Source organism: Bufo bufo, chromosome 6, assembly GCF_905171765.1.
Source record: "Bufo bufo chromosome 6, aBufBuf1.1, whole genome shotgun sequence".
Classification (NCBI taxonomy): domain Eukaryota; kingdom Metazoa; phylum Chordata; class Amphibia; order Anura; family Bufonidae; genus Bufo; species Bufo bufo.
Genome location: NC_053394.1, coordinates 238,707,684 through 238,779,772, shown reverse-complemented (window position 1 = coordinate 238,779,772; position 72,089 = coordinate 238,707,684). Strand labels below are relative to the sequence as shown.

The 72,089-nt window shown below is 44.0% G+C and overlaps 1 protein-coding gene across 1 annotated transcript; it reads left to right on the top strand.

The window, feature by feature from the left end:
* The first annotated feature begins 14,076 nt into the window (after positions 1-14,076).
* On the top strand, positions 14,077-43,117 carry SNCG (synuclein gamma). Its single transcript, XM_040436967.1, has 5 exons — positions 14,077-14,259; positions 19,593-19,634; positions 24,244-24,371; positions 36,144-36,215; positions 41,300-43,117. The coding sequence occupies exons 1-5, from the start codon at positions 14,139-14,141 to the stop codon at positions 41,318-41,320; spliced, it is 384 nt and encodes a 127-aa protein (XP_040292901.1). The 5' UTR covers positions 14,077-14,138; the 3' UTR covers positions 41,321-43,117.
* The last annotated feature ends 28,972 nt before the right edge of the window (positions 43,118-72,089 follow it).

Genomic DNA, 72,089 nt, shown 5'->3' with positions numbered 1-72,089 from the left:
CACTGTCACACATTTAGGCCCAGGCACCCAGGCAGAGGAGAGAGGTCCCGTAACAGAGAATCTGGCCTGATGTCAGCACAGAATCTGTCTTCATGTCATAGCAGAGAATCAGGCTTCACGTCACCCACCACTGGAACAGGCCACTGTCACGCATTTAGGCCCAGGCACCCAGGCAGAGGAGAGAGGTCCCGTAACAGAGAATCTGGCCTGATGTCAGCACAGAATCTGTCTTCATGTCATAGCAGAGAATCAGGCTTCACGTCACCCACCACTGGAACAGGCCACTGTCACACATTTAGGCCCAGGCACCCAGGCAGAGGAGAGAGGTCCCGTAACAGAGAATCTGGCCTGATGTCAGCACAGAATCTGTCTTTATGTCATAGCAGAGAATCAGGCTTCACGTCACCCACCACTGGAACAGGCCACTGTCACACATTTAGGCCCAGGCACCCAGGCAGAGGAGAGAGGTCCCGTAACAGAGAATCTGGCCTGATGTCAGCACAGAATCTGTCTTCATGTCATAGCAGAGAATCAGGCTTCACGTCGCCCACCACTGGAACAGGCCACTGTCACACATTTAGGCCCAGGCACCCAGGCAGAGGAGAGAGGTCCCGTAACAGAGAATCTGGCCTTATGTCAGCGCAGAATCTGACTTCATGTCATAGCAGAGAATCAAGCTTCACGTCACCCACCACTGGAACAGGCCACTGTCACACATTTAGGCCCAGGCACCCAGGCAGAGGAGAGAGGTCCCGTAACAGAGAATCTGGCCTGATGTCAGCATAGAATCTGTCTTCATGTCATAGCAGAGAATCAGGCTTCACGTCACCCACCACTGGAACAGGCCACTGTCACATATTTAGGCCCAGGCACCCAGGCAGAGGAGAGGTTCATTCAACTTTGGGTTGCCCCGCAATATAATGGTAAAATTAAATTAAAAATAGTATTGAATGAGGAAGTGCCCTGGAGTAGAATAATATATTGTTAAGGGGAGGTAGTTAATATCTAATCTGCACAAGGGATGGACAGGTCCTGTGGGATCCATGCCTGGTTCATTTTTATGAACGTCAGCTTGTCCACATTGGCTGTAGACAGGCGGCTGCGTTTGTCTGTAATGACGCCCCCTGCCGTGCTGAATACACGTTCAGACAAAACGCTGGCCGCCGGGCAGGCCAGCACCTCCAAGGCATAAAAGGCTAGCTCTGGCCACGTGGACAATTTGGAGACCCAGAAGTTGAATGGGGCCGAACCATCAGTCAGTACGTGGAGGGGTGTGCACAGGTACTGTTCCACCATGTTAGTGAAATGTTGCCTCCTGCTAACACGTTCCGTATCAGGTGGTGGTGCAGTTAGCTGTGGCGTGTTGACAAAACTTTTCCACATCTCTGCCATGCTAACCCTGCCCTCAGAGGAGCTGGGCGTGACACAGCTGCGTTGGCGACCTCTTGCTCCTCCTCTGCCTTCGCCTTGGGCTTCCACTGGTTCCCCTGTGACATTTGGGAATGCTCTCAGTAGCGCGTCTACCAACGTGCGCTTGTACTCGCGCATCTTCCTATCACGCTCCAGTGTAGGAAGTAAGGTGGGCACATTGTCTTTGTACCGGGGATCCAGCAGGGTGGCAACCCAGTAGTCCGCACACGTTAAAATGTGGGCAACTCTGCTGTCGTTGCGCAGGCACTGCAGCATGTAGTCGCTCATGTGTGCCAGGCTGCCCAGAGGTAAGGACAAGCTGTCCTCTGTGGGAGGCGTATCGTCATCGTCCTGTGTTTCCCCCCAGCCACGCACCAGTGATGGGCCCGAGCTGCTTTGGGTGCCACCCCGCTGTGAACATGCTTCATCCTCATCCTCCTCCACCTCCTCCTCATCCTCGTCCTCCTCGTACTCCAGTAGTGGGCCCTGTCTGGCCACATTTGTACCTGGCTCTGCTGTTGCAAAAAACCTCCCTCTGAGTCACTTCGAAGAGACTGGCCTGAAAGTGCTAAAAATGACCCGTCTTCCTCCTCTTCCTCCTAGGCCACCTCCTCTTCCATCATCGCCCTAAGTGTTTTCTCAAGGAGACATAGAAGTGGTATTGTAACGCTGATAACGGCGTCATCGCCACTGGCAATGTTGGTGGAGTACTCGAAACAACGCAACAGGGCACACAGGTCTCGCATGGAGGCCCAGTCATTGGTGGTGAAGTGTGTCTGATCCACAGTGCGACTGACCCGTGCGTGCTGCAGCTGAAACTCCACTATGGCCTGCTGCTGCTCGCACAGTCTGTCCAGCATATGCAAGGTGGAGTTCCACCTGGTGGGTACGTCGCATATGAGGCGGTGAGCGAGAAGGCCGAAGTTACGCTGTAGCGCAGACAGGCGAGCAGCGGCAGGGTGTGAACGCCGGAAGCGCGAACAGACGGCCCGCACTTTATGCAGCAGCTCTGACATGTCGGGGTAGTTGCGAATGAACTTTTGCACCACCAAATTCAGCACATGCGCCAGGCAAGGGATGTGCGTCAAACCGGCTAGTCCCAGAGCTGCAACGAGATTTCGCCCATTATCGCACACCACCAGGCCGGGCTTGAGGCTCACTGGCAGCAACCACTCGTCGGTCTGTTGTTCTATACCCCGCCACAACTCCTGTGCGGTGTGGGGCCTGTCCCCCAAACATATGAGTTTCAGAATGGCCTGCTGACGTTTACCCCGGGCTGTGCGGAAGTTGGTGGTGAAGGTGTGTGGCTGACTGGATGAGCAGGTGGAAGAAGAGGAGGAGGAAGCTGAGTAGGAGGAGGAGGAGACAGGAGGCAAAGAATGTTGCCCTGCGATCCTTGGCGGCGGAAGGACGTGCGCCAAACAGCTCTCCGCCTGGGGCCCAGCCGCCACTACATTTACCCAGTGTGCAGTTAGGGAGATATAGCGTCCCTGGCCGTGCTTACTGGTCCACGTATCTGTGGTGAGGTGGACCTTGCCACAGATGGCGTTGCGCAGTGCACACTTGATTTTATCGGACACTTGTTTGTGCAGGGAAGGCACGGCTCTCTTGGAGAAGTAGTGGCGGCTGGGAACAACATACTGTGGGACAGCAAGTGACATGAGCTGTTTGAAGCTGTGTGTGTCCACCAGCCTAAATGACAGCATTTCATAGGCCAGTAGTTTAGAAATGCTGGCATTCAGGGCCAGGGATCGAGGGTGGCTAGGTGGGAATTTACGCTTTCTCTCAAATGTTTGTGAGATGGAGAGCTGAACGCTGCCGTGTGACATGGTTGAGATGCTTGGTGACGCAGGTGGTGGTGTTGGTGGTACATCCCATGTTTGCTGGGCGGCAGGTGCCAACGTTCCTCCAGAGGCAGAGGAAGAGGCCGAGGCGGCGGCAGTAGCAGCAGAAGAGGCCGAGGCGGCGGCAGCAGCAGAAGAGGCCGAGGCGGCAGCAGCAGAAGAGGTAGCAGGGGGAGCCTGAGTGACTTCCTTGTTTTTAAGGTGTTTACTCCACTGCAGTTCATGCTTTGCATGCAGGTGCCTGGTCATGCAGGTTGTGCTAAGGTTCAGAACGTTAATGCCTCGCTTCAGGCTCTGATGGCACAGCGTGCAAACCACTCGGGTCTTGTCATCAGCACATTGTTTGAAGAAGTGCCATGCCAGGGAACTCCTTGAAGCTGCCTTTGGGGTGCTCGGTCCCAGATGGCGGCGGTCAGTAGCAGGCAGAGTCTCTTGGCGGCGGGTGTTCTGATTTTTCCCACTGCTCCCTCTTTTGCTACGCTGTTGGCTCGGTCTCACCACTGCCTCTTCCTCCGAACTCTGAAAGTCAGTGGCACGACCTTCATTCCATGTGGGGTCTAGGACCTCATCGTCCCCTGCATCGTCATCCACCCAGTCTTGATCCCTGACCTCCTGTTCAGTCTGCACACTGCAGAAAGACGCAGCAGTTGGCATTTGTGTTTCATCAGAGACGTGCTGAGGTGGTATTCCCATGTCCTCATCATCAGGAAAAATAAGTGGTTGTGCGTTAGTGCATTCTATCTCTTCCACCCCTGGGGAAGGGCTAGGTGGATGCCCTTGGGAAACCCTGGCAGCAGAGTCTTCAAACAGCATAAGAGACTGCTGCATAACTTGAGGCTCAGACAGTTTCCCTGATATGCATGGAGGTGATGTGACAGACCGATGGGCTTGGTTTTCATGCGCCATCTGTGCGCTTTCTGCAGAAGACTGGGTGGGAGATAATGTGAACGTGCTGGATCCACTGTCGGCCACCCAATTGACTAATGCCTGTACCTGCTCAGGCCTTACCATCCTTAGAATGGCATTGGGCCCCACCAAATATCGCTGTAAATTCTGCTCGCTACTGGGACCTGAGGTAGTTGGTTCACTAGGACGTGTGGCTGTGGCAGAACGGCCACGTCCTCTCCCAGCACCAGAGGGTCCACTAACACCACCATGACCATGTCCACGTCCGCGTCCCTTATTAGATGTTTTCCTCATTGTTCCCGTTCACCACAATTTTGAGAATGGCAAATTTGGGAATAGTTTTTCAACCCAGAAAAAAAAATGGGCTTTTACGGTCACTAGAATTAACTTGACCAGCTAAAACAGTACAGATTTGGTTGAATAGAAATGTGAGGCCTGTTTTTTTTTGCGCTGTGTGACAGGTATAGGTTTAATCACAGAATCAGACTTCTATCTGCACAGTAGCGTGTGTCTTAGGTTTTTCTGAATGACACTATCAGTACCTTCAATGTAAGATATCCTTTTTGGGATAGATTTCAAGTAGGCCTCAAATACCAGAAACTAGTTATTTTGAGAATGGCAAATTTGGGAATAGTTTTTCAACCCAGAAAAAAAAATTGGCTTTTACGGTCACTAGAATTAACTTGACCAGCTAAAACAGTACAGATTTGGTTGAATAGAAATGTGAGGCCTGTTTTTTTTTGCGCTGTGTGACAGGTATAGGTTTAATCACAGAATCAGACTTCTATCAGCACGGTAGCGTGTGTCTTAGGTTTTTCTGAATGGCACTATCAGCACCTTCAATGTAAGATATCCTTTTTGGGATAGATTTCAAGTAGGCCTCATATACCAGAAACTAGTTATTTTGAGAATGGCAAATTTGGGAATAGTTTTTCAACCCAGAACAAAAAGTGTGCTTTTACGGTCACTACAAATAACTTGACCAGCTAAAACAGTACAGATTTGGTTGAATAGAAATGTCAGGTCTATTTTTTAGGCGCTGGGTGACTGGCTCAACTTGCCCCTGATGTAGTATATGGCCAAAAAATAACCACACTGTTGATGGTTAAATGCACTTGGGTGACACAGGCTCAGCCTGCACCAGATGTAGTATATGGCCAAAAAATAATCAGACTGTTGATGGTTAAATGCACTTCGGTGACACAGGCTCAGCCTGCAGCTGATGTAGTATATGGCCAAAAAATAACCAGACTGTTGATGGTTAAATGCACTTCGGTGACACAGGCTCAGCCTGCAGCTGATGTAGGATATAGCACAAAATAACCACACTATTGATGGTTAAATACACTTGGTGATAGCTTGTGCTGGCGCACCACAAGTCACAAAATGGCCGCCGATCACCCCAGAAAAAAAGTGATCTAAAAACGCTCTGGGCAGCCTCAAAAAAGTGAGCAAGTCAATATTAGCACTTCAATGATCCACAGCTGCAGATCGATCACAGAATGAAGTCTTTTGGAGGAGTTAATCTGCCTAATCTCGCCCTAACGTCGCAGCTGCAACCTCTCCCTATGCTTCAATCAGCAGAGTGACGTGCAGCGCAACGTGACCCAAGCTTATATAGAGGCTGGGTCACATGCTGCACTGGCCAATCACAGCCATGCCAATAGTAGGCAAGGCTGTGATGGCCTCTTGGGGCAAGTAGTATGACGCTTGTTGATTGGCTGCTTTGCAGCCTTTCAAAAAGCGCCAAGAAAGCGCCGAACACCGAACCCGAACCCGGACTTTTACGAAAATGTTCGGGTTCGGGTCCGTGTCACTATACAGTTCGGGTTCGCTCATCCCTACTTATGACACATCATTGTGTTCTAAATAAACTAGTTAAGAAGTAAAAGAATAACATGCATATCAACATTTTTGCCCAAATGCTTTAGTTGAGGTCACCAGGTTCTTTTTTGGTTTGATTTATTCACTGGACGCCCTAGAAATAGACACAATTTAGAGTAACTAGTTCCAGGAAAAAACTTTTGCCTCTTGAACATTATAGACAGTTATCTCAGTTTAAATGAAGTAGTTATTAAATTATGAATGATTATATCAATTAGCAAATACTGCTTTGTCATCCACTGCAGAATACAATCCAAAAAGATCAAAGCTTTCTATTCTTTAGAGATTCAATGTTTTATTTCCATTTGATCTGATGTTATTGTTGGAGCGGTTATGTTTCATATGTTTCAGACTAATTGCAACATTACTTCATTATTCTTATGCTGTTCAAGTAAAGATGAAATTAAACAAAAAAGCAGATAAATGTTAGAACAGTAAAAGGTGGCAACTGACTTAAAATTAAAAACAAAACTAGAACAAGTATCAGACAATGTACTGTACATCCAATTTTATGTTTTTGCATTTCAATCTAAAAGCTATTTCTGGTATAGCAATGCAACCCCCCCTAAGGAGGTTGTGTCATGAAACATATTCTATATTTTTCAAAGCAGCATGTGAATCTGAATACTTTTGTAATTGCATGTAATTAAAAATTTAGAATAGCCAGTGAGCTATTCAATAAAATGTATACGTAGAGCGCCACCTGCTGTTTGTTCTTTTCCTCATTTTTGCTCCTTCTCACTGAGCCTGTCGAATGTGCTCAGTTTAAATATACAACTGTCACCAGCCACATGTTCTGTTAGAAGCTGTGGCAGTTACAGGGGTTGACCTGCAGCAGATGGGACACGCCCACTGAGCTGCCAGGCGTAAATAAATCTAGCAGAGCAATTGGAGCACTGAATGAGGAGATCTCTGAATCCATGTATGGTACAAGGATGGTTCTAGCTTTGTTAGAAAGGTATTGTCATGTACTATATGACGTTGGATTTTTTACATCAATCAATTTAAATTTAAATGGCCAATTTTTACATCAATGAATTTCATTTTGATGGCCGACTCCTGAAAAACAGCCCCATCACATTATTCCTCCTCCACCAAACTTTACAGTTGGTACAATGCAGTTGCATTCTTCTTGAATTCGCCAAATCTAGACTCATCTATCATGGTGCCAGATAAAGAAGCGTGATTCGTCATTCCACAAAACCCGTTTCCACTGCTCCAGAGTCCAGTGGAGTCATGCTTTACATCACTCTGACAACTGACATTGTGCTTGGTGATGTTAGACTGGCATGCAGCTGCTCAGCCATGGAAAACCATGCCATGAAGCTTCCGGAGCATAGTTTTTGTGCTCATGTTAATGCCAGATGATGTTTGGAGGTCTTTTATGAAATATGCACTATGGGCTCATTTAGTAAGACCGGCGATTTACATGCAAGTCTTAATTGTCTCTGTACTGCTGGAGGAAGCGCCAAAGTTATGTGAAGGCGCAAGCCTTTACATGACTTTGGCGCTTCCTCCAGCATGCCATGCAACAAATGTAAATCTACACATTTAAGGCATTTTCTATTCCAAAAACTGGCATAGAAAATGATGAATGAGATGGGCCTGTCAGCACACCCTTTTCTCTGCCAATGTCACGTCTCTTTTTTCTCAATCTGTCGAAAAAGTGGCGTGAGCGGGGAGAAGTTGCAGATTTTGTCAAAAAATGTTGTACAACAAAATCCGCGACTGATATATGCCACAAAAGTGATGAGGGGACATCCTCTACGTCTGGAGGAAAGAAGGCTTCTACTTAGACATAGAAGAGGATTCTTTACGGTAAGAGCAGTGGAACTGTCTGAGGAGGTGGTGATGGCGTATTCACTAGAGGTGAGAGGTGAATGTCGGATACAAGGGCGGACCACCATGCAACAGTAGAGCAGCTCACCACCAAAATAAACCATGGGGCTACCAGATGTGTGCCTAAAACAACAGTTCAGCGAACCCTACTACATAAGGGGCTCTGAAGCACACAGTTGGTCACTGCTCCTCTGCTAATAGAGTTACATTGGCAGAAAAGGCTTCAATTTTCATGGCAGTATCGCCATTGGACCTCTGCTGATTGACAATGGGTTGCCTTCTCTAATGAGTCATGTTTTTTCCTTCCTTAAATGGATGTACGTTGGTGTGTCAGGCGAGAAACATCAGAAAACAAACACCATGCAACCATTGCTGGAAGAACACAAGCTGGAAATGGCAGCTTAATGGTCTGGACAATGTTTTTGTGGAATTCTATGGGTCCACTCATCCACATGGAAGGCAATATCTGACATTAGTTGGGTAAAGAGTATGCCCAAGACTAACATGTACTACCCTGGCCTTATTGTTCTGTGGGACCACCTTGATTGTCATTTTAACTCTGTGAATCCCTCCCCATGCTCCCTACAGCAGCTCTGGGATGCACTGCAGTCAGCATGGCTCTAGAGATACTTTTGTCAATCTACCAGGACCTTATTGAGTCACTGCCAGCACATTTAGTTGCTATCCGTGTTGCACATAGCGTTTACTCTGGATATTAGCTGTTGGTCCTAATAATCTGACTCAACTGAACAGGTTGGGGGAAGATCTTGTGTGTATCAGCAATGTCATTGTACTGTACAGCTGGAACTTGTAGTCTCACACATACAACATGAGTATCCCAGCGGTCAGAAGACAGGGCATCATTTTTATTCAGCCCCTTTGCAGTGCAGGGGGAGGGAAAATGCAGTCTTTATTGACACCCACAAATATTCATGAGGAAAACCTCAGAGATTCTTGTTATGCTACTGCATGTAAACAAAGGGGCCAGAACAGAACTAGTGAAATAAGTATATATAATTGTGTTGCCTAAAACTTGCTTAGCTTATGTACGTATTGCTTCCCATCAAAAAAATTTTTTTTAAACATGAATTCTTTATTGTAAAATTTTAACAAATATAAGGTAAGAAAAAACACCCACTACATAAGCAGGGTACAAGGACAAGATATGACAGAGAAATTAACAGATAAGCATTACTATCAGTGTAATATTTACAGTGCTTTATTTTATTTATTTTTTTACATACTGTAACTAGGACTACCCCTTTAACTCTACGTCAGCTCTCTTAATACTGTAGATTTAAGACATTTCCACTCCAAAAACCAGTGTAGAAAATAAATGAATCAGGCCCAATGGCCTGTCGCCATCCTTCCCAAGCCAAGGGGAATGATACATTTTCCCCAATATCTTTTTAGCCATATTAAATAAGTAACAATATGTATATACCCTCCTGCACAAACTTAAGCACATACAAATATACATTTCTACACAGTTGCACACACATAACCATACATACATGCAGACACTAAAACATACAAATGCACATGTTGACACACATTGATACATTAACACCAAAGCCGTTATACTTCTTTGTTAATTTGTATAATATGTTAACCCAGGATTGGGAAAGCATTAGGCATACTAGCTCCTGCTTATTCATGCATGCAGTACAGGAATTCTTAATGGCCACACTGCACCTTCAATACCATGTGGTCATTTATAATTCAGCCGGCTTATACAGTGTAGTCTTCATTAGCTAAACATCAGGCAGCTGAGGACTAATTGGCCACACGGTTCATGACTGCAGCTAGCTGCGACCCAACTGGATCACGACTTCCCCATGTGGTCGTACCCTAACACATTTAGGAACTGTACATGTAATTAGGTCATCCAAGTACTGTAGTCACAGCATCTAGGGATTCAACTTTAAATTATAACATATTATTTAATACAATAAAATGCTAGATTATTGATTCCATATTCCAAAAAGCATCTTTATAACTGGAAGTTGGCACCTGAAACGTGTCCAGCCTCATACAGATAGAGTCACACAGCACATGGTCTGGAATATTCTCCATTATAACTGGGAATGGAAATTTTAAAACCTCTCTTGATGCATCTGTCAAGTCAATGACGCAACCTTCAAAGCTTTAGCAACATAAAAGCTCTAAAATTGTACTGTATGGGCCGTTCCTGCAAAATGAGATGTTAATCAATACTGCGGGAACATATGTAGATGTGAGGGCTTGGAACATCTGACCTTGAAATGTCAATTGTCTGCTACAGATGCTGCACATTGTTGACCTGATGTAATTAACTCCATTTTGATTTGTCTTTCCTGTCACAAATAGAGTGAGAGAATCACAAACAAGAACTGTTCAGAAAGGTAGACTGGACAAGCGAACAAGTGTAACTTAGAGACAACAGCTGTATCTACTATCAGGACAATGGAGAGGGTGGTCCAATGTGAATTAAAGGGATACTGTGCTTTTAAAACATAGAAAGCATATCTAGGATCCCAATGATCAATGTACCAAGGGCATCCCTTACGATTCTGATTTTAAGCTGTTCAGCTATAACCAATGTGCTGTTTGTGGTACTGCAGATCAGCTGAACCTTAACCCCATCCAGATACATAGGGCTGGGCTGCAGTACTTTACACAAGACACAAGGATAAGCAGTGCTGTTTGATAAAACACTATGGCCCCTTTATTATTGTGATCTTAAGGGCCCTATATTGTTTAAAAAAAGAATCCCTTTAATATTAGTTTAAAATCCCTGCTTATCTTTGACTTTGGGCTTAACCTAAGCGTGTAGTCCTGGCGGTTCCCTGGTATTCACCCTTTAACCCCTGTACAGGGATCTCTACTTTGCTGAAGGGAATCAACCAGGTCGCTACCTTCTGGAGTAGTCTTGGTGTAGTTGACAGCTGACCCAGGGGAGTCAGAGACACCTGTGCAAAGCTCCAAAGTATCAGGTAAAAGGCATAGTCTGAACACAGTCCAAGGTCAGTTAAAGTTGAGTATGTGAGTATTCAAGATAGCAATTCCAAGGTTGGGGCAGGCTGAGATCATGCGTAGTCCAGGTAACAGTTCTAAGGTCGGGGAAGGCGGCAAGGAGCAGAATCGGTAGACAGGTAAGGTACGGTACGTGGGTAGTTAGGCCTCTTTCACACTTGCGTTGTTGGGATCCGGCATGCACTTCCGTTGCCGGAGGTGCCTGCCGGATCCGGAAAAACGCAAGTGTACGGAAAGCATTTGAAGACGGAACCGTCTTCCAAATGCTTTCAGTGTTACTATGGCACCCAGGACGCTATTAAAGTCCTGGTGGCCATAGTAGGAGCGGGGAGCGGGGGAGCGGTATACTTACAGTCCTTGCGGCTCCCGGGGCGCTCCAGAATGACGTCAGAGCGCCCCATGCGCATGGATGACGTGATCCATGCGATCACGTGATCCATGCGCTTGGGGCGCCCTGACGTCACTCTGGAGCGCCCGGGGAGCCACACGGACGGTAAGTATGCTGCTCCCCCGCTCCCCGTTACACTTTACCATGGCTGTCAGGACTTTAGCGTCCCGGCAGCCATGGTAACCACTCTGAAAAAGCTAAATGTCGGCTCCGGCAATGCGCCGAAACAACGTTTAGCTTAAGGCCGGATCCGGATCAATGCCTTCCAATGGGCATTAATTCCGGATACGGCCTTGCGGCAAGTGTTCCGGATTTTTGGCCGGAGCAAAAAGCGCAGCATGCTGCGGTATTTTCTCCGGCCAACAAACGTTCCGTACCGGAACTGAAGACATCCTGATGCATCCTGAACGGATTTCTCTCCATTCAGAATGCATGGGGATAATCCTGATCAGGATTCTTCCGGCATAGAGCCCCGACGACGGAACTCTATGCCGGAAGACAATAACGCAGGTGTGAAAGAGCCCTTAGACAAGAGATCACACTTTTGCCTGTTACTAGTAGTGTTGGGCGCGAATATCGGCACTTCGAGAATTCACAAATATTTAGAATATAGTGATATATATATTAGTAATTTTGAATATTGTAGATTTTTTTTCATCAGTAACCTCCCTTCTTGCTTGTGGGCCAATGAGAAGGCTGCAATGTCTTTGTCTGAGCTTAGAAACATCCCTAGCAACCAATAGGAAAGTTGCCTACCCCTTAGTATATAAGAACCTCCCCAGCAGCCCTTGTATGCAGTATTTTGCAGATCTGAGACAGCAGTGTTATTGCTGTGCTCTCTGCTTTCCTGTGTCATTACATTAGATAGTTAGTTAGTTAGTTATGGTGTCATACCGTGGCATCCGTGACCATAGATTAAATTGTAAAAAAAAAGCATACATTAATTAATACATTTTTTGGACAGACTCTGCAGGATGGAAAAGCATAGTGTACTATGCTTTTTCCCCCAACATATAAGTTAAATGTAAGGCAAACATGTGATGTGAACCCAGCCTTACAGATGTGTGTCTCTAGTTGGCTGGTATAATCTAATTTGTAAACTTTTTTTTCCCATGGAACACTGCTTGAGAGATTAGTCTCTATACAGTGATGTGTCTCTTCATCAGCAGCAGTACCACCCCTGAGTGGCAGCTAAGGACATGTTCACGTCTTTTATTCTGGATCCCGAAGGCTGTTCCGGCACAGTACAGCCTGCTAGATCCGCTACTTCACCTTCGGATCGCCGCTGACTGCAATGAGGTCCGGCTGTGATCTGGCAGGTTTCAGCCGGGAGAAAGCTGTTGCATGCAGCAATGGGGATCCGGTGGTAGAGTAGATTAACTGGCAACACCGAATCCATGAAATCAAGCAGGCTCCTCTGTGCCAAAACAGCCTGCTGATTCCACAAACAAAGATGTGAATGAGGTCTAATAAGCCAGCTCAACCAGTACCTTTTATTCCCTGCAACACAACTTCTGTACCTCCTGGGTGAAAGATAATGAAGCGAACAATGCTCAGAAGGTTATTCTACCTTTTTCTTCATGTGCATGAAACACCATACTTAATGGAGCCCCATTTTGATTTATTTTAAATATGAAACAAAATTTTTATTCAGGAAATTGGAAGCATTTTGGATACCCCCACACAATCGCATAACACTACAACATAGCTGATATTGGTGAGAACAACCGTTATTTAACCAGGCCTATGTAGCATTTCATATAGGATGCGATCATACATTATACTGGAGGGGGTGTGCATGTTGCTTGCAGGGAGGAGAGATAAAACACACACTGCATTGCCAGGCAATCATTTAAAGCAGTAATCTTTTAGTGCCCATTAGGCATTGCTTCGCTGCCCACAGGGAATATCAGCCCTCTCCCAGCATGCAAACGTGACATCACTCTGCAGCAAACTGCATCTGACGTGGCAATTTTATCCAAAGTATGCAAATTCAAGGCGTCCTATATGAACATGGTATATAATAATACTGATGGATAATGATATACAATATGTGTCATCATATCAACAACCAAACAGAATAATACCGGAAGATGTAATGAATGAAACAATCCAATGTAAAACCTTTATATACATCATATACAGAATATAATGTGTTACCATACTGAAACAAAATGCTCTGGATGTGTTCTGCATTTACCTTCTGTATAACACATCTTACTTTATTAGTAGTTTAGTAGATCTACTGAATGTATCTACTACGTACTGTCAGGCAACACAGAGTAATATATTGGGATATTAGATACAGACGGCCTATAACTTTGCCTCTACTCAGTCTGAATATGCCATGCTATATCTTGAAATAATGGTGTAATATTGAAAGCTATTATATTTTCCTAATTCTTTCCATCCTGCATGCATCTGTTAATAACTAGAAAGGGTTACATCTAGAAAGCGCAGATCATGCTTGTACAACATCTTTCCCTGCATCTGCAGCTTGTCCTTGAAGGAGAGCATCACACTGCAGCCCAGCAATTCTCTAGCTTTAGAAGTAGCTGGAACTCATCCAGTGGTCCTTTGCATTTCTCCCTCTCCCTCCTCCCCATCATTTTTCAACCTATAGCTCCTCCTCTCTAGCCCCCTGTCCCACCTAGCTCTTAACATTATTAATATTTTAGAGCTAGATACTCCTGGTCATTGGTCAGACTGCAGTGCAGCCATTTGATAAGAAGCTGGAGAAAGATCTGAAAACTATCACACGGCCACCACTGTACCGAGGACCAGCACATCTCCAGTAGGACTCAGGTCAAGCTAAGGAGTCCCTTAAACTTTGCTATATTTATAAAGGCAGCATGGATGTCTTCAAGAAAGGCTTCTCTATGGCTAAGGAAGGTGTGGTGGCAGCTGCAGAGAAAACCAAGCAGGGTGTGACAGAGGCTGCAGAGAAGACCAAAGAGGGGGTCATGTATGTAGGTGAGTGATGCAAGTTAGGTAGATGATCATGAAGGTCTTAATGTTGTGTGTCAATGTCCTTTCATACAGTAATGACCTTGCCTTTAATAATGGCTCAGCCCTGCCCTGCCCAACCCATTAGTTGTTAAAGTACTGGTACATTTCAGTGATTCCATTTTCCAAATGATTATTGAGACCTAGCTCTATCACTGTGGAATATTACTCAAGGTTCTCCTGCATTTCTTCTCTTTTAGTTCAGCACATTTGATAAAATTATGACGGAATATGTTCACTGCATCAGATAACCATCTCTATGCTTATTAGAAAATGTATAGAAGAGAGATATGAACCTGCACTGAGTTTGTCATTGGTGAGGCATATCTTTGATACAGCAAATAATCTTTGATCCAGGTCAGGAGAAGGAAATCCTAATTAAAACTGAAAAACAAATATTATGTGTTTGAGCAGATGAGTTATGAAATAAATCTGCAGAAGATGAACATATCAGGATCATACCCACCCTCTGTGTGCCATGCAGACTGCAGATTTTGATGTCACATTGCTGGTTTCATCCTGCTGCAGAGGGCCATATCATTCAGTTAGGATGCCCCATGGCTTATTCAGTGTACCGTTATCCTTCATTCATTAATGTGTGAGCTGTCCAAAGTGCTGATCTCTGGTCACAAATGGGGTGACCATTTCACCCCCATAAAATTAAAATATTCTCACTATTGTACAAGAGTTTGTTGTGTATTGTGGCGTTTTACATTTTGCATTATTTGAAATGAAAGGCGATTATTACTAAAAGAGAAATGTCAATGTCTATAGAGGGGTAGCACAGCTGGGGTTTTCTACTGGTTCTAGTACGTACTATTCTATATAAAAACCAGCTAACAAGTAACAGACTCAGCTTTACTACATCCTTTATGTTGATGCTATGGGAGCAATAGGAAATAGCTATACCGGAAATACATCACATGGATTTGGCATGACTAGCAATGGGAAAGATGATATATGATATGATAAACCTAAGAAAGTTATTATTGAATAATATTGTGAGCATTTTTGTCCTCAATGATTCTCTGACATTTAAGGACTTAAACTGGTTTGTACTGTTGGGTGGGGCAAAAAGGACAAATGCCTGAGGAGGGCTGAGCTGGGTGTGACAGATACTCTGCAGAGAAATAGCTATTGATATCTGACCTTCTGCATAATTGTCTTACATCAATATATGCATCTCAGCACTCTTGGGAATTTAACAAAATGTATCTCATATCTGTCTATCTATCTATCTATCTATCTACCTACCTATCTATTTCATATCTGCCTCTCTATATATCAATCTACTTAGATAGATATTAGATATATATCTAACCTACCTACCTATATATTTCATATCTGCCTTTCTGGAGTGTAATAATATTACAGGCTATAGCTACTAGAGAGGGGTCGTTGATCCAGGGAGTTATTCTGATTGCCTGATTGGAGTCGGGAAGGAATTTTTTATTCCCCTAAAGTGGGGAAAATTGGCTTCTACCTCACAGGTTTTTTTTTTTTTTTGCCTTCATCTGGATCAACTTGCTGGATGACAGGCCGAACTGGATGGACAAATGTCTTTTTTCGGCCTTATGTACTATGTTACTATGTTGCCTGTCTATATATCAATCTACTTATATATCTATCTATCATAGAAAAAAGGCAGCACTCCACTGCCTTTTTGCTATTTTGTATACTGGGCAATAGTCTAGTCCTCTGAGGCGTGCACCCTTTTTTTGCTTGTTTTAATTTAGTGCTGCCAGATTTTTGCTATCTATCTATCTATCTATCTATCTATCTATCTATCTATCTATCTATCTATCTATCTATCATCATTTTATTATCTATCTATCTATCTATCTATCTATCTATCTATCTATCTATCATCATTTTATTATCTATCTATCTATCTATCTATCTATCTATCTCATATCTGTCTGTAAATCTGTCTATCCCACTAACCATCCATCCACATCCATCCAATATCTATGTCCATCACTTACTATCCATTTTTGGGACAAACACTAAAATGTAAAAAATAAAAGAATATAAATATATTGCATACTGCATTAATAAATTGATTACTGCAGTATTGTGTATTGAGACTTAATTCTAAACTTCTGGAATACATATAGCTGCATCGTCAGTATCATCACAAGGCCTCTTGTGGCTTACAAGGGTAATACTAGAAGAGCTAAGTCATTGGGCCTCTAGCGTCGTACTGTCACTTTAGCATATTCCATTTATCTATCAGGACAATATAGGCTCTTTATCCATATTCAATTCATAGATATTAGACGTTATTTAATTATGGGACAGGGCTACACATTACCTTGAATGATCTTTGTAATAAAAGTCTAACTATTGAGTGACAGCAGCAGTCTACAGTTCTTCTAGGCTGTAGCTCAACAGTTAAAATCTGAAATTTTGCTACAAAAAGTTGCTGTGTAGCCCCGGTCTGAAGGATAAAGCAGTATGTACAGTACTATCTCTGTGTATATATTCAGAAGATACCATACAAATACACATAAAAATACATAGACCATAAAGCTGTCATGTTACCAGCAGAAGGGAATCAAGCCTGAGTCTGGATTTGTAACTCTACGTTTAGTTGATTTATCGTCTCCATAGTAGTCAGAATCAATCTATTTGAAACCTCCTGAGATATTGCTGCAAGATAGAACAAGACAGCTCTGGCGTCATCATGTCCATTCATCAGAGAAAGCCGCAGAGAATTGGGTGCGGCTACCATGCCTCTACAAGCCAATTATCCCCACACCTACAGGAAATCTGCATTCCCTGAGAAAGTAAAGTAGTACAGGGCTGGACCAGCAGAAATGAGGACATATATACTACAATATTCAGAATTCTGTTCCACCTGTGACATGACCCGATGCTGCAATTAGATAGTCATAGGGTAATTGGGTGATTGCCAGTATTATAATAATGATGGAAATATACACCAATCAGCCATAACATTAAAACCACATGCCTGATGTTATGTAGCTTCTATTCCTGCTGCCATGCTGCTCTGACATTTGAGACCTCTGAAGGTGTCATGTCATATCTAACACCAAGATGTTAGCAGGAAACCCTTACACCCTGTAACCTGCAAGGTCTGGCCTCTATAGATTGGAATTTGGACCTGTTTTTTTCCAGTAGAACCCAAAGTGCTTATTTGGGTTAAGACCTGAAGAATTTGGAGGCCAAGTCAATATCTGGAACTCTTTGTCATGTTCCTCAAACCATTTCCAGTATGGCTTGGCATATTATCCTTGTGGAAGATTCCACTGACATAAGGGATACTATTACCATGATACGTTGTCTGTAACAATGATTAGGTAGGTGTACATGTCAAAGTAGCAATCAACAAGATTTCCCAGAACATTGTCCAGAGCATCACAATTACCTTCTTCTCATATAGAATCCTGGTGCCATTTTTTTATAACATATGCGACAGACACAAGGCAAGTCGCTCTTATGATGAAAAAAAAAATCATTCATCCAGTACTCCATGGTCCAAGCTCTCTGTACTCTGATACCTCTATCATAACAGAGATTAAAGAGGTTCTCCTGGAAACAAACAAAAAAGGCCTGAAATTACTATAGAAACATTCCTAAATGCTTTTAATTATTCATAATGGCTCCCTTCTCTGCCTGCATCATCACTGTGAAGCACTATATTTTGTTCAGATCACAGCTGAGATAAGGGCTCAGCTGGGTCGGTGTGCCTCAGAAAGAGCTCACCCTATAGACACATGCTGAAGTATTGGAATAAAGGACCAGACACACTACTGTTGGGAAGCTGAAAACACTTCTGTCTTTGTATATGAAGTTATCTCCATTCAGAGGTAGACAGAGACAGAGGAGTCCTTGTCTCAGCTGTGGTCAGAGCTGTGTAGGCAGAGAAGGGAGAGGGGCTTAGGTAGGGCCCCTGCTCTGTGCTCTGCATTGTGATATAGGCCGTCCTGCTATGTAATTAGGACGGATTCCTTATTGAGGAATATGACAGTGGCCATTTTAATTCCTCCACTAAAACACTGCAATAAAGGGCGTTCTATAGCATTATATTTTAATGGTTACACTTTGCAAAAGTGTCCTGATTTTGGTTACCATTCCTCAGGTTACCATTCCTCAGGATGTCCCTTAGATTAGGGCCTTATCCACTTGGGAGAGCCTGCATGGAGACACACAAAGAGAGATTAGCAAATTGATTAGCGCAATTCCAATTTCGGCAAATCTGAAACTTTTGGGATTCGTCCAACACAAATAGCTCAAAATAGGAGCCATCATTCTACAGTTCAGAAGACAGAGAAGAGTGCATCTGGCAGCAAATAGTGATAATTTTTGGACTACTTTTTAAAGTAACACTTCCCTGACTGAGGTTGGGTCTTTAAAGATCATGCCCACTTGTAAGCATAGTTTCTGCTCTTCTAAGCAGTAAACACCCAGGGCTAATGTCTGCGAACAGCTATAATGCCGATCACAGACATTTAACCCCTTAGATGCTGTGGTCAATTGTGACCACATCATCTGAGGCTGCTTACCCTGGGAGTGCTGAATTCCCAGGGCCTGAATGAAATGCTTGGTTGTATGTAAAAGCTCTGTTCTCCCTGAAAAAGCAAGGCTTTGCAGCTGTAGTTCCTATGGAGTGAATCAGTAATGAATTGCAATGGCAATTCATTGCAATGTAAGGGAAAAGCAATCTATTAATAATAACCCAGCCACCTAGGGTCACATAACAAAGTTTAAAAAGAGTAAAGTAAAAAAAAAAAAATATATGTAAAACTTCAAATCCTCCTTTTCCCATAATTAAAATAAAATGAAACAATATTTTTTTTATATCATGGGGGTCAGAACATGGTGATAAAAAAATATATATTTTTTCCTAAATTTATATATTTTTATCAGCATTTTAAAATGCAACAAAAACTGTATAAATTTGATATCTTTGTAAATTAACTAACCCAAAAAATTCAGTTAACAGGTAAGTTTTACCAATGTAGTGGGAAGCTGGAAAAAAAATCCAAATGGGATAAAACCTTAAAAACAAAACCCATAAAACTAGGGCAGAATTGCATTTTCCCCCAGTTTTATCTCATTTGGATTTTTTCCCAGCTTCCCACTACATTGTGAATGTAAACACTAGGCTAGGAGTAAATGATTAACTTTGATTACACAAACTCACAGTACAGTATTTCACGTCTTTATGAATTTTTGCTATTGACTTCAGTTATGTAGAGTCTAAATTATTTTAGAAACCAGAAATCGAAGTCTTGCATACCTGTGTGATACATTATCTCAATTTTGTTTCATAGGATCCAAAACTAAGGAGGGTGTGGTTCAAAGTGTCAACACAGGTAGGTCAAATAACATAAGCAAAGTCACAAACCTTTCATAGAAGAAATGTATCTGATCAGGTATTTGTTTCAAGGTTTATTGCTGTGGTCAAATTATGCAGAAGAGTATATTAAAGGATATGTTCATGTTTGCAACAAGTTTTTCTTAATACTCCAGTGTATCTATAATAAAAAAGTAAAGTATGTTTGTAATTAGTCTTGATTAAAATTCTACTATTTTGTGAAGACAGCTCTTATGCAGTCCATTGTGTTTCTATGGTCTCAGAAACCCTATGCAGTCACTTCAGTTCTTCCTATATGCTGCTGCAGGCGTTACCTGTAGTCCAGCAACTTGCAGGAGATACATACTGTATTGTATACAGAATGTAAATGGGTGGTGTATTCTATCTTCTGTGGCCGCCGATCTTTATTTTTTAGAATTAATGGTGTTCTGCTGCAGGACACCAAGCACCCAACAAAATGAAGATCAGCAGAACATTCTACCATCCATTTACATCTGTATATTAACACGGCCTGTACCTCATCACAGGCCTCTGTGTTATATACAGGTCCAATGTAAATGGATAGGGTGTTCTAACTTCTGCTGATCTTCATTTTGGATGCATGGGGTGTTCTGCAGCCTGCTGCAACCAGTTCTCCATACATCAAACCCCAGATCAACCCCCAAATTCATGCAGACTCCATATCTGCCCCACAAATTAATACAAACCCCAGGTCAGGCATCAAATTCATTCATTCCTGGGTTGGGCCCAGATCATGCCCCAAATTCATGTTGCAGACCTCAGACAAGAAAAACAAAAAAATCACTTCTCCATTGCTTCACCAGGCATCTCAGCCACCACTCGAGCTCTTCCTGCAGTGCAGCACTGTGTTTTGGTGCCAGCGCTGTACTACATCCGGACATTGCACACAGTTTCAGTTCATAGTTCCTGCCTATGCGCACTATGTTCTGATGCTGTACCAGGGGTGTCAAACTCAAATTCATCGGGGGCCGCATCAGCAGTTTGGTCACCCTCAAAGGGCCGGTTGTATCTGTAGGACTATGTGTCCACTCTTTATTATCATAAATTATTGTCACTGCATTCAATTATTACTGTTTTTTGTAATAATGTAAGTAATAACTAGCTCTGAAAGCAGAAACATAGTCAGAATAATGGCAAGTAGATATTCAAATGTACAATTATTGTACAATTTATTGAAAAATGATTTTTGGTAACAGACAGTAATTTTATTTTTTTTTTTAAACATCTGTGGATGACAGAAACTGTTATGGGGGGATCTGTGGATGACGGACACTGTTATGGGGGGATCTGTGGATGACGGACACTGTTATGGGGGGATCTGTGGATGACGGACACTGTTATGGGGGGATCTGTGGATGACGGACACTTATGGGGGGATCTGTGGATGACAGACACTGTTATGGGGGGATCTGTGGATGACGGACACTTATGGGGGGATCTGTGGATGACGGACACTTATGGGGGGATCTGTGGATGACGGACACTTATGGGGGGATCTGTGGATGACAGACACTTATGGGGGGATCTGTGGATGACAGACACTGCTACAGGGGGGGATCTGTGGCTGGCACTGTTACAGGGGGGGGATCTGTGGATGGCAGTGTTATATATGTGCCATCCACAGACCCCCCACCCCATAACAGTGCCATCCACAGACCCCCAACCCCATAACAGTGCCATCCACAGACCCCCACCCCTTAACTGTGCCATCCACAGATTCCGTGTAAACCCCCCCCCCCAGTATACAAATATAAAATGTATTTTTGAATTAAAAGTTATTAAACATGCCCCCCTCACTCCTAATTGTACCGTATATCCTAATTGCTTGTGTATAATGCCGGCAGGCAGGACGGGCGGGCGGCGCGTCACTCACTGACGTCACTTGCCTGCGCCGCCTGCTTCATTCATAAAGGAGGCGGTGCAGGCACGTGACATCAGGGAGTTACGCTGCCGCCCGCCCGGCCTGCCTGCATTCTAAACAAGCAATTAGGATATACGGTACAATTATTTCCTGTGTAGAACGGCCGGCGCCGCTAGAGGGCAGACGTTCTCTGGCTTGTAGGCTGCCGCGCATGCGTTGAAGAGGCGGCTTTCTTGTGTCAAAAAAAAAAGCGAGAATAAAAGGTGAAGGCTGGCGGGCCACATGACGCGGGTGTCAAACACGCGGGCCTTGTGTTTGACACCCGTGCTGTATGCTATCAGGACCTAGGCACTTCTGGCACCTGCAGAATATGACCATGGAGTGGTGAGTTTAGCGCATACTCACCACCCTCTAGGCCTCTCATCCTCTAAGGCTGTAGTAATGAGTGCTAGAACCCAGTGCTTAAAATGGCCCTGGTTCTAAGTAAGTTTACGTTTTTGTGTTGGGCCACATTCATAGTCATCCTGGGCTGCATGCGACCCACATGCCATGGGTTGGACACCTCTGCTCTAAGCTGTGTTTGTGGGGATTGAAAGAATTAAGAATTCCAAACTGTGTAGCGGGTAGAGCTGTTATTAGGCTTGTTAATCCTGGTTAGTATGTTGTTTTAACCCTCTCCTTTCCAGAGCGCACAGCTTAGAGAGAACACTGGTCTCATCCAACAATCATACTTCATTCTATTTGTTTCTCTCCTAACTTACCAAATGGATATAGTCGATTTTAATGGAGACGCAGGTCTGCAGATCAGCTGCATGCACAAATATTTTTATTCTTTATACTTAATAATAATTTTTTATACATTTGGGCAATATTTGCCACCCTTTTAGGGCTACTGACTTAAAGGTGTCTTATATCGCTAATATTCTGAACCTAATTCTTCTTGATGGAAAGATGGCTGAATATTGCATACACCTGATTGACCAACACTGACTGTACTTTTAAAAATCTTTTGGTGTGTCATAGTGACATGTCAAAGGTTTTGATCAGTGGGAGTTAGAGTGCAGAGACCCCCCGCCCATCAGTAAAATGAGAAAAAAAAAGCGTGCACACAGGGGGAGATTTATCAAAACTGCTGAAAAGGAAAACTGACTTAGTTGCCCATAGTAACTAATCCGATTCCACCTTTCATTTTCCAAAGGCACTGTGAAAAATGAAAGTTTAAATCTGATTGGTTGCTATGGGCAACTAAGCTAGTCTTTCTTTACACCAGTTTTGATAAATCTCCCCCACAGAGTTCCCCTCGCTACTGAAGACTGACTTGAGACAGACTCATAGACTTTCAGCAGCAAGGAGGCCCTCTGTGAGAGCACCTTTGTCTTCTTATTTTAATGATTGTCATAGTCCCTATGACATAAACATTTTTTAAATACTATAGGCAAACATGTTTAGTTTGCCATTAGAGATGAGCAAAGTTTTTAAAAATTTGATTCTGCTGCTTCGTCAAACTTAGTCCTCATGCACAGGGCTGTGCCCATATTGCAGCCCACAAACAGTGGGTCTGCAATATATGGCCACTGGCCATGTGTGCACCGTATCACTGATGCGGACCCGTTCACTTGAATGGCTCCGCAATCTGGATGATAGGGTGTTGAACGGAGGAACGAATCGGAAGCCCACAAAAGCACTACAGAGTGTTCCCGTGAGTTTTCTGTTCATGCCTCCACACTGCAAAAAAGTAGTGCAGATCGCGGACCCGCAAACTGCTGTCCGCAGCACTGGCAGGGCCGTCACATGTTCGTGTGCATGAGGCTTTAGAGAAGAAATCCGATTCCTTATGATTAACTTCATCACAAATCGCATTCCACTGTATGTAGCGGGAGCAATGACAGGGAATGGCGATCACACCATCCCCTATCATTGAACCCCTCGGATGCCTTGCTCAATGGTGATCTGAGAGTCACATTGAGGCTTTTCAGGGGTAAATCAGAGGTTAACAAAAAACGCACATACTCACCTCATCCATTTGATCACAGGGAGGCCACTGTGGCCATATTGATTGAAGAAAACACACCAAATCTCCACGCTGGGTGGACGCGGTGATGTCATCAAGATGGCCGCGATGGTCTCTCTACAATCAAATGGATAAGGTGATTTTTTTTTATTTTTTTTTACAGCCATTTCAGGAAAAATTGATTCGTTACCATGAAGCGCGGGGAAATTAGTCTCCGAGACGAATCACATTTTTTTTCTGAAATTCGGATCGAAGTCCACTTTGTTAACTTCGATTTGCTCAACACTATTTGCCATAGGAACATAGACTATGTTGAGACAGCCCTACTAGACACTACATAGCAGACTGAAGAACCTAAAACCTCTTTTTCAAGGGCACAGTGACCTTTCAGCTGCTCATAGGTAAGGGAATGAGACCATCCAGTGCTTCCTCCATAGATACACATCTGACATATCCTGTTATAAATAGGCAATTAGACAGCAGTAGACATTGCATGCTTGAATGAAATAAAATATCCCACTGACATATTAAACCTAAGTAAATGCCAGGTCCCTTTAAACTATTAATAGGTAAAGTATTTTTGTGACTTTGTTGGCAATGAAGTAAGGGAAATCATTGATAGTCAAAACATGGTTTTCAAGGAAAGGTCTTGCTGTGTTGGAGGAAGCCATTGTTCAAATATTTACTTGTCATTTCTTTTGTTGTCATTTTTAGTTGCTGAAAAAACCAAAGAACAGGCCAGTGTGGTGGGTGGAGCAGTGGTAACCGGTGTAAACCAAGTGGCATCAAAGACTGTAGAAGGAGCCGAAAATGTCGTAACTTCAGCCGGCATTGTAAAAAAGGTGATCTGTTCAGTGGAGCTGAATTACGTGAATTTACTCATCTAAGTAAAAGAGAAATCACAGGATCTATATGGAATGTCATAGATTATATATACAGGGACATAGCTAAAGAGGGTGTAGAGGTAATAACTGCCCACATTCCTAAGGGGCCTAAAAGGCCACTCTACCATATATAAAGTTACTGTTATTATAAAATGCACATTGTGTGTATTGGGAGAGAAAGGGCTTCTCACCTCTGAGTATATTTTTTGTCTATCAATTTTAATCTTGGTCTGCATTTAATTGAGCACAAAAAAGGTATATACACTGCTCAAAAAAATAAAGGGAACACTTAAACAACACAATGTAACTCCAAGTCAATCACACTTCTGTGAAATCAAACTGTCCACTTAGAAAGCAACACTGAGTGACAATCAATTTCACATGCTGTTGTGCAAATGGGATAGACAACAGGTGGAAATTATAGGCAATTAGCAAGACACCCCCAATAAAGGAGTGGTTCTGCAGGTGGTGACCACGGACCACTTCTCAGTTCCTATGCTTCCTGGCTGATGTTTTGGTCACTTTTGAATGCTGGCGGTGCTTTCACTCTAGTGGTAGCATGAGACGGAGGCTACAACCCACACAAGTGGCTCAGGTAGTGCAGCTTATCCAGGATGGCACATCAATGCGAGCTGTGGCAAGAAGGTTTGCTGTGTCTGTCAGCGTAGTGTCCAGAGCCTGGAGGCGCTACCAGGAGACAGGCCAGTACATCAGGAGACATGGAGGAGGCCGTAGGAGGGCAACAACCCAGCAGCAGGACCGCTACCTCCGCCTTTGTGCAAGGAGAAACAGGAGGAGCACTGCCAGAGCCCTGCAAAATGACCTCCAGCAGGCCACAAATGTGCATGTGTCTGCTCAAACGGTCAGAAACAGACTCCATGAGGGTGATATGAGGGCCCGACGTCCACAGGTGGGGGTTGTGCTTACATCCCAACACCGTGCAGGACGTTTGGCATTTGCCAGAGAACACCAAGATTGGCAAATTCGCCACTGGCGCCCTGTGCTCTTCACAGATGAAATTAGGTTCACACTGAGCACATGTGACAGACGTGACAGAGTCTGGAGACGCCGTGGTGAACGTTATGCTGCCTGCAACATCCTCCAGCATGACCGGTTTGGCATTGGGTCAGTAATGGTGTGGGGTGGCATTTCTTTGGAGGGCCGCACAGCCCTCCATGTGCTCGCCAGAGGTAGCCTGACTGCCATTAGGTACCGAGATGAGATTCTCAGACCCCTTGTGAGACCATATGCTGGTGCGGTTGGCCCTGGGTTCCTCCTAATGCAAGACAATGCTAGACCTCATGTGGCTGGAGTGTGTCAGCAGTTCCTGCAAGACGAAGGCATTGATGCTATGGACTGGCCCGCCCGTTCCCCAGACCTGAATCCAATTGAGCACATCTGGGACATCATGTCTCGCTCTATCCACCAACGTCACATTGCACCACACACTGTCCAGGAGTTGGCAGATGCTTTAGTCCAGGTCTGGGAGGAGATCCCTCAGGAGACCGTCCGCCACCTCATCAGGAGCATGCAAAGGCGTTGTAGGGAGGTCATACAGGCACGTGGAGGCCACACACACTACTGAGCCTCATTTTGACTTGTTTTAAGGACATTACATCAAAGTTGGATCAGTCAGTAGTGTGTTTTTCCACTTTAATTTTGAGTGTGACTCCAAATCCAGACCTCCATGGGTTGAAAAATTTAATTTCCATTTTTTTATTTTTGTGTGATTTTGTTGTCAGCACATTCAACTATGTAAAGAACAAAGTATTTCAGAAGAACATTTAATTAACTCAGATCTAGGATGTGTTATTTTTGTGTTCCCTTTATTTTTTTGAGCAATGTAGTTATCACATGTTTCAGACTTCACGTTCGGTGAAGTGGTTAATCCAAAGTATTATTTCTTTAATAAAATAATTAATATTGTAATAAGTAATATTATGTTTAATAGATGCTATATATAATCCAATGGTTACTAAAAAGACAAGCACCAATGGCAAAAGACAAAAATATTAAGAAAATGCAATCATGTTCAATGAGGCAACTGGTACGAGAAACCGTGTGTTTTCTGCAGCTAGAGGGCAGTGTTGTAGTGCTAGTTAACAAATGCTAATAATGAACATGGGTTTCACATTGCATTCCTTCTGTGTTTGTAAGACATGACTTCCATAGTGCTGCCAAGGTAAGTTAAATTGATTTAAAAAAAGACTGTCTCAGGTAAGAACTAATAGATGTTTCTCATATCTGAGGAACTTCTATTAATAAACAACATTGATATAAGCACAATTTCAACAGAGGTCCAGCATTTAAGATTTAATGGGGCTATCCTGTAATTAATATTGATGACCTATCCTCTGGATAGGTCATCAATGTCAGATCGGCTGTTAAAAGATGCTGGCGCTCTGGGATCGCTGTAGCCTCTGCCTAGGCCACGTGACGGTCAATGTACATCAGTCACATGTCCTAGTTGCAGCTCAGCCCCATTGATGTGAATGGGACTGAGCTGCAATATCAATCACAGCCGCTATAGTATGCAAACGACTATGTACACGTTATGCTTGGAGAGCAGCCAGGAGCTCACCAGAGCTCCAGTGAGCACAGAGGCTCTCTGAAAGAGCTGATTGGCAGGGGTTCCGGGATTCAGACCCCAACGAATGTGATAGTGATGACCTATCCTTAGCATATGTTGTTATTATTCATTCCTGGATAATCCCTTTAAGTAAAAATGCAGATTCTGTTGCAATATAAAGGTTGTGAAATACAGGACCAAGATCCTTTGCAACAAGTAACACATTCAAGCATGTCCTAGCCAGGATGAATTTCTAGTCCAGGCCAAAGTAAACTATGTAACTCCTTCATTGAAAGCTCCCCCTAAAATGCAAGTTCTCTGCTAGTCTTTCAAAATCTGGATTATAGTTAGTGACAGGCATACACATGCAGTCACCCAGGTGGGCATCTGATAAGCGAGTTCTGTATTTACGGGGTATGTTTCAATATTTTCATGACTGAAAATCCATATCCCCCTGTAGTGCCCTGAGTAGTTATAATTCCCCATATAGTGTATAGTTATAATGTCCCTATATTGTTCCCAGTAGTAATAATGTCCCGTCTGATACCACCACCAATATAAGGCCCCCTATAGTACCACCAGTAGGTAAAATGTCTCCCAAAGTGCCACTAGTAATTATAATGCCCCCGCTAATACCAGAAGTAGATATAATGCCCCTTTTAGTGCCCCCAGTAGTAATACTGCCCCCTATAGTTCCCCTAGTAATTTTAATGCCCTTGTAGCACCTCCATTAGTTATAATGCCCTCCTAGTTATAATAACCCTCTATAGTGCCCCTAGTAAGTATGATGAACTCTATTAGTTATAATGACCCCTGCAGTTCCCACAGTAGTTTTATTGACTCCCTGTAGAACCCCCAGTAGTTATAATGGCCCCCTCTAGTTTTCCTAGTAGCTATAATGACCCCCTGTAGTGCCCACAGTAGTCTTAGTGGCCCCCTGTAGTGACCCTAAGTGGTATAATGCCCTCCTGTAGTGCCCTCAGTAGGTGTAATGGCCTCTACAGTGTCCTGAGTCACTATAATGCCCCTTTAAAGTACCCCAAAAGCTATAATACCAACTGTAGTGGCCCCAGTAATTATAGTGCCCCCGGTACATATAGTAACCCACCTGTAGTTATAACCCCCCGCACAATACCACTTTCTCCCTAAAATGAGTTTAAAAAAAATCTATATTCACCACTCAAGACTCCCCACAGCTGTCTGTGATGCTGCTGAACAGCAGCAGTGTGGCCAAACAGGAATCTACAGATTCTCAATACGGGCCTAGTAGGAGCCACACATCAAGGGCACATGTAGCTCATGATCTACAGATTGAGAAATCACTGGTTTAAGACAGCCCCTTTAAATTAGTGTCTCTGCAGACTTCACAGGATCTGCTTTCTTATTGAAATGGACTGTTAAAAGTAGCTTTGTATTTATTTTGTTGTATTTTGCTATTTTGTTGCCATGCCCTAACTTTCTGGAAAAAGCCAGAGGGGCTGTAGAAAGGAAGTGGCAGGAGGACAGAAATTCGGCAGTTACAAAAGCAACGGATTCAGACGTGTCTGCTAAATTGTTTAACTAAGGTGTCCTGTGATCAGCCAGAGATTGAAGGCTTTATCCAAAGCAAGCAAGGGACGATTGTTGAATATCTGCTGCCTGCTAAAGAGGATCTGTAGTCTTTGTTTATAATCAGGAGCTGAGGAGACCAGAGGCCTGCCTGCCCTGAGGCCAGTGTTGGATCATCCATCAAGAAAACCAAGCTACCATTCAGGCCTGCACTGGAGATCTCAGCCTGAAGCATTTTCCACTCGGTTAGTGCGCACTTTAAATGGGACTTAAATCCTGAGCTCAGGTCCCTCACTGCAATAAGGGTGAGGACAAGTTTTGGCGCCGTTGCGTAGAAGGTCTACACACAGGCAGAGTTAGAGCATCGGTGGCAAATTGTTATCCCGGTTGCCACGGCTCCCGCGGCTGCTCGAGAAGCCCATGAGAGGGGTTCCCACTTTGGTAGTGATAAAACCTATAAGTGGCTACAGAGGCTGGTTTACTGCCCAGATCTCGAACGGATAGTGGAGAAGGCCTGTCAGACGTGCAGAGTTTGCGACCTAAACTAAAGTGTGGAGCAGAGGGCTCCGATTCAGACCATCCAAATGTCCCAGCCATTAGAACTATTAATGATAGATTATGTGCAGGTGGGGCACTCAAATTTGGGTCATGGTTTTTGTTTGGTTATGAACGATCATTTTACAAAGTTTGTGGTGGCAGTGTCCACCCGAGACCAGACGGCCCAGTCAGCAGCAGAGGCCATCTGCCATCTTTTTATACAGGTGTATGGGTGTCCAAGTCGGATACATTCAGATCAGAGGGCCTGCTTTCAGGGGGCCCTGATGAATGAACTATATCACCTATACGGTATCAAGAAGTCCCGGACTACACCGTATCACCCGCAAGGGAATGGGGCATGTAACCGCTTCAATCGTACACTCCTTCAGATGGTGAGGACACTGGAAAAGGATCAGAAATCCAGATGGCCGGAGTATCTCTCTGAATTGATTTGGGCACAGCGCGACCGGTTACTCACCGTACATGCTTATGTTTGGCCGGGCTGGAAGAGAGCTGGAAGAGTTGAACACGCCCTTCCCTGACAGTGAGCAAGCACGCACTGCAACCGAGTGGACTCAAGAACATTGGCGACGGTTGAGGACCATCCACAAGGCGATGGGAGAGTGGTTGCAGCGACTGCAACACCCTAACTCGGTGCCAGTATGAACTGAAGTCTTCTCCCCAGGAGATCGCATGCTGGTCAGGGAGAAGAGGCCTTGTGGAAAACTGGACAATCGGTGGGAGGCCACACTGTATATAGTTCGGCGATACCCGTCTACGAGGTTGAACCAGAGGGGGGCGGAGTTCCTGTTAGAAATTTATATAGAAACATGCTACGGTTGTGTCGGTTTCGAAAGCAGATTCCACCCAGGAGTGAACCTGTTTCCCAGAAAGGGGAGATGACAGATGAGTGGTGGGCGGTGCCCGGGTCCTATCCAAAGGGACTTCCTCACCCGGTCAACTGTAACTGATCCGGTGTCACGATCGAGTGTGGTGGTACCAAGTCAGGCACCCCCTTCTCAACTACGTCGGACGACAAGGCCCACGGCAGGGATTCCTCCTCAGCGCTATGCTCAGGAGGAGTTTGTGTGGGGGAACCCTGGGTCTGTGAGAGGGGTGTCGAGGTTGCCACCCTCTAGCGGGGTGGGATGTGAGGGGGTCACCGTCTGGGGCCCCCAAGATGAGACATATGATACTCAAATTAAATACATCTGTGACAACATTGAATAAGCTATGAGTGATATAAAAAAAGTATCCAGCAATATTTACCCTTTAAAACGTAACTTTTACTTATTAGTACTACCGTGGTGGTTCACCAGTGAAAATTGTGAAACAGACAAAAAAAAAAATATGAAAAAAGATAAAATATGTTCCTACAGGGAAGCCAACCGTTGGTACAGTTTTTTGGAGGTGAATGAACACAGGGCAGCTATGGGGAGCATTGGGATATGTCTAGCCTGTCCCTATGCTCACCCTGAGTAATTCCTCAGCCCAGGGACGTCTCCTGATGGTGGAGACTCCCTGTCCTCGTGCCTGGGCTGACTGCCCTGCGTTTACCCTCCTCTCAAAGGTCAATGTCACGGCTCCCCATGAACTGACGGGTGTTAGTCTGTGTCCCAAGTAACCAAATACCCACACGGACAACAGCTCACAGAACTGGATAAACGAGAAGATGTATATAAGTAGGTGGACGAGGATACGTATCACCTACAGTCTAGAGAGAAACCAATAACACAGGGGCATCATAGACGGTGCGTTCCCAGGTTGGTTCTCATAAAACCCCTACGCGTTTCCCCTATTGCTAGGTTCATCAGGGGGTATTAACAGTCATGGGTAAACCGTCATATTCAAATAGATAAACTAGATATACTCATGATACGGTGGAGGACACAGGGCCAGAGACGCAAGCAGTAACGTGCATAGGACCAGGGGACCATTAGATATACCCCACCTGTGAATAGAAATTGAAGACACTATCAGAGTGAGAGCTTAATATAAGATTATAATTCTGCCCCCTATATCTCAATACTTACTTAGTGTCCTAGGCAGTCAGAAGGCTCAAGGGCCCAGTCAGATAAGGGCCAACGCCTTACCCAAAAGGCTGTAAGAAATATACATGATATAAGGCACAATTGATGCCATGGCTCTAGCTTGCCGGTTCACATTATAAGGTCCTTACTCACGTTTAGGTTGCGTCTCGGTATCGTCCTGTTCCTCCTACTGCTCACACTTACTACATCTGTTGTTTCCCTTTATACCCTATTACCAGCTGTTCAAAATTGGCGCTGAGTATAACGCCAAGCGGATCACTTCCGGTAATCAGACGCCACCATATGCGTCATTACCGGTCCGTGAACCGCACAAGTAAACTACCTCCGGTCTCTGCAGTGAAGGCACACATCACTTCCGTCCAGTGTGTCAGGCTGTTCCTACCGTCATCTGTCCTCCTCCAAATAACACCGCAGTGCGCCACCTCCGTAGCGTGGAACCCATAGAGCGGCCACATCCGGTCCCCTGGAACGCACCGCAGCATCACATCCGGTCTGTGAGCCGTCCCATACATACTCCGTCAGACACTCTGTCATAGGAGGCGGCCCCACAGTCCAGGCCACATCGCACATCAATGTCCACTGGGAGGCGAACAAAGGCAACACTAAGGGACAATGAGTGATATAACATGCAGTTTGTGTGACTGGTCACTAGAGGCCCTTAGTCGGGCAGCCCCCTTAGAACTAATGAGATGTTGACAATTAATATAGAAAGAAAAGTAATCTTATAGCTGCACAGGATTTGCTTTCTTATTGAAATGGACTGTTAAAAGTAGCTTCTTATTTATTTTGTGCATTTTGCTATTTTGTTGCCATGTCCTAACTTTCTGGGAAAAGCCAGAGGGGCTGGAGAAAGGAAGTGGCAGGAGGACAGAAATTCGGCAGTAACAAAGCAACGGATTCAGACGTGTCTGCTAAATTGTTTACCTGAGGTGTCCTGTGATCAGCCAGAGATTGAAGGCTTTATCCACAGCAACCAAGGGATGATTGTTGAATATCTGCTGCCTGCTAAAGAGGATCTGTAGTCTTCATTTATAATCAAGAGCTGAGGAGACCAGAGGCCTGCCTGCCCTGAGGCCAGCGGTGAATCATCATCAAGAAAACCAAGCTACCATTCAGGCCTGCACTGGAGATCTCAGCCTGAAGCATTTTCCACTCGGTTAGTGCGCACTTTGAATGGGACTTAAATCCTGAGCTCAGGTCCCTCACTGCAATAAGGGTGAGGACAAGTTTAGGCGCCGTTGCAGCAGTAAATGCTTTACTGCGACAGCAAGTTTGTCCAAATCCCGGCTCTGGAGTTACAAATAGCCACGTGGGAGTTCAAGGGAGTCTAGCTGAAGTGGGGTGGTGGGCATTACTGGCATTTGGGAGGTATAGTGTGGGATTTTTCTGTATTTGGCCTCTATGAGCCACAGTGCCCCTCAGCTGAGATCCCAGGTACACAGACCCCAAATTTGGTGTTGATTCCTAGTGGCTTTGGTTCTCTGTGTTTGGTTAGGAGATCCTGCCGTATTTAGTGCCGTATTCCTTAAAGGGTACCTAAATTAGGGAATTCCCGGCTGGGGTCCCACTGTGGACAATCTTGGGTTGCTAGCAACCCAGAGAGATTGTACCACCACTTCAGTACACCGGAGCACACCTCACTCCGTGTGTTCCCGCTGAATCACAGTGTACATTATATTGTATATAGTTTTCCCCTCTAGAGTCAGTAAAGTTCTTTTGGTTCACACAGCTCACTGTCCGTGCATTCATTCTTGTGTGGTTCACTGCATCCCAACGGACTCCCTCGGGTCCACCTCTTACACCACGGCATGTTTGACTATAGAAATGTATGCAGTTTCAACTTATATACGTGTGCTCAAATTTGGATTGAAGTCTGTATGTTATGAATATAATGTGTTCCTGCACATGCACTTGCTACAACAGTCTATATAGGCCTTCTGCACCCATAAGTGGGTAGGGGGGATTTATCAAACTGGTGTAAAGGAAACCTGGCTAAGTTGCCAATAGCAACCGATCAGTTTCCATTTTTCAGAGCTCTTTTGGAAAACGAAAGGTGTAATCTTGCTATGGGCAACTAAGCCGGTTTTCCTTTAAATCAGTTTGATAAATCTCCCCCATAAAGTTTAATGTACACAGCATACCTATAGAGAAAACCATATGAAACATCCCATCTACACACCAGTCCACAAAGTCTATTCTAATCTATCTTAGCATTTTAAGGTGGAATAAAGTTTGCTCACGCACGATCATAAGACATGTGGTGATGAAATCCTATGGGCTAACGCCCTGTTCCATCCTAATTAGCTGTTTATGGGAACCTAAAGTCTCGGTGAGACCAGTCTGTGCTTGAAAAACAGGTATGGGAGGAAAGCGATGCCTAATAATGTGGAGGTGCAGCGTTATGATGAAATGGGTGTATAGAGTAAAAGAAGTGCATGATGAATAAGTAGTATTTAAAGAAAGCCTGTAATCATCAGCATGCCTGACATATTAAAGGAGTTACGGTAATTATGATTTTATTCATCACGTTGCTGTAGGTGTAAATCAGCAAGTCATGCTGTCTTTCCTATCTCATCTTTACCTACATATTTACAGCCCCTAAGGTTAAAAAACAGTCACATTTTGAACTAATAACCTTCCATCTCCTATAAACTTCCATCTACTATCTACAGTATGAGCTAGCTATAGCTACATTACAGTTACAGCATCCTATATTCGTATAGTCATTCAATGCTTTGGTTTTCAGCCATTTAATTACCCCAAACATCAATCTTACATTTAAGAATGGATAGGTCATTGCAATGTGATCATATGTCCACTAAAGATGCAAACAAGGGCCCAAAACCTGCCATGTGGCCTTCATTTTTAGGATATGAAAGTTCTCAGATTGTTTTGGTCTCCATTGTCTTTTCCTCCCTTCTTTGATCTCTCAGTGATTTACATTTATGGGGTCATTTATTAAGATCGGTGTTTTAGACACCGGTCTTAATAACCCCTATAGTTGGCAATGGATCCGCCCAAGTTATGAAGAGGCGCCGCCCTGTACATAACTTTGCTGCATCCAGCACCACTTCTAAATGTAAGACAGCTTCCTTCCTTGCTGGCTTATATTTAGAACATTTTCTACGTCTAAAACAGACGTAGAAAATGATGAATGAGACCCGCCTGCCGGCCTGTCCTCTTCCTGCCAACGCCACGTCCACTTTTTTAGAACTGGCGTGAGTGGGTAGAAGTCGCAGATTGCTGTGAAAATAACCTTTGTGCCACAATGTGCACCAGAAATACCCCTATATTTCTGGATAGCAAATTACTCAATTGTTAAATTTTGCTTTCCATCATGCACAGCCTCTCTTAGGCCAAGTTCACACATAGTGGTAGTGTGAGTGCATCCAATCACCAGGCAGCAATATCGTGTGTGAATTACCAGAAATTCTCACAGCTTTGCAATGTTTTTTTATGGCCGGACGGTTTTTATGTGAAAAATATGTAAAAAATCTGTACTTAATATAATATTGTAATATTGTAATATTGTGCATACCAAATTACAAAACTGTAGCAATCCATGGTAAAACATGTAGTGTGAACCAAACCTAACTGTAACTTACCTTTCAGTGGGGATGAGATTACTTAGTTGTTGAACCCTTTAAAAGCTGCTATGTTTGTTATATTATTATTTTGTCTATGTAACTTACCCTGGGAGTTTCATTACAACTGATATTCTAAAGAAAATAAAATCTGACAACTGATATATATATATATATATATATATATATATATATACACATCCATACAGACTAAGACCTGATTTATATGGCAGTAATTTCCATTTGTGTGCTGTACATACTGCCCAAGCATAGTGCACAGACCCTTCAAAGTAAATAGGACGCAATTGGTCTATGCAGATAAAATAGCACCATCCACCGTTCTTGACCAATTTGCGAATGAGACACATTCATAAGAAAAAAAAAAAAAAACCATATGCACCCAGATTCATATGAAAGGTTAGAATCAGAAATTTGAGTCTTACTATAACATTTAATTGCCATTTAAGCAATTTTCTAAAATTTACTCTAAAAGGGCTCAAAAAGTTGGTGTTAGTTGGTCAGACTGGATGACCATGTGAATGTTGAATTGTTTTGCAGGGAAGACAATCAGCATGTAAGGGAGTTTGTGATCTGCAAGGATCAATTCATACCCAAATCGGCTGAGAGTGCCTTCCATATGGATGAGTGGGCCCAGAGAATGAAACTAAAACATTCTCCAGACCATAATGCTGTCACCACCTCCTTGTGTTCTTCCAGTAATGTTTGCAGGTTGTATGTTCTCTAATGTTTCTCACCGGACATGCCTACCTCCATCTTTGTGATGAAGCAGAACATGTGACTCATTGGAGAAGGCAACCCTTTGCCAATCAGTGGAGGTCCAATTCCAATACTGCCTCGAAAATTTAAGCCTTTTCTGCCAAAACAACTTCATTAGTAAAGGTGCTTCGGAGCCCCATACACATTTTCTCTCCTCCTCTTCCCATTGTCTCCGATTAAGATATGGAGCAGAGTGCTTAGGAGGTGAGATGCTTTACATAGTTGAATTCAGGAGAGCATGTCGATAGCAGGGTACACGAGTAATTGATTCTCACAGAGTTAATTACCACTGATAGCTTATTACGTACCTGGCCAGCGGCAGAGGGCCTGAGTGGCCCCATGGGCATCACCCCACCGGGAATTTTCCCTGTAAGGTCTATGGCCAATCCGCCTTTGCTTGCGCACCTTCGTAGCCGTCATTTACTTCTCACATCAACCATATATACATATTAGATAGATAGAGAGATAGAGACTGCGATATTTTGACCTTTGCAAATACAATTGACAATATACAGTTTTCTGGTCAAGACACATATTTTTAGGACATATAGACATTATTAGGGTGTGCTTCATGTATTCCCATCCCATTGTTGATACGTTTTTAACCAATAAGGGTTATGAGTAATTGAAATTACATTTTCAATTTTTTTATTTTAAATTATAGGAGGACTTAGCACGCCCAGAAGAAGCTGCTGCAGAAGAGCCAGCTGTGGAGGCCACAGAAGAAACTGAGAAGGTAGGAAAGAACAAGTGCCCCAAAGAGCCCCCTATTAATCTTGATAAGCAATCAAACATCATAATTGGTAGCAGATTTTAGGACTCATGCACACAATACATTATAGGTATCTGCCGTGGCTAGGCTGAGTTGCTGCAGCTAAGCTCCCATTCTCTTGCACAGGGCTGTATCTCATATGAGGTGACTGAGCATGCATCTATTTTCATAACTTCCAGAAAAGTTAATGCGTGGCCACCTGTTCATTCACAGCGGTGTAACATGTAGAACAATTCTGAAGATAGATGTGGGTCCCACCTCGGAGAGCCGCTCTTTTTGGGTATTTATGGCATATCTTGTTGATATGGCATAAATGTTCAGATTGGAATACACATTTAGTGTCTGTGACTATGACAAATGAAACATTATAGGGCCACCAGTGTCTTTAGGTAAGCTTAAATGCAGTTTCTGATTTTTTTATCTATCAAACTTAGTAACTTTCACAATGTTACTTTAGCTATAAACTGCAGTTTATAAGACTGTCCACTTGGGGTGCTCAAGTTGTAAGTTTCTCATGTCTCATGTTACATTCATCATATACTTGTAAAATACTATGTATATTTGACTGTTGAGTGGTGACAAGTGTGATAGATGAATCAGCATAATTATTTATACATGACATACTTTTACGTAACAGTACAACACTATAAACCGTGATACTTATTTCACAATAAATGATCTACTTGTTAAAAGAATCACAAAGTTAGAGAGAATAATGTGAAAACTTAGATAATAGATGTATAATAATTTCAATGAAAGCTCCTCTGGACGCTGACAGCTTAAAAGAGTTTTCTGAGATTTTTATACTGATGACCTATTCTCTGAATAAGACATCAGTAACTGATCGGTGGGGGTCTGACACCCGGGACCCCGACTGATCAGCTATTTAAGAAGGCACTCCTTTGAGCACCACGGCCTTCTCCGTACTCACCAAGCACACTGCTTTACATAGTATAGTGTCTGTGCTTGGTATCGCAGCTCAGCCCCATTCTCGTCAATGGGGCAGAGCTGCTTCTAGGCCATGTGACCGATGAATGTTTCGTCATTGGCTGGGAAAGCAGCAAGAAGGCCGAGGCACTGCTGAAAGTGATGCCTTCTCAAACAGCTGATCGGTGGGGATCCTAGGTGTCAGACCCAACCCGATCAGATACTGATGACCTAACCAGAGGATACGTGAGTTTAAAAAATAAATGTTATTAACACCACAGGGGCAGGACCACTGTAAATGGGTATTAAGGGGGCAAAACTACTGAGTGGGGGCACTAAGGCAACAGCACAACTGTATGGGGGTGCTAAAGGTGCAGCACTATTGTAAGGGGGCACTAGGGGGGGCATCAGTACTGTAAGGGGAGCACTAAAGAGGTAAAACTACTCTATGGGGCATTAAGGGGGCATTTCACTGTAATTGGACACTAAGTGGGCATGCCTACTGTTTGAACACTATAATACGTATGGAGCAGGTGAGGCTAGGCGGCACTGCCTTTACTGAAATAGCCTTATTAGTAATAGGAAACCGCTACTGTGGTTGATTCTCCGTAGCGTGGTGCTCAGCGAAGTAGAGGTTAGATTAATAGATCCTAATCTGGAGAGAAGTAATAAAGAAGATCGCGGCACTCACCGGAGAAGATTCAATATTGCTACTTTATTCAAATGCTTCAAGAGAAGTAGTGCATGTAGAATCCAGGGGCGGACACACTATGGCAAGCGGCGACGGCCGTTTCGCGCGGAGGATCGCGCTTCTTCTGGCCGCTGTGCACGTCATTGCGCAGACCTGCGCTTTATAAAGGCGGACTCAGAGCAGCCGGCACCATCAGCCGCAGCTGTGCGCCCGTGGATCTATGACGTGAATTAAAAACATGGGACCAGCATGGACAGGTACAAACACACAAACGGGGGGAAGGTATTCATGAAATCCATTTCATATAGCGATGTCTATTAAGTATAGGCGCACAGTGGCAAACTCATATACATGTAGCAAAAAAGGGGACCAATTGTAACAGTGCATATTCATATGCGATTATTAATACCGCAACCTATCAAGGGATTGCATAGGAGACAAGTTCATACATGGTGTGAGTGTGGGAAACTGGGTGTAACCATTAGCCCCCTAAGATGAACGCATCCCGTTTCCAAAAACACGGACATGTCATTTTTATCATTTAACCCTGCCGCTCCCATCGCTCCAGTTCGCATAATCCACCTTGCCTCCCTCTGCAGGAGTAGGCGGTGCCGATCACCACCCCTGGGGATAGGTCGGACATGTTCCACCCCCGCAAAGGATAGACAACGTGGATGAGCATCGTGGGCGGTGCGGATATGGTCAATAAGACGTGGGCTGCCTCTCCCCGACCGTATAGAACCGACATGTTCACGGATGCGTTCAAATAGGGGGTGAATCGTTTTACCTATGTAAAAGCGTTTACAGGGGCAGAAGACCACATGCACCACATGAGAAGTGCGGCAGTTAATAAAATCACGTACAACGTGTCTTATTCCCCCAATCCGTAAATCCTTACTACAAACATTGAGTGCGCAGAACGAGCAATGGCCACATTTGTAATTCCCTCTGGGTTTCTTAAGCCAGGTCTTATCTGGGGGCGTATTCAATACGCTTCTGACCAGCTTGTCCTTAATTGTAGGGCACTTTCTAAATGTGACCAGAGGTCGTTCATTGGCAAGGCTGCTAAGAGAGGGGTCCCCCTTCAATAAGTCCCAATTTTGGTTGATGGTCTGCCTAATTATATCTGCGGCAGGACTGTATTGAAAGGAAAAAGCGAAGCGCAAGGGTGTAGCATCCTTTTTCCTCTCCATGAGCAAAGCGTTACGGTCCAGTTTTGAAACCCTGTGTAGGGCCGCTGAGACGCTTCTCGATGGATAACCCCTGTCCAGAAGCCTACCACCAAGTTCCCTGGCTTGTCTGTGGAAACCCGCATCGGTATCATTTATCCTGCGTAAATGGACAAATTGTCCGTACGGGACAGCTCGTTTGACCGATGGCGGGTGGAAACTGGTCTGGTGGAGGAGCGAGTTAGTCGCCGTGGGCTTACGATAGCCACTAGTGTGCACAACTTCCTCTTTGACAGTAACATGCACGTCCAGAAAATCGAGAGATCCACCACCGAAGTTGATGGTGAACTTCATATTCATCCGGTTACGTGCATTGAGGTGATCCACAAACGCATTACAGGACATCTCGCTCCCCGACCAGACCAGAAAAACGTCGTCCACATATCTTAAAAACAAGTGAATATGCCGTAGGAAGGGGTTATCCACTGAGAAGATATACGTCTCTTCAAATACCGCCAGGTATAGGTTGGCAAATGTGCACGAGACAGGTGTGCCCATTGCGGTACCTAGTACCTGGCGGTACCACTGACCATGAAACTGAAAAACATTATTAGTAAGGACAAGGTCCAATGCTTCATGGATGAAGTTTTTGAACGCCACATCCTTGTTGCTTCTGCTAAGGACTTGGCTAATTGCCCAGAGTCCTAAATCATGGGGGATTCCAGTGTATAAGCTTTCGACGTCCAAGTCACCAGGTTAAACCCGCTCTGCCACTCAAGGGACCCGAGTGCCCGGAGAAAGTCACCTGTGTCCTTTAGGTACGTCGGGGTGCTAGCTAGCAACGGTCTGAGGAGCCAATCGATATAACCGGATAAGGGCTCAGTCACTGACCCGATCCCGCCGGATACGCCAGTGCACGCATTTCTCTCAGCACTCGCTTGTGGAACAGATCTATCGCCGAGCCGGCCGGCATGGGAGGAAGGAAGGTGGACCTGACGCCCCCTGTATACTTGTTAAACTGGCTCTGATCACCAGAAAGTTCCTCTGGCTCCATGTTGGACATAAAATGAATGCAGGGTATCTCCTCATCACTGTGTTTGGGCATTAATGGGGCATTCAACTGCGTTTTGGCACTAAGGGGCCAGCACTACTGTAAGTGGGGCACTAAGGGGGCAGCACTTCTGTAAAGGGGGGCACTAAGTGGGACTCGTCTGCCACACTTCAAGGCAATCTCTGTAAGATGGGAACCTAACACTAAGTTCAACCATGACAGCGACCATGAAGTTTAGGGGGTGTAGGTTCCACATGCATGCTGGGCTCCCTTTGGTTTTTATCATTTTCAGTGCCAAAATGGCCTCCATTGAATCCAGGGACTACAAGTACCAACATGCATGCAGAGTAAACTAAGCTTTATACTCATGCTAATTTAAAATCAGCCTATGAGGCAAACAGGCTGACCAGGAGTGCACGACCAAATAGGAGAGTCAGCCACACCTCCAGCACAAACTGCAAAGAAAAAAATGGGGTTAGTCAGCACATCCCAATGCTCAGGTGCACGTTGCTATGGCTGAAAACACAACATAGAACAAAACATACAATGCAACAGCACTCTGCAAACCAAATAAAGTACAAAAATGTATTATATTGCTAATGCTATGCTTATAAAATAGAGATGCTTGGCAAATCATTTTGTACAAAATTATTTGAGCCTGTCTGCCGCACGTCAAGGTGATCTTGTAAGACGGGAACCTAACACTAAGTTCAACCTGTTAAGTGCCATGACAGCGACCATAAAGTTCAGGGGGTGTAGGTTTCGCATGCATGCTGGGCCCCCCTTGGTTTTTATAAATGTTGTTATTTATATGCATAGTGATCATACTTTTGGATAGGTGACTTATGTTCTCCTGTGATAAAAATTTTAAGTGTAGTGTTTTTTATCCCCTGTCTATTGTAAGATCATCAATAAACAAACTAAATTATAGAATTCCTTGACCATTTATATTGCATCAAAGTATCCTAGAAAAGGAGACAAGGACCACTGCAATTGTCTATGGTTCAGACCAAGATAAAAGCAAAATGCAGCTTTAGCGAGTATGGTAATTTTTGGGATTCTATGTTTGTCACTCTCTATAGCCACACATATCATCAAGTTTATGTCTTTACTGAGATAATAATTTACAATAGATAAAAATAGATAAGGGAAAACTTTGGCCACAATGTATGAAATAACTGATAATAAATGGATTTATTCTGTCTTTCAGGCTGGTGATGCAGAGAATTAGTCATTTAATCTTAAATGCTGCCAAACTCTTAGAAGATCTATCGCTAATACGATGCAGGAAACCATTGATTCCACAACTGAACATCCCCAACCATCCATCGCACTGTTTATCATGAAGATTTACAAATTTGCCTTTTTCTGATAGATTGATTCATTTAAAGTAGTATCATAGCAGTTGTGTGAAAATGTTTGCAAACCTTTTGGGATATGGTTTTCATGATTAAAACTTAAAATGTCAACTAAGTCATATAATCTTTAATGACAACATTAAACAGTCCCATAATTGTATTAAGCAAGTAAATACAAGAATTAAAGGGGTTGTCCATCCTAGGAGCTGACAACCCAAATGTGTATAAGTTGTACCTCATTATAAAAAACAACAACATTTATCTGTCTCTCCATGCCCCTGCCCAATTCCCGCATGCTATTGGTCACTGCAGAAACAATAATTGGCATGTACATGTGACCACTGTGGTGATTCACAGGCCTCAGTGGTCACATCTGTTACACAATATAACACTGATGTGACCAGAAGTTGCCAGGGACGGGTCACTGGGGTTTTCAGCTCTAAGCTCGGAAAACCATTTTAGGTCATTGTCAGTATAACATGTATGTAAACAATTTAGCAAGCAGTGGAACCTCATGCCACCATTGGTCTGTTCTTTCAATGTGGCAAATTAACAATAACAAATAATATCAATTGCAAGAGATTCCTGCATATTGCTTGCTAGGTAATTATGTAAGGAATATACAGCTCACTCCTATTAGATCTTTGTAGGACACTTACTCCTAGTGAGCAGAGATGATTCATTTCTTACATCTGATCATACTCCGAAAGATAAGTGTCCCATTAAGTTATTGTCTGACCCTTTAAACATGCCTTATCAAGCAAACTAGAGTCACCAGAGTCACCCACTGTGCCAGAGTTGTTACTTCTCATCAGTCCAGAGTAGGGTGCAGTTTGGCTATGTGAAATAATGTGTATACAGACTCTTGGTAGGTACTAAATTCTCTTTGAGAAGATCAGGTACTAGTATGTTTTAAAGATGTTTTCCAATCACAAATATCACGCCAATGTTTCTGGTACATTGGATACAAAATTTCATTTGAAAGGGTAATTTTTTTCAAAAAATTCTTACTTTTTAATTGTGTCAGTATGAATATTGAATGTACTTACATCCAGCACGTGCCTGCAAAATGTGGGCGGCCTGTGTGCTGCTGGACTGTGCCCACAGCTGAAGTAAACTATTGGAACGATTCTTGGTAGAAAGAAATTCACATTTTTTTTAAGACATGCGTTAAAGCAGAGTTGGTTGAGATAGTAGGCAGACTACAGAATGCAAAGTGTAGAATAGTGGAATGGGACATTTTCCACAACTAATAGATTTTTATACAAGGATGACAAAGGGATACCATTAACAGCACTTAAAGGCCTCAATCTGCTGCAGTACATACATATCAAAGGTTCACATACATGAGGACATCAGTACATTATTATTCCTATACAGGATGATATCAATGTTACAGTAGATTACTTGAGAGTTCTTTTTTCTAACAAGTTATTTCTCCCTAAGTTATTTGATTCAGAAAGGAAAACTGGTAAAAAACGTACTTTGACCGCTTTTTCCGGCGCTTGCTTGGAATGATTCAGACCCAAATCATCGGACAGATAAGGGATTAACTTTTATTTGCAGGGTAGTCAACGCGTTTTGAGGGCTGGATTGTCCTCTTCATCAGGACTGTATACACTGAGGGGAATTAAAGCACATTTAAAACACACTTAAAATGGGAGTTTTTGGTGCGCAGGCCAAGGGGAGTGGGGGGGGGGAATCGGACGTGTTTGGGTTGGGTTCATTGACATTACCCTTCCTGTTATACATCATATAGCAATGGTATATGCTTAATTTAAAACCAATCAAAAAATAAAAAAATAAAAAAAATAAAAGTATACTCTTTGCTTACAGTATGTATCTTTCTAGTCGTTTTTTTAATTGTTTTTTATTGGCAGGCACCCACTATTTTTGCAGAGCAAAAGTTGCCCTGTGTCTCTTAAGCAGTGATGTGTGTACGGATACCTATATGTAAGGTATCTAAGGATGTCTAGTGCAGTTTGTCTCATGAAAATGACAGTTTGCCTCATGAAATGGCAGTCAGGTAAAATTTGCCTCAAGTATATATTTTATGTATTTTAACTATGGGGTGGGCAGTATATACACATATATACACATATACATACATACATACATATATACACATACTGTATATACACACACCCACGTCCAAGCATACACACATGTGTGGCTGGAAGTCTAGACCCTTATATATATATGGGAATGGCTGAAAAAACAGGGGTATGTATGTGGCTCTTATATAGTGATAGTTTATTGGAATAGTTACCATGTGACTGCCTGTAGTTGGTTGCCAAAAGATCTATAATTACCTTATGATACCTTGATGTCTCCTGTACCTTTTCACTGCTCCTTTGAAGACAGCTGCTAGGGTTTGTGACCAGTTTAGAATATTGGAAGGGGGGCAGTCCCCCACACCACATGTCTGTGCTAGGTTTTCATTAACCACCCCAGGACCGCCGTACGCAGAATTGCATCCTGGCGGCGGCCCTGTTATTCCTCCTGGACGCGCCAGCGCGTCATCTCGCGAGAGGCGAGATTTCCTGTGAACGCGCGCACACAGGAGCGCGCGTTCACAGGAACCGGAGGTAAACGAGTGGATCTTCAGCCTACCCATATAGACTCCCTGATCACCCCCCCGTCATTGATCACCCCCCTGTAAGGCTCCATTCAGACGTCCGTATGTGTTTTGCGGATCCGCGGATCCGCAAACACATACGGACGTCTGAATGGAGCCTTACAGGGGGGTGATCAATGACAGGGGGGTGATCACCCCATATAGACTCCCTGATCACCCCCCTGTCATTGATCACCCCCCTGTAAGGCTCCATTCAGACGTCTGTATGTGTTTTACGGATCCGCGGATCCGCAAAACACATACGGATGTCTGAATGGAGCCTTACAGGGGGATGATCACCCCATATAGACTCCCTGATCACCCCCCTGTCATTGATCACACCCCTGTAAGGCTCCATTCAGACGTCCGTATGTGTTTTGCGGATCCGCGGATCCACGGATCCGCGTATCAGCAAAACACATACGGATGTCTGAATGGAGCCTTACAGGGGGGTGATCACCCCATATAGACTCCCTGATCACCCCCCTGTCATTGATCACCCCCCTGTAAGGCTCCATTCAGACGTCCGTATGTGTTTTGCGGATCCACGGATCCGCGGATCCGCAAAACACATACGGACGTCTGAATGGAGCCTTACAGGGGGGTAATCAATGACAGGGGGGTGATCACCCCATATAGACTCCCTGATCACCCCCCTGTCATTGATCACCCCCCTGTAAGGCTCCATTCAGACGTCCGCATGTGTTTTGCGGATCCGCGGATCCACGGATCCGAAAAACGCGGACACCGGCAATGTGCTTTCCGCATTTTGCGGATCCGCACATTGCCAGAACTATATAGAAAATGCCTTTTCTTGTCCGCAATTGTGGACAAGAAAAGGACATGTTCTATAGGCTCTACAAAAAACGCAGTGTTCGCCCGATCAGGTCTGATCTTGTGCGCACACTTGCGTTCAGTCCGCCCCACCGCAGTGACAGAAATTTATTTTTTCTGATCACTGCAAAAACATCGTAAAATCGCTGTGGCGCTATAAAAAGATCACTTTTGAGGGGCATGGCGAGTTCATAGAAGATTGATTTTTTTTTTTCTTACAAAGTCTCATATTCCACTAACTTGTGACAAAAAATAAAATCTCACATGAACTCACCATACCCCTCACGGAATCCAAATGCGTAATTTTTTTTTGACATTTATATTCCAGACTTCTTCTCATGCTTTAGGGCCCCTAAAATGCCAGGGCAGTATAAATACCCCACATGTGACCCCATTTTGAAAAGAAGACACCCCAAGGTATTTCGTGAGGGGCATGGCGAGTTCATGTAAAATTTTATTTTAGTTAGTGGTATATGAGACTTTGTAAGAGAAAAAAATAAATAAAATCTTTTTCCGCTAACTTGTGCCAAAAATAAAATATTCTAGGAACTCGCCATGCCCCTCACGGAATACCTTGGGGTGTCTTCTTTCCAAAATGGGGTCACTTGTGGGGTATTTATACTGCCCTGGTATTTTAGGGGCCCTAAAGCGTGAGAAGAAGTTTGGAATCCAAATGCGTAAAAAATGCCCTGTGAAATCGTAAAGATTCTCATTGGAATTTGGGCTACTTTGCACACCTAGGCTGCAAAAAAGTGTCGCAAAGGGGCCCAAATTCCAAAGAGTATCTTTACGATTTCACAGGGCATTTTTTACGCATTTGGATTCCAGACTTCTTCTCACGCTTTAGGGCCCCTAAAATGCCAGGGCAGTATAAATACCCCACAAGTGACCCCATTTTGGAAAGAAGACACCCCAAGGTATTCCGTGAGGTGTATGGTGAGTTTATGTAGAATTTTATTTTTTGTCACAAGTTAGTGGAATATGAGACTTTGTAAGAAAAAAAATAAAAATAAAAAATAATTTTCCGCTAACTTTTTCCCAAAAAAAAAAATATTCTAGGAACTCGTCATGCCCCTCACGGAATACCTTCGGTGTCTTATTTCCAAAATGGGGTCACTTGTGGGGTATTTATACTGCCCTGGCATTTTAGGGGACCTAAAGCATGAGAAGTAATTTGGAATCCAAATGCGTAAAAAATGCCCTGTGAAATCCTAAAGGTGCTCTTTAGAATATGGGCCCCTTTGTGCACCTAGGCTGCAAAAAAGTGTCACACATGTGGTATCGCCGTACTCAGGAGAAGTTGGGCAATGTGTTTTGGGGTGTCTTTTTACATATACCCATGCTGGGTGAGAGAAATATCTCTCTAAAATGACAACTTTGTATAAAAAATTGGGAAAAGTTGACTTTTAGAGAGATAATTCTCTCACCCAGCATGGGTGTATGTAAAAATACACCCCAAAACACATTGCCCTACTTCTTATGAGTCCAGCGATACCACATGTGTGACACTTTTTTGCAGCCTAGGTGCCCAAAGGGGCCCAAATTCTAAAGAGATATTTAGGATTTCACAGGGCATTTTTTACGCATTTGGATTCCAGACTTCTTCTCACGCTTTAGGTCCCCTAAAATGCCAGGGCAGTATAAATACCCCACAAGTGACCCCATTTTGGAAAGAAGACACCCCAAGGTATTTCGTGATGGGCATAGTGAGTTCATGGAAGTTTTTATTTTTTGTCACAAGTTAGTGGAATATGAGACTTTGTAAGAAAAAAAAAATCATCATCATCATCATCATCATTTTCCGCTAACTTGTGACAAAAAATAAAAACTTCTATGAACTCACTATGCCCATAAGCGAATACCTTAGGGTGTCTACTTTCCGAAATGGGGTCATTTGTGGGGTGTTTTTACTGTCTTGGCATTGTAGAACCTCAGGAAACATGACAGGTGCTCAGAAAGTCAGAGCTGCTTCAAAATGCGGAAATTCACATTTTTGTACCATAGTTTGTAAACGCCATAACTTTTACCCAAACCAATAAATATACACTTATTGCATTTTTTTTTATCAAAGAAATGTATATGGAAATGTAGTTTTATTTGAAAACTTTTACAACTGAAAGTGAAAAATGAAATTTTTTTCCAAAAATGTATGTAAATTTTGATTAATATCAAAAAAAGTTAAAATGTCAGCAGCAATGAAATACCACCAAATGAAAGCTCTATTAGTGAGAAGAAATGGAGGTAAAATTCATTTGGGTGGTAAGTTGTATGACCGAGCAATAAACCGTGAAAGTAGTGTAGTGCAGAATTGTAAAAAGTGGTCTGGTCATTAAGGGGGTTTAAGCTAGGGGAGCTGAGATGGTTAATCCAATGTGATTGGCTGGCAGGAAGCTGCTGGCTACAGCAAGTTTGTATGTGAGCAGTTTTGGCTTCAGAGAACTGGCAGACGAGCCATCTTTAAAGGTCCTCATATTGTAAATGTTTATCAAAGAAAAGGAAAAATAGTGCAAACAGTATTTTGATCGCTTTTTCCAGCGCTTGCTTGAAAGGTTTCAGATGTGGATGGAAGGGAAAGGTTTGGGGGGGGGAAATGAAATAAAATAAAATAAAACAGGTGTACCCAACGGAAAAATAAATAAGAACAATAAGAACAATAGACGTTAAGCGTACCCTAACCTTTATCAAACCTCTCTCTATAAAGTGTCACCGCACATGTGGCGCTGCCTCCTTATTTTCTTGTTTTACCGAAGTTATTTGAGGTAGAGGTGCAAGATGGCTGATTAGGCCAACATGACTGAATATGCAATAAGACCTAATTATCCAACATGTGCTTCCCCTGATGTCATGCTTCAGTCCCACAATTTTCATGCTTCAGCCTCACAATGCCCATTTGGTCCTCTACACCACTATCTTTGCATGTGCAGGGAAAGGAGACTGATGATACCTGGAAGGACCAGTCTAGAGCATGTGCAGAACAGGCAGAGAACTGCGTGAACTTATTCATGTGTAGCTGGTGAATATTACCAGAGAACTTTGAATAGAGTTTTTTACATAATTAATATGGATGACAGACCATAATATTTTATGCAGCTCTGAGGATTTAGCTAGGTTTGTGTTAGTGGAGAAACATGTTTAAGTGAAATATTCCCCATCTTGAAGTCTACCTTCAAACTTAATATCCACAAGGAGAAACAATACCTTCCAATAGAGTGCTCCACTTAGCCATCTAATCTAACCCTTCCATTATGAGAATGAATATCTCTCTTTCATATTGCACTTTAACAGAATCTTTGGTAAAGAAGTAGTCATCAAAATGTGATTTTGTAGGACAGATGTCACATCAGCAGTTAAAGGGGTTGTATCATCTGATTTAGAGAAGAAAACAGCACTACTCACTGGATGTATTCAAAAATCTGTCCCAATGGTGGCGGTGCCAGCAGTGTTAGGTCCAAGCCCGACGGGCCCCCAGTAATCCATAGAAGAAAAAAATTACCACAGCACTCTCTGTCTTCAGTTGTATATGGTTTATTCACCAACCGTGCACAGTTGGTGAATAAACCATATACGACTGAAGACAGAGTGCTGTGGTAATTATTTTCTTCTATTTTGTATCAGCTGAGACATTGGCGGCATAGCATATACCCCCAATGTCTGATAGGTGCGGGTTCCACCTCTGGGACCTGCACTGATATTTATAACGGAGCCCGCAAAGGGAAGGCGGGCCACCCTCCATTCATTCCAGCTGCGCCCATCGATCCGGAGCCCAGCACCGCCTACTACTTAATTTATTCACTGCACTATCCTGACGTCATGTAATCTCTGCTCTGTAGTCTCGCGCAGGCGCAGTGGACACTGTAATCTGCGCCCATGCGGACTACTGGCACTGGCTTCCACTTGTCCACTGCGCATGCGCCGGCTCCCTGTGCACCCCGATCAGACCAGAAAAGACTCTCTGTGCAAGGCAGTCCTAGGCGGAGGAATCTTCTGGCAGCAAGCGCGAGACTACGGAGCAGAGATTACATGACGTCAGGGTAGTGCAGTGAATAAATTAAGTAGTAGGCGGTGCTGGGCTCTGGATCAGTGGGCGCGGCTGGGCTCCAGGAGATCGTGGGACAACCCCTTGGGCTCCTGACAGAGGTGATTTACATATGAATAAGATCGCTTTTTATAAGAATATAAGGCACACAGAGAATAAACAGAGGGATCATTGTAAACACTGCATGAAGAGTAATGGGCACATATAAATATCTACATATCGTTAATCCTGGTGACAGAATCCCTTTAAATCCCTTTGTACAGTACATTGATTTAGTTTCACTTCTGTACAATAGAAATGATCAAAAACTTCACTTAACTTCTTAGTATAGTCTTCCTGTGACATGTATCAAATATGCCATCTATCAATACTGACAGAATGTGTTATTCCATCTGCCCTGCTTGTCAGATCTACAGTCAGGTCCAGAAATATTGGGACAATCGACACAATTCTAACATATTTGGCTCTGTACACCACCACAATGGATTTGAAATGAAACAAACAAGATGTACTTTAACTGCAGACTGTCAGCTTTCATTTGAGGGTATTAACATCCAAATCAGGTGAACGGTGTAAGAATCACAACAGTTTGCATATGTGCCTCCCACTTGTTAAGGGACCAAAAGTAATGGGACAGAATAATAATCATAAATCAATCTTTCACTTTTTAATACATAGTTGCAAATCCTTTGCAGTCAATTACAGCCTGAAGTCTGGAATGCATAGACATCACCAGACGCTGGGTTTCATCCCTGATGATGCTCTGCCAGGCCTCTACTGCAACTGTCTTCAGTTCCTGCTTGTTCTTGGGGCATTTTCCCCTTAGTTTTGTCTTCAGCAAGTGAAATGCATGCTCAATCGGATTCAGGTCAGGTGATTGACTTTGCCATTGCATAACATTCCACTTTTTTCCCTTTAAAAAACTCTTTGGTTGCTTTTGCAGTATGCTTTGGGTCATTGTCCATCTGCACTGTGAAGCGCCGTCCAATGAGTTCTGAAGCATTTGGCTGAATATGAGCAGATAATATTGGCCAAAATACTTCAGAATTCATCCTGCTGCTTTTTTCGGAAGTCACATCATCAAAAAATACAAGAGAACCAGTTCCATTGGCAGCCATACATGCCCACGCCATGACACTACCACCACCATGCTTCACTGCTGAGGTGGTATGCTTAGGATCATGAGCAGTTCCTTTCCTTCTCCATACTCTTCTCTTCCCATCACTCTGGTACAAGTTAATCTTGGTCTCATCTGTCCATAGGATGTTGTTCCAGAACTGTGAAGGCTTTTTTAGATGTCGTTTGGCAAACTCTAATCTGGCCTTCCTGTTTTTACATAGAAACATAGAATGTGTCGGCAGATAAGAACCATTTGGCCCATCTAGTCTGCCCAATATACTAAATACTATGGATAGCCCCTGGCTTTATCTTATATGAAGGATGGCCTTATGCCTATCCCATGCATGCTTAAACTCCTCCACTGTATTTGCAGCTGCCACTTCTGCAGGAAGGCTATTCCATGCATCCACTACTCTCTCAGTAAAGTAATACTTCCTGATATTACTTTTAAACCTTTGCCCCTCTAATTTAAAACTATGTCCTCTTGTAGCAGTTTTTCTTCTTTTAAATATTCTTTCCTCTTTTTCCTTGTTGATTCCCTTTATGTATTTAAAAGTTTCTATCATATCCCCTCTGTCTCGTCTTTCTTCCAAGCTATACATGTTAAGGTCCTTTAATCTTTCCTGGTAAGTTTTATCCTGCAATTCATGTACCAGTTTAGTAGCCCTTCTCTGAACTCTCTCCAAAGTATCAATATCCTTCTGAAGATATGGTCTCCAGTACTGAGCACAATACTCCAAATGAGGTCTCACTAGTGCTCTGTAGAGCGGCATGAGCACCTCCCTCTTTCTACTGGTAATTCCACTTGCTATACACCCAAGCATTCTGCTAGCGTTTCCTGCTGCTCTGTGACATTGTCTGCCTACCTTTAAGTCTTCTGAAATAATGATCCCTAAATCCCTTTCCTCAGATACTGAGGTTAGGACTGTATCACTGATTTTATATTCTGCTCTTGGGTTTTTACGTCCCAGGTGCATTATCTTGCACTTATCAACATTAAATTTTAGTTGCCAGATTTTTGACCATTCCTCTAGTTTTCCTAAGTCCTTTTCCATTTGGTGTATTCCTCCAGGAACATCAACCCTGTTACAAATCTTTGTGTCATCAGCAAAAAGACACACCTTACCATTGAGGCCTTCTGCAATTTCGCTGATAAAGATATTAAACAATATGGGTCCCAGAACAGATCCCTGAGGTACCCCACTGGTAACAAGACCTTGGTCTGAATATACTCCATTGACTACAACCCTCTGTTGCCTGTCCCTCAGCCACTGCCTAATCCATTCAACAATATGGGAGTCCAAGCCCAATGACTGCACTTTATTGATAAGCCTTCTATGTGGGACAGTATCAAAAGCCTTACTTAAGTCTAGATAAGCGATGTCTACTGCACCTCCTCCATCTATTATTTTAGTCACCCAATCAAAAAAATCAATAAGATTAGTTTGACATGATCTCCCTGAAGTAAACCCATGCTGTTTTTCATCTTTCAATCCATGGGATTTTAGATGGTCCACAATCCTCTCCTTAAGTATGGTTTCCATTAATTTCCCCACTATTGATGTCAGGCTTACTGGCCTATAGTTGCCCGATTCCTCCCTACTACCTTTCTTGTGAATGGGCACAACATTTGCTAATTTCCAATCTTCTGGGATGACTCCTGTTGCCAGTGATTGGTTAAATAAATCTGTTAATGGTTTTGCTAGTTCACCGCTGAGCTCTTTTAATAGCTTTGGGTGCATCCCATCAGGCCCCTGTGACTTATTTGTATTAATTTTAGACAGTTGACTTAGAACCTCTTCCTCTGTAAAGACACATGCGTCAAAAGATTCATTAGTCTTCTTTCCCAACTGAGGTCCTTCTCCTTCATTTTCCTTTGTAGAAACTGAACAGAAGTATTCATTGAGGCAGTCAGCTAGTTCTTTATCTTCTTCCATATACCTTCCTTCTTTAGTTTTTAATTTGGTAATTCCTTGTTTTAGTTTCCTTTTTTCATTTATGTATCTGAAGAATGCCTTATCGACTTTTTTCCCTGACTGAGCTAATTTCTCTTCTGCCTGTGCTTTAGAAGCTCTTATAACTTGTTTGGCCTCTCTCTGCCTAATCTTATAAATTTGTCTGTCATCCTCGTTTTTGTTTTTTTTTATAATTCCTAAATGCTATCTTTTTGTTTTTAATGATTTTGGCCACTTCTGCTGAGTTCCACAGTGGTCTCTTCCTTTTTTTGCTTTTACTGACAAGCCTAATGCAATCTTCTGTTGCCTTCAATAGTGCCACTTTTAAGTAGTCCCATTTCTCCTGGACTCCAATGAAACTGTTCCAGTCTGATAGGGACTCGTATACCACTAATCTAATTTTAGAAAAGTCTGTTTTTCTAAAATCTAAAACTTTTGTTTTTGTGTGGTGTGACTTATAGTAAACCACACTGACTGGTGATCACTAGATCCCAAGCTTTCCCCTACAGTAATATCAGATACCAAATTCCCATTTGTGAATACTAAATCTAAAATGGCCTCCTTCCGGGTTGGCTCCTCCACTGCTTTCTGTAGAGATAATCCCAGTAGGGAATTTAGAATATCTGTACTCTTGGCAGAACTAGCTATTTTGGTTTTCCAGTTTACATCTGGAGGATTGAAGTCTCCCATAATGATAACTTCCCCCTTCAATGTCATTTTAGCTATTTCCTCAACTAGTAGATCATCTAATTCTTTGACTTGGGTAGGTGGTCTATATATAACACCTACACGAGTTACCTTATGATTATCAAGCTGCAAGGTAACCCAAACTGACTCTAAATTGTTCTCGCTAACTTGTATCAAATTCGATTTTATGCTATCTTTCACATACAGGGCCACCCCTCCCCCTTCTTGCCTTCTCTGTCTTTCCTGTATAGCGAGAACCCTGGTATTGATATATCCCAGTCATTACTCCCTTTGAACCACGTCTCAGTAACAGCCACTACATCTATATTCTCAGATGCCATTATAGCCTCAAGCTCATTGATCTTATTCTCTAGACTGCGAGCATTTGTAGACAAGACTCTGAGCTTGTCATTTCTTAACCTTTGTGCTACTGGCCTCTTCTGGCATTGTTCCGGAGGGCAGTCGGACTGCTGGATTATCACTCTTTTGCCCCCCTTTCCTAGTTTAAATGCTTCTTAGCAAATACTTGGAACTGTTCACCGAGGACATTCGTTCCCTTGAGAGAAAGATGCAAACCATCTTTCTTGTACAGTTCTTTTCCATTCCAACAAGAGCTATCATGAGACACAAAGCCAAACCCTTGGTTCAGACACCATTTACCAAGCCATACATTGAATTCCTTAATGCGCATCTTCTTGTCACGCTGAAGGTTATGCACAGGCAAAACTGCAGAGAATGAAACAGTTGATGCAACCTCCCGTATATCCTTTCCAAGTGTATGAAAAGCTTCTTTCACCTTTGAAACCTCATTGCAAGCCAGATCGTTTGTCCCAAGATGGAGAATAACATCCACTTCCCTTTCCTGCTTTGCTTGCCTAACAATATTTAGGATCCGTCGTCTATCCCTGCTAGCGGTAGCACCAGGGAGACATCTCACAACACCATTCTCCTCAAACTTCACACCTCTTATGATGGAATCGCCCACCAACAGCTGCTTACTATCAATCCTCACCTTCTCCTTTTTGTCTTTAGCTGCAGTCTTGCATACTTTAGGCATGGGAGATGATTGTTTCTCACCCACTGTGCTTGAGCCATCCTCCATGTTGCTCTTGCACTCTGAAAGTGCTGCAAATGAATTATGGAGAGCCACAGACTGTGGGACATGCCTTCTATCCACAACTCTCAGTCTACCTGAACCTACAGTAACCCATCTTCCATTTCTAGGGGGCCTCTGTGGCAGTGGCATTGCAATGTTCTCAGCCTGAGTTTGTTTAGTGGTTAATTTAAAAATCTCATATTTCAAAAAGGTAATTTCCTGCTGCATTATGGAGAGCTGTCTACAGATCAGACAGTATCCAAACCTTTGAAGAGTGGAACCTGAAATAAAAGCATAACAATTCCTGCACAGAACCAGATCTGCCATTTTAAGGCTCACCAATGGTTTACATCTTGTGGTGAACCCTCTGTATTCACTCTGGTGAAGTCTTCTCTTGATTGTTGACTTTGACACACATACACCTACCTCCTGGAGAGTGTTCTTGATCTGGCCAACTGTTGTGAAGGGTGTTTTCTTCACCAGGGAAAGAATTCTTCGGTCATCCACCATAGTTGTTTTCCGTGGTCTTCCGGGTCTTTTGGTGTTGCTGAGCTCACCGATGCGTTCCTTCTTTTTAAGAATGTTCCAAACAGTTGTTTTGGCCATGCCTAATGTTTTTGCTATCTCTCTGATGGGTTTGTTTTGTTTTTTTCGGCCTAATGATGGCTTGCTTCACTGATAGTGACAGCTTTTTGGATCTCATCTTGAGAGTTGACAGCAACAGATTCCTAATGCAAATAGCACACTTGAAATGAACTCTGGACCTTTTATCTGCTCATTGTAATTGGGATAGTGAGGGAATAACACACACCTGGTCATGGAACAGCTGAGAAGCCAATTGTCCCATTACTTTTGGTCCCTTAACAAGTGGGAGGCACATATGAAAACTGTAGTAATTCCTACACCGTTCACCTGATTTGGATGTAAATACCCTCAAATTAAAGCTGACAGTCTGCAGTTAAAGTACATCTTGTTTGCTTCCTTTCAAATCCATTGTGGTGGTGTATAGAGCCAAAAATGTTAGAATTGTGTTGATGTCCCAATATTTATGGACCTGACTGTATGCCTTATTTAATACTCTATCTGTGAAACTAACTTTTGCCATTGGACCCATACTATTCTGTGTTATTGACTGATTATTTTATTGTTAGAATATTAGCAGTTTAACACAGAGAGTGAGAAAAAAGAGCGCAGCCGGCACTGCTGCATGTGTCTATGTAGTCACTGGAGCACTTAAAACACTGGGATCCCGAACCTTCACGGTTGTGCTTTATCGGTGATATAGTAATAATAATGATAGCATAAGAAAGAAAGCACTGCGGCACTCACCACTGGTCACAAAGTTGCTGTTTGCAGTTTATTCCTTGGTATGCATAGTGGACGCGGACAGAACACAGGTGAATGGATAGGCTACAGCTGTTTCACGCTGTGTTGCGCTTTGTCAAGCCTCCCTTGACAAAGCGCAACACAGCGCAAAACTTCTGTAGCCTATCCATTCACCTGTGTTCTGTCCGCGTCCACTATGTGTACCAAGGAATAAACTGCAAACAACAACTTTGTGACCAGTGGTGAGTGCCGCGGTGCTTTCTTTCTTATGCTATCATTAGCAGTTTAACACCAACATTGGAAATAATCTTTCTTAATCACACAAATAAAAAATGAATTTAACATGTAACTCTTGCTGAATGTGTTAAAAGTAAAGCAGTATCACAGAGACATATAGTAACAGACACTTCTAAAACTATTTAAGGGCTCTTTCACACTTGCGTTGTTGTGTTCCGGCATAGAGTTCCGTCGTCGGGGCTCTATGCCGGAAGAATCCTGATCAGGATTATCCCCATGCATTCTGAATGGAGAGAAATCCGTTCAGGATGCATCAGGAATCAGGATGACTTCAGTTCCGGAACGGAATGCTGCGCTTTTTGCTCCGGTCAAAAACCCTGAACACTTGCCGCAAGGCCGGATCCGGAATTAATGACCATTGAAAGGCATTAATCCGGATCCGGCCTTAAGCTAAACGTCTTTTCGGCGGATTACCGGATCCGACGTTTAGGTTTTTCTGAATGGTTACCATGGCTCCCAGGACACTAAAGTCCTGTTTGCCATGGTAAAGTGTAGTGGGGAGCGGGGGAGCAGTATACTTACCGTCTGTGCGGCTCCCTGGGCGCTTCAGAGTGACGTCAGGGCGCCCCACGCGCATGGGTGACGTGATCACATGGATCACGTCATCCATGCGCATGGGGCGCTCTGACGTCATTCTGGAGCGCCCTGGGAGCCGCACGGACTGTAAGTATACTGCTCCCCTGCTCCCTACTACTACTATGGCAGCCAGGACTTTAATAGCGTCCTGGGTGCCATAGTAACACTGAACACATTTTGAAGACGGATCCGTCTTCAAATGCTTTCAGTTCACTTGCGTTGTTACGGATCCGGCTGGCACCTCCGGCAAATGGAGTGCACGACGGATCCGGACAACGCAAGTGTGAAAGAGCCCTAAGACCAAGTTCACACATCCCAAATTTCTTGTACATCCTCTGATAAGTACAATGCAGTAGAAGTCTATGGAATTTTCAAATCCCCATTTGTATGCTACAGATTTTTACATGTGGATTTTCTTGCGCAGATCAGATTTTGAAATCCACAGCATGCCCATTGTCTTGCAAATTGTTTTTGGATTATTCACTGATTTCATCCATTAACTTTAACAATGTTTAATTTCTCAAATAAGTCCACAACTGAGAAGTTTATTTCAGAATTTGTTGCAGATTTCATCTCCAATATATCCTATAATTGGAGATGTGAACTTACCCTAAAACCTCACTGAAGACTAAAACTTGTTAGATACTCCATATGTGGGCTCCATTCAGAATATGAAAACTCTCAGGCTACCCGCACATGTTGTGGGTAAACCGCAGCATAATGCAGCATCAGCACAGTGTATAAGATTTCAGAAATCTTGGGTGCAGTGGCTGGGATTGGGGTGGCCCCAAGGCTATGTTGGGTTCTGTGGACACTCTCGAGGTGTCACCACTAGTGATGGACGAACATCGGCCCGGACGGGTCGCGAACACGATCAAATGTTCGCGAACCACAAGTTCGCGGCGGGCCCAATTCATTTTAATAGCAGGCGAACCTGGAAAACCTTCAGGTGGAGTACAGGCCCCAAACATTAGGCATTCACCGTACAGAAAAGAACAAGTGATTATGTGGCTGGAGGTACATTAGGTGGTCACCATATAACAATTTTACTGTTGGCCAGTTAGATTACAGGCCCCAAAAATTATGTATTCACAGTACAGAAAAGATCAAATCATTATGTGGCTGGAGGTATATTAGACGGTCATTGGATATTAATTTTACTGCAGGCCAGTGGAGTACAGGCCCCAAAACATTAGGCATTCACCGGACAGAAAAGATCAAGTGATTATGTGGCTGGAGGTACATTAGGCGGTCATTGAATAACAATTTTACTGCAGGCCAGTGGAGTACAGGCCCCAAACATTAGACATTGACCAGACAGAAAAGATCAAGTGATTATGTGGCTGGAGGTATATTAGATGGTCATTGGACAACAATTTTACTGCAGGCCAGTAGAGTACAGGCCCCAAACATTAGGCATTCACCGGACAGAAAAGGTCTTTTATGCCGCTGTATTTACATAAGACAGGGACCATTCTTTGTTCTGGGTTGTGGCGGATTTGTGTGGGTTGGCATGAGGAAATTCAATTAAACGTGGTCGTCACAGGTGTTGAATTCCTACAAAATCCATGCCTCATTCATTTTTAGAAATGTAAGGTAGTCCACACTATTGCAAGCTAGGAGAGTGTGCTTATTGGTCACAATCCCCCTTGCTGCGCTGAACGTCCTTTCGGACAGGACACTCGACGAGGGGCAAGCCAAGAGTTCCATGGCAAATTTTTCCAGCTCTTTCCACAGGTCAAGCCTGCACACCCAGTAGTCCAGGGGTTCTTCACTTCTCAGACCATCCACATCGGCCGTTAACCCTATGTAGTCGGACACCTGTCGGTCTTGGCGTTCTCTGAGGCTAGATCCAGAGGGCGCCTGTCGATAGGTTGGCTGCAAGAATGATCTCATATCCGAAGTGACCAACACATCTTCAAACCGCCCTCTTCTTGCATGTGCTGTAGGATTGGTACCCGCACCCGTTTCTCTGTGGGTGGAAATTCCTCTGCCAGCGCCTGCAACAGCAGAATGCAGCAACTCTCGCAGAAAGGCCTAGAAATGCTGAATTTTGACAGCCCTCTGTGATGCTGGTTACATGTCTGCCATTTTGTGTTTGTACCGGGGGTCTAAGTACGTTTGGAGTAGGAGGAGGAGAAGGCAGGCCTGCATCCAATCCTTGGCGGTAACACCAAATCCACACGGGTGCACGGGTTGCATGCTTGACAGCCGTCAGAAGGTTCACCCAGTGGCCAGTAAAAGTTATGTACGTTCCCTACCCGTGTTTGCTAAACCACATGTCTGTGGTCAGAGGTATCTTGGCACCGACACTGTGTTCCAGAGTAACATTCACTTGCCGCTGAACATGGCCATATATCTCTGGGATGCCCTTCTGGGAGAAATATTTCCTTCCGAGGGCCTTCCATTGCGGTGTCCCAATGGCAACAAATGTCACCACTTTATATGGTAGTAGTTGGCGGGCTAGCAGTTCCGACAAGCCAGCGGTCAGCCGTCATCAACTTTTTACGTTTGAACATTTGGGGCACAGAAGCCTACCTTTTGCCAGATAAATTGCGAGGTGGAAGGTGGCGTGGAGGACAAATGGGAGGAGAGAGGAGAAGGAGAAGAGGCAGGACGTGGGGCGCCGGGAATGTGGCTTTTTGGGTTCTGACGTTGTTGCTCCTACTTGGCTCGGTGATGGGAGGCCAGGTGCCTTCTTAAGGCAGTCGTCCCTAGGTGAGTATTGGGCTTACCGCGACTTATGCGTTGACAGCACAGGCTGCAGATGGCAACACTATTGTCAGCAGCAGAGCCATGTGCCGGTGTCCTGGGAGCGCCAGATGTGACCGTGCATGGTGGATGGCTCGCTCCAGATACATTTGAAGTCTGCTTTTTGCCTCCTGTGCACTGCGAGTTCTGCCTGCTTTTCCTCCTTCTAACCCCTATCTGCTATTCTGTCTCTCCCTCTGAACTCCCCTCCTCTTCCTCTGTTGTGGGCACCCATGTGACAACCATCGACATGTCATCATCGTCACCTTCACCACCACTGACATTAGAGATCTCGGAATAGGCAGCAACAGCAGAGTCCTCCGTCCTTGGGCTGATCTGGGTATTGTCGTCTGAACGCTGGGTGCAGGCCGTTGCTACCTCCTCTTCCTGATCCGATGCCAAGAATGGCTGCGCATTGGTAAGGTCTGGGAATGGATGGGAAATTAATTCCTCTGACTCGAGTGGAAGGGCTATGGTGATAGTGGTGGTAGTGTCTTTGGGGGTGCACACAGCAGAGAGTGAGGAGGGTGCAGATACAGAGGATGAGGAGGGCGCAGAAGCGGAAGACTGAGTGAGCCACTCTACCAACTCTGGTGCGTGCATCTCACGCACCTTCTCCAACTTCCCACTTAGGCTCCAGCCTGGTACACCTGCCCGACCCCTACCACCCCTGCAGAATGGCCTGCCTCTTCCTCTGCCTGTCATTTTCAAAATTACCCTGTGACAAGTCCCTATAGAAGAGCAGTATTTGTGGAAGCAGGTATATCGCAGGCCTCAATCAATATTTGGTGGAAACCAGTATATCAATCCCCTCTATCAGTATTTTGTGGAAACAGGTATATAGAACCCCTTAATCAGTATTTGTGGAAGCTTGTATATCAAACCACTTAATCAATATTTGGTGGAAGCTGGTGTATCGCAGGCCTCAATCAGTATTTGGTGGAAGCTGGTATATCAATCCCCTCTATCAGTATTTTGTGGAAACAGGTATATAAAACACCTTAATGAGTATTTGCTGGAAGCTGGTATATCAAACCCCTTAATCAATATTTGGTGGAAGCTGTTGTATCGCAGGACTCAATCAATATTTGGTGGAAGCTGGTATATCAAGCTCCTCAATCAGTATTTTGTGGAAACAGGTATATAGAACCCCTTAATGAGTATTTGCTGGAAGCCGGCATATCAAACCCCTTAATTAAAATTTGGTGGAAGCTGTTATATCGCAGTCCTCAATCAATATTTGGTGGAAGCCGGAATATTAATCCCCTCTATCACTATTTTGTGGAAAAAGGTATATAGAACCCCTTAATGAGTATTTGCTGGAAGCTGGTATATCAAACCCATTAATCAATATTTGGTGGAAGCCGCTGTATCGCAGGCCTTAATCTGTATTTGGTGGAAGCTGGTATATCAATCCCCTCTATCAGTATTTTGTGAAAAAGGGTATATAGAACCCCTTAATGAGTATTTGCTGGAAGCTGGTATATCAAACCCCTTAATCAATATTTGGTGGAAGCTAATGTATCGCAGGCCTCAATCAATATTTGGTGGAAGCCAGTATATCAATCCCCTCTATCAGTATTTTGTGGAAATAGGTATATAGAACCCCTTAATGAGTATTTGCTGGAAGCTGGTATATCAAACCCCTTAATCAATATTTGGTGGAAGCTGGTGTATCGCAGGCCTCAATCAATATTTGGTGGAAGCCCGTATATCAATCCCCTCTATCACTATTTTGTGGAAAAAGGTATATAGAACCCCTTAATCAATATTTGGTGGAAGCTGGTGTATCGCAGGCCTCAATCAATATTTGGTGGAAGCTGGTATATCAATCCCCTCTATCAGTATTTTGTGTAAAAGGGTATATAAAACCCCTTAATGAGTATTTGCTGGAAGCTGGTATATCAAACCCATTAATCAATATTTGGTGGAAGCCGCTGTATCGCAGGCCTTAATCTGTATTTGGTGGAAGCTGGTATATCAATCCCCTCTATCAGTATTTTGTGAAAAAGGGTATATAGAACCCCTTAATGAGTATTTGCTGGAAGCTGGTATATCAAACCCCTTAATCAATATTTGGTGGAAGCTAATGTATCGCAGGCCTCAATCAATATTTGGTGGAAGCCAGTATATCAATCTCCTCTATCAGTATTTTGTGGAAACAGGTATATAGAACCCCTTAATGAGTATTTGCTGGAAGCTGGTATATCAAACCCCTTAATTAATATTTGGTGGAAGCTGGTGTATCGCAGGCCTCAATCAATATTTGGTGGAAGCCGGTATATCAATCCCCTCTATCACTATTTGGTGGAAAAGGGTATATAGAACCCCTTAATCAATATTTGGTGGAAGCTGGTGTATCGCAGGCCTCAATCAATATTTGGTGGAAGCTGGTATATCAATCCCCTCTATCAGTATTTTGTGGAAAAGGGTATATAAAACCCCTTAATGAGTATTTGCTGGAAGCTGGTATATCAAACCCCTTAAACAATATTAGCTGGAAGCCAGTGTATCGCAGGCCTAAATCTATATTTGGTGGAAGACGGTATATCAATCCCCTCTATATCACACTCCTCAATCAGTATTTTGTGGAAGCAGGCATATCAAACCCGTTAATCAGTATTTTGTGGAAGCATGTATATCGCACCCCTTAATTAATTTTTTTTGGGGCAACAGGTATATCACACCATTTGCAATTAGTTATTATAGTAACGTTTGTCCCTTTATCTAGCTGCTGTATCTCAGCAGAACCGCACACAACTGCTGCACAATACAAATGCACTATAATATACTTTCTATGTAAGAAGGTATATTATAGGTATATCACACCCCTAAATCAGTTTTTCTTTGGGGGCAACAGGCATATTACACCAGTTGCAATTAGTTATTCTAATAGTGTTTGTCCCTCTATATAGCTGCGGTATCTCAGCAGAACCGCACACAACTGCTGCACAATACAAATGCACTATAATATGCTTTCTATGTTAGAAGGTATATTATAGGTATATCACACCCTTCAATCAGTTTTTTTTTGCGGGGGCAACAGTTAGAATCCACCAGTTGCAATTAGTTATTCCAATAGCGTTTTTCACTCTATCTAGCTGTGGTATCTCAGCAGAACCGCACACAACTGCTGCACAATACAAATGCACTATAATATACTTTCTATGTTAGAAAGTATATTATAAGTATATCACAGCCCTCAGTATGTCACACCTATCAATAGCACACCTATACCAGTCCTTAAAAGGACTTTTGTGGCCCTATTAGCTAGCGTTTGGTGTCTGTCCCTGCTCCACACAGCAACCTCTCCCTACACTTGAAAAAAACAGAATGTAAAATGGCTTCCAGATCGGGTTTATTTATAGGGTAGGGGGTGTGTCCATGTGCTGAATCATCTCAATTGTTTGTCCTGTCCCACCCGATGGATGTATCATGGGTCAAAGTTCGGCACAATGCAAAAGAATATGGTGCCGGCGGACATCGCCATATGTTCACATGTTCGGCGAACCGCGAACGAGCAAAGTTCACCGTAACCTCACTTCGTGCTTGTGGGCCAATAAGAAGGCTGCAATGTCTTTGTCTGAGCTTAGAAACATCCCTAGCAAACAATATGAAAACTGCCTACCCCTTACTATATAAGAACCTCCCCAGCATTCATTTTCTACAGTTTTTTAAAGTTCTGAGAGAGACAGCAGTATCATTGCTATGCTCTGTGCTTTCCACATAGATAGCTTGTATATATAATACAGAGAGTTAGTGTAGGTTATATCCTGATATAGTATAGCTGTTGCAGTGCAGGGTGTTAAGTAGTGTGATAGGTTCTGCTGTCCATACATACATGCATACCGGCTAAAATGTGAAGTTTCACGTATTGCGCCAAAATATTTGCATCGTTAGTGCTGATTTGCGCAATCACGAATATTTTGGAGCACTCTATCTGCATATAAAACAATTTTTAATGTTCTGCCGTGCCAACCATTTTCTCCAGTCTCAGGAAACTTCTAGAAGCTTGGAAAATATAGCAAAAGTGACCCACACCTGTATATCGCGCACATTACGCGAATATTACATTGCCGATTTTTCACGATCAAGAAAATAATCTCGAATTCACGAATTTGCGAATATATGGCGAATATTCGCCCACATATTCGTGAAATATTGCGAATTAGAATATATCCCCTGCCGCTCATCACTACTCTCCAGAAGGGATGGTAAGGTGTGATGCATCCCAATGGGAAAGAGTAAGGATCTGCATTTAACTCGTGTGCTTCTTTACTGGAGGAACTTAAGTGCAAAACAGACAAAGGTTTCATGATGAGGAAAGGCCTGAGCTAGCTGTCCCTCACTCACTCTCTCTCTCTCTCTCAAAAGGTTGGTACCCTGGCCAAAAACTGGTGGCCCAGGGTCTGTGGCTCAGTCTTCCATCTGGCTCCCTAGTTAATGGGCTGGTAACCCGGGGTCTGTGGCTCAGCATCACCATCTCAGTGTCTTCTTCTAGTCACCTATGCAGCCTGGAAGAGTCTCTCTCACTAAGCACTGGTCCCTATCTACAGACTGACAGCATCTCTTCTACTAAACACTGATCCCTATCTTCAGACATAAGGGCTCTGATTGGTCGCTTTATATACAGTTTTTATCTGAACTAGAACCTTCTAGGGTTGGATTGGAGAACGACAGCCTAAACAGAAACATTGTTACAATTTTAGCCTGCCTTAGACTTGTATAGGGTTTTAATGCAAGTATATGGCATGACTAAGCAGACTGTTTTTTTTCCCTCCCAATCTTTGCATACAGTAGGTAAAAAGTCATAACGTCTCTCAGTATAAGCTGGCTGCGCATTAACTCTTTCCACAGTCAGTGCAGCTATTGTGTAATAACAGTGCAAATGCAGAGGTCAAATTACAATAAACATTAGTGATGAGTGGCAGGGACTATATTCGAAGTTGCAATATTTTACGAATATTTTGTCGAATATTCCTCATATATTTGCGAATTTCGAGAATTCAAGATTATTTTATAGAATGCGATAAATCCGCAATGTCAAAATCGCGTAATGCGAATTCGTAACACGAAATACAGGCGTGGGTCACTTTGGCTACAATTTCAAGCTGCTAAAAGTTCATGAGTTTCTCCTGAGACTGGAGAAAATGGTTGGCACGGCAGAACATTACAATAGCTTTATATGCAGATAGAGTCAAGTGCTCTAATACATTCGCGATTGCGCTAATCGGCAGTGATTAGAATATTTTTTCGCACTCTGTGCAACTTCACATTTTAGCAGGTCTGACTACAGATTACTGATTGGTGCACTAAGTATTGTTGTGAACTTGACATTGCTTTCTTCTCATTGACCCACAAGCAAGAAGCAGAGAGGAATCATGTGCTCAGATGGAAAAAAATGCTGAATATTCGATATAACGAATATATAGCACTATATTCTAAATATTCGCGAATTCTCGAAGTGGCGATATTCACGAATAATATTCGCTATTCGAATATTTGCGCTCACACTAATAAACATAAATACAGTTTAACAATATGGAACAGAATAAGTGCACACAGCAGTATAAATCACAGTGCAAGATAACCTTTCAAAGTGCAATAAAGTAGGGAGTTGATGGCTTTGTATAGTAGCAATAAGGGCAAATATTCACAAATATCCATAGTCCAAAGTACCCTTGGTCCAGGCAGTAGAGATGAGCAAAATAATTCTACAGAATGTATGTGTACATTCAGCAAGGCTGTTAGAATCGATTTGTCCAATCAGCAGGGTTTGTGCAAATAAAGAAAGGCCTGCTGATTGGACAAATGGATTCTAACAGCATTTCTGATTGGACAAATTGATTCTGTAGAATCATTTTGCTCATCTCTACTCCAGGGCACCACACATGTACACGTTGATTTTTTTTGTTACATGCTTGTTGCCTGAATAAGAGTACAGATTAGCAGTTAAAGGTCAAAGGTTGCATCTACAGTATAAGTTTCTGACACTCTTACATGTGCAGAGGCTCAACAAAGAAATAGAGTATTTCACACCTGAAACTGAGAGTAACAAAATTTGCTCAGTCTAAACTCATTTATAATTTATAAATATCAGTCTTTGAGGGAGTTCGCATCTACAGACAGGCTGCCACTTATCATATTTCTTGAAGAAGCAGAAGATTGATCATAGTACTGAAACTTGAATATGCACTCGTTCCTTACAAAATGGATCATCACTAGGGATGAGCGAACCCGAACTGTATAGTTCGGGTTCGTACCGAATTTTGGGGTGTCCGTGACACGGACCCGAACCCGAACATTTTCGTAAAAGTCCGGGTTCGGTGTTCGGCGCTTTCTTGGCGCTTTTTGAAAGGCTGCAAAGCAGCCAATCAACAAGCGTCATACTACTTGCCCCAAGAGGCCATCACAGCATTGCCTACTATTGGCATGGCTGTGATTGGCCAGTGCAGCATGTGACCCAGCCTCTATATAAGCTTGGGTCACGTAGCGCTGCACGTCACTCTGCTGATTCAAGCATAGGGAGAGGTTGCAGCTGCGATGTTAGGGCGAGATTAGGCAGATTAACTCCTCCAAAAGACTTCATTCTGTGATCGATCTGCAGCTGTGGATCATTGAAGTGCTAATATCGACTTGCTCACTTTTTTGAGGCTGCTCAGAGCGTTTTTAGATCACTTTTTTCTGGGGTGATCGGCGGCCATTTTGTGGCTTGTGGTGCGCCAGCACAAGCTATCACCAAGTGTATTTAACCATCAATAGTGTGGTTATTTTGTGCTATATCCTACATCAGCTGCAGGCTGAGCCTGTGTCACCGAAGTGCATTTAACCATCAACAGTCTGGTTATTTTTTGGCCATATACTACATCTGGTGCAGGCTGAGCCTGTGTCACCCAAGTGCATTTAACCATCAACAGTCTGGTTATTTTTTGGCCATATACTACATCAGGGGCAAGTTGAGCCTGTCACCCAGCGCCTAAAAAATAGACCTGACATTTCTATTCAACCAAATTTGTACTGTTTTAGCTGGTCAAGTTATTTGTAGTGACCGTAAAAGCACACTTTTTGTTCTGGGTTGAAAAACTATTCCCAAATTTGCCATTCTCAAAATAACTAGTTTCTGCTAAATGAGGCCTACTTGAAATCTATCCCAAAAAGGATATCTTACATTGAAGGTGCTGATAGTGTCATTCAGAAAAACCTAAGACACACGCTACCGTGCAGATAGAAGTCTAATTCTGTGATTAAACCTATACCTGTCACACAGCGCAAAAAAAAACAGGCCTCACATTTCTATTCAACCAAATCTGTACTGTTTTAGCTGGTCAAGTTATTTGTAGTGACCGTAAAAGCACATTTTTTGTTCTGGGTTGAAAAACTATTCCCAAATTTGCCATTCTCAAAATAACTAGTTTCTGCTATATGAGGCCTACTTGAAATCTATCCCAAAAAGGATATCTTACATTGAAGGTGCTGATAGTGTCATTCAGAAAAACCTAAGACACACGCTACCGTGCAGATAGAAGTCTAATTCTGTGATTAAACCTATACCTGTCACACAGCGCAAAAAAAAACCAGGCCTCACATTTCTATTCAACCAAATCTGTACTGTTTTAGCTGGTCAAGTTATTTGTAGTGACAGTAAAAGCACATTTTTTGTTCTGGGTTGAAAAACTATTCCCAAATTTGCCATTCTCAAAATAACTAGTTTCTGCTATATGAGGCCTACTTAAATATCTATCCCAAAAAGGATATCTTACATTGAAGGTGCTGATAGTGTCATTCAGAAAAACCTAAGACACACGCTACCGTGCAGATAGAAGTCTAATTCTGTGATTAAACCTATACCTGTCACACAGCGCAAAAAAAAACAGGCCTCACATTTCTATTCAACCAAATCTGTACTGTTTTAGCTGGTCAAGTTATTTGTAGTGACCGTAAAAGCACACTTTTTGTTCTGAGTTGAAAAACTATTCCCAAATTTGCCATTCTCAAAATAACTAGTTTCTGCTATATGAGGCCTACTTGAAATCTATCCCAAAAAGGATATCTTACATTAAAGGTGCTGATAGTGTCATTCAGAAAAACCTAAGACACACGCTACCGTGCAGATAGAAGTCTAATTCTGTGATTAAACCTATACCTGTCACACAGCGCAAAAAAAAACAGGCCTTACATTTCTATTCAACCAAATCTGTACTGTTTTAGCTGGTCAAGTTATTTGTAGTGACCGTAAAAGCACACTTTTTGTTCTGGGTTGAAAACTATTCCCAAATTTGCCATTCTCAAAATAACTAGTTTCTGCTATATGAGGCCTACTTGAAATCTATCCCAAAAAGGATATCTTACATTGAAGGTGCTGATAGTGTCATTCAGAAAAACCTAAGACACACGCTACCGTGCAGATAGAAGTCTAATTCTGTGATTAAACCTATACCTGTCACACAGCGCAAAAAAAAACAGGCCTCACATTTCTATTCAACCAAATCTGTACTGTTTTAGCTGGTCAAGTTATTTGTAGTGACCGTAAAAGCACACTTTTTGTTCTGGGTTGAAAAACTATTTCCAAATTTGCCATTCTCAAAATTGTGGTGAACGGGAACAATGAGGAAAACATGTAATAAGGGACGCGGACGTGGACATGGTCGTGGTGGTGTTAGTGGACCCTCTGGTGCTGGGAGAGGACGTGGCCGTTCTGCCACAGCCAAACGTTCTAGTGAACCAACTACCTCAGGTCCCAGTAGCCAGCAGAATTTACAGCGATATTTGGTGGGGCCCAATGCCGTTCTAAGGATGGTAAGGCCTGAGCAGGTACAGGCATTAGTCAATTGGGTGGCCGACAGTGGATCCAGCACGTTCACATTATCTCCCACCCAGTCTTCTGCAGAAAGCGCACAGATGGCGCATGAAAACCAAGCCCATCGGTCTGTCACATCACCCCCATGCATATCAGGAAAACTGTCTGAGCCTCAAGTTATGCAGCAGTCTCTTATGCTGTTTGAAGACTCTGCTGCCAGGGTTTCCCAAGGGCATCCACCTAGCCCTTCCCCAGGGGTGGAAGAGATAGAATGCACTAACGCACAACCACTTATTTTTCCTGATGATGAGGACATGGGAATACCACCTCAGCACGTCTCTGATGATGACGAAACACAGGTGCCAACTGCTGCATCTTTCTGAAGTGTGCAGACTGAACAGGAGGTCAGGGATCAAGACTGGGTGGAAGACGATGCAGGGGACGATGAGGTCCTAGACCCCACATGGAATGAAGGTCGTGCCACTGACTTTCACAGTTCGGAGGAAGAGGCAGTGGTGAGACCGAGCCAACAGCGTAGCAAAAGAGGGAGCAGTGGGCAAAATCAGAACACCCGCCGCCAAGAGACTCCGCCTGCTACTGACCGCCGCCATCTGGGACCGAGCACCCCAAAGGCAGCTTCAAGGAGTTCCCTGGCATGGCACTTCTTCAAACAATGTGCTGACGACAAGACCCGAGTGGTTTGCACGCTGTGCCATCAGAGCCTGAAGCTAGGCATTAACGTTCTGAACCTTAGCACAACCTGCATGACCAGGCACCTGCATGCAAAGCATGAACTGCAGTGGAGTAAACACCTTAAAAACAAGGAAGTCACTCAGGCTCCCCCTGCTACCTCTTCTGCTGCTGCCGCCTCGGCCTCTTCTGCTGCTGCTGCCGCCGCCTCGGCCTCTTCCTCCGCCTCTGGAGGAACGTTGGCACCTGCCGCCCAGCAAACATGGGATGTACCACCAACACCACCACCTGCGTCACCAAGCATCTCAACCATGTCACACGGCAGCGTTCAGCTCTCCATCTCACAAACATTTGAGAGAAAGCGTAAATTCCCACCTAGCCACCCTCGATCCCTGGCCCTCAATGCCAGCATTTCTAAACTACTGGCCTATGAAATGCTGTCATTTAGGCTGGTGGACACACACAGCTTCAAACAGCTCATGTCGCTTGCTGTCCCACAGTATGTTGTTCCCAGCCGCCACTACTTCTCCAAGAGAGCCGTGCCTTCCCTGCACAAACAAGTGTCCGATAAAATCAAGTGTGCACTGCACAACGCCATCTGTGGCAAGGTCCACCTAACCACAGATACGTGGACCAGTAAGCACGGCCAGGGACGCTATATCTCCCTAACTGCACACTGGGTAAATGTAGTGGCGGCTGGGCCCCAGGCGGAGAGCTGTTTGGCGCACGTCCTTCCGCCGCCAAGGATCGCAGGGCAACATTCTTTGCCTCCTGTCTCCTCCTCCTCCTACTCAGCTTCCTCCTCCTTTTCTTCCACCTGCTCATCCAGTCAGCCACACACCTTCACCACCAACTTCAGCACAGCCCGGGGTAAACGTCAGCAGGCCATTCTGAAACTCATATGTTTGGGGGACAGGCCCCACACCGCACAGGAGTTGTGGGGGGGTATAGAACAACAGACCGACGAGTGGTTGCTGCCGGTGAGCCTCAAGCCCGGCCTGGTGGTGTGCGATAATGGGCGAAATCTCGTTGCAGCTCTGGGACTAGCCGGTTTGATGCACATCCCTTGCCTGGCGCATGTGCTGAATTTGGTGGTGCAGAAGTTCATTCGCAACTACCCCGACATGTCAGAGCTGCTGCATAAAGTGCGGGCCGTCTGTTCGTGCTTCCGGCGTTCACACCCTGCCGCTGCTCGCCTGTCTGCGCTACAGCGTAACTTCGGCCTTCCCGCTCACCGCCTCATATGCAACGTACCCACCAGGTGGAACTCCACCTTGCATATGCTGGATAGACTGTGCGAGCAGCAGCAGGCCATAGTGGAGTTTCAGCTGCAGCACGCACAGGTCAGTCGCACTGTGGATCAGACACACTTCACCACCAATGACTGGGCCTCCATGCGAGACCTGTGTGCCCTGTTGCGTTGTTTCGAGTACTCCACCAACATGGCCAGTGGCGATGACGCCGTTCTCAGCGTTACAATACCACTTCTATGTCTCCTTGAGAAAACACTTAGGGCGATGATGGAAGAGGAGGTGGCCCAGGAGGAAGAGGAGGAAGAGGGGTCATTTTTAGCACTTTCAGGCCAGTATCTTCAAAGTGACTCAGAGGGAGGTTTTTTGCAACAGCAGAGGCCAGGTATAAATGTGGCCAGCCAGGGCCCACTACTGGAGGACGAGGAGGACGAGGATGAGGAGGAGGTGGAGGAGGATGAGTATGAAGCATGTTCACAGCGGGGTGGCACCCAAAGCAGCTCGGGCCCATCACTGGTGCGTGGCTGGGGGGAAACACAGGACTATGACGATACGCCTCCCACAGAGGACAGCTTGTCCTTACCTCTGGGCAGCCTTGCACACATGAGCGACTACATGCTGCAGTGCCTGCGCAACGACAGCAGAGTTGCCCACATTTTAACGTGTGCGGACTACTGGGTTGCCACCCTGCTGGATCCCCGGTACAAAGACAATGTGCCCACCTTACTTCCTACACTGGAGCGTGATAGGAAGATGCGCGAGTACAAGCGCACATTGGTAGACGCGCTACTGAGAGCATTCCCAAATGTCACAGGGGAACCAGTGGAAGCCCAAGGCGAAGGCAGAGGAGGAGCAAGAGGTCGCCAACGCAGCTGTGTCACGCCAGCTCCTCTGAGGGCAGGGTTAGCATGGCAGAGATGTGGAAAAGTTTTGTCAACACGCCACAGCTAACTGCACCACCACCTGATACGGAACGTGTTAGCAGGAGGCAACATTTCACTAACATGGTGGAACAGTACCTGTGCACACCCCTCCACGTACTGACTGATGGTTCGGCCCCATTCAACTTCTGGGTCTCCAAATTGTCCACGTGGCCAGAGCTAGCCTTTTATGCCTTGGAGGTGCTGGCCTGCCCGGCGGCCAGCGTTTTGTCTGAACGTGTATTCAGCACGGCAGGGGGCATCATTACAGACAAACGCAGCCGCCTGTCTACAGCCAATGTGGACAAGCTGACGTTCATAAAAATGAACCAGGCATGGATCCCACAGGACCTGTCCATCCCTTGTGCAGATTAGATATTAACTACCTCCCCTTAACAATATATTATTCTACTCCAGGGCACTTCCTCATTCAATACTATTTTTAATTTCATTTTACCATTATATTGCGGGGCAACCCAAAGTTGAATGAACCTTTCCTCTGTCTGGGTGCCGGGGCCTAAATGTGTGACAGTGGCCTGTTCCAGTGGTGGGTGACATGAAGCCTGATTCTCTGCTATGACATGAAGACTTATTCTGTGCTGACATGAAGCCAGATTCTCTGTTACGCGACCTCTCTCATCTGCCTGGGTGCCTGGGCCTAAATATGTGACAGTGGTCTGTTCCAGTGGTGGGTGACGTGAAGCCTGATTCTCTGCTATGACATGAAGACTGATTCTGCGCTGACATAAGGCCAGATTCTCTGTTACGGGACCTCTCTCCTCTGTCTGGGTGCCGGGGCCTAAATATGTGACAGTGGCCTGTTCCAGTGGTGGGTGACGTGAAGCCTGATTCTCTGCTATGACATGAAGACAGATTCTGTGCTGACATAAGGCCAGATTCTCTGTTACGGGACCTCTCTCCTCTGTCTGGGTGCCGGGGCCTAAATATGTGACAGTGGCCTGTTCCAGTGGTGGGTGACGTGAAGCCTGATTCTCTGCTATGACATGAAGACAGATTCTGTGCTGACATAAGGCCAGATTCTCTGTTACGGGACCTCTCTCCTCTGCCCGGGTGCCTGGGCCTAAATATGTGACAGTGGCCTGTTCCAGTGGTGGGTGACGTGAAGCCTGATTCTCTACTATGACATGAAGACAGATTCTGTGTTGACATAAGGCCAGATTCTCTGTTACGGGACCTCTCTCCTCTGCCTGGGTGCCTGGCCTAAATATGTGACAGTGGCCTGTTCCAGTGGTGGGTGACGTGAAGCCTGATTCTCTGCTATGACATGAAGACAGATTCTGTGCTGACATAAGGCCAGATTCTCTGTTACGGGACCTCTCTCCTCTGCCTGGGTGCCTGGGCCTAAATATGTGACAGTGGCCTGTTCCAGTGGTGGGTGACGTGAAGCCTGATTCTCTGCTATGACATGAAGACTGATTCTGCGCTGACATAAGGCCAGATTCTCTGTTACGGGACCTCTCTCCTCTGTCTGGGTGCCGGGGCCTAAATATGTGACAGTGGCCTGTTCCAGTGGTGGGTGACGTGAAGCCTGATTCTCTGCTATGACATGAAGACAGATTCTGTGCTGACATAAGGCCAGATTCTCTGTTACGGGACCTCTCTCCTCTGTCTGGGTCCCGGGGTCTAAATGTGTGACAGTGGCCAGTTCCAGTGGTGGGTGATGTGAAGCC

Coding starts and splice junctions, on each gene's coding strand:
- SNCG (XM_040436967.1), top strand. CDS start 14,139: ATGGATGTCTTCAAGAAAGGCTTCTCTATGGCTAAGGAAGGTGTGGTG. Junction 14,260..19,592: donor AGAGGGGGTCATGTATGTAG/GTGAGTGATGCA, acceptor TTTGTTTCATAG/GATCCAAAACTAAGGAGGGT. Junction 19,635..24,243: donor GGTTCAAAGTGTCAACACAG/GTAGGTCAAATA, acceptor TGTCATTTTTAG/TTGCTGAAAAAACCAAAGAA.